The sequence below is a fragment of the Panthera leo genome, chromosome B1 (genome assembly GCF_018350215.1).
Source record: "Panthera leo isolate Ple1 chromosome B1, P.leo_Ple1_pat1.1, whole genome shotgun sequence".
Classification (NCBI taxonomy): domain Eukaryota; kingdom Metazoa; phylum Chordata; class Mammalia; order Carnivora; family Felidae; genus Panthera; species Panthera leo.
In genome coordinates this window covers 37,786,630-37,858,718 of record NC_056682.1, presented here as the reverse complement: position 1 = coordinate 37,858,718, position 72,089 = coordinate 37,786,630, and the positions used below count along the sequence as shown (strand labels likewise).

Here is a 72,089-nt window from a genome sequence, read left to right as displayed (position 1 = left end):
ATGAATTCTTGAAATTGAATTGATGAGAGAGAGAGAGATGGAACCAGAGGGAATAAAAATCAAGTGTGAGGTGGGGTGGGAGTAGGGGGCTCTGGGGAATTACAAGGCTGAAAATACCAAGTGTATTAGCAAACAGAGAAAAATGTTGAAGAAAAAAGATCTGGAAAAATTGGGTCTTAGATATACAAAACTAAGAAATATAACCTTATTTAAAAAATTAAAAATACCATGTCTTATAAGAAGAATAAAGGAGACTTTCTGCTGAAAATAAAAATAAAAAATAAAAATTAGCAAAATATTGGGCTTTTGAGTTGTAGCTCTGATATGAATAAGTTTGGTGGCAACAGGCAGGACACTGCTTGATGGCTTGGTGTTCTCATTCAAAAAATAAGACAGGATATCAATCTCTTATAATCCTTTCAACACCAAAAATTCAAAGAAGTAAAACAGAATAAAGTAAAAATTTAAGAATATACATATGACTTTAGTGTTTGGAGTTCACTGAGCTTATTTTTTTAGTTGAAATTTAGATGATGTTTGAAAAGCATCTCAAGAAAATGCTCACAGATGCCATTTGCCGACTATATAGTGTGGTGATTTATGCAGACACACTGGTAGAGTTGAGCATATGATTTAATATTTCTGGCACTTTTCTGTCATTATAGTGTTTATATTCCTATATCTAGAGGGTCATTTTCTATAACTGGCTGTCACTTTCTATAAATGGTCAAGATAAACTTTGGGTCATTTCTAAGTTCAGAATTAGGGATGAGGAGTGTAATATATAGAAGTGCATTGTTTCTATGTGGAGATAAAGCAATTGCAAGTTGGGAGTACGTAAAGGATTGATAAAGAGCCAAGAAGAACAAGGAGGACAGCCAAGTTGAAGGAGTAATGGTGCTCCTGGATGCATTTTTGTAAGTCTTCCAAGAATTTGACTAGATCTCAAAATAATATACTTTTTTTAAAATTAAAAAATATCCCTTGGGTAAAATCCTAGGAATTTTTAATATATTTTTTATATTCCTAGGAATATTTTTTAATTTAAAAAAAGTATATTAACTTTTATAAAATTAAAAAAAAATCCCTTGTGTAAATTCCTAGGAATTTTTTAATATTTTTTATATTCTTAGGAATATTTTTTTAATTTAAAAAAGTATATTAAAGTATATTATTTTGAGATCTAGTCAAATTCTTGGAAGACTTACAAAAATGCATCCAGGAGCACCATTACTCCTTCAACTTGGCTGTCCTCCTTGTTCTTCTTGGCTCTTTATCAATCCTTTACGTACTCCCAACTTGCAATTGCTTTATCTCCACTAAAGGGATACAGGAGTGCTGATGCATAGGGGCACTTGTACCCCAATGTTTATAGCAGCACTTTCAACAATAGCCAAGTTATGGAAAGAGCCTAAATGTCCATCAGCTGATGAATGGATAAAGAAATTGTGGTTTATATACACAATGGAATACTATTTGGCAGTGAGAAAGAATGAAATCATGCTATTGCAGCAACGTGGATGGAACTGGAAGGTATTATGCTAAGTGAAATAAGTCATACAGAGAAAGATACCATATGTTTTCACTCATTTGTGGAACTTGAGAAACTTAACAGAAGACCATGGGGGAGGGGAAGGGAAAAAAAAAGTTAGAGAGGGAGGGAGGCAAACCATAAGAGACCCTTAAAAACTGAGAATACACTGAGGGTTGATTGGGGGTAGGAGGGCAGGGAAAGTGGGTAATGGGCATTGAGGAGGGCATCTGTTGGGATGAGCACTGGGTGTTGTATGGAAACCAATTTGACAACAAATTTCATATAAAAAAAGAAAAAACATAAAAATTGTATTTTCAAAAAAATAAAAATAAAAAATAAAAAATAAAAATAAAAATAAAATAATTAAAGTAAAAATAATTTTTCTTTTTCTTTATCATTATTAACGTCTTTGTAATCAGTTGCATTTGAAATATAGTTTTTGAGATAAACTTGACAAGAAAAGTCAGCAGTATTACCAGAAAAAAAAAGAGAGTTCTTAAGTGGCATGAGTTCAAAGCTTCCTGTAATTTTACAATAAAGGCAGTGTAGTCTTGGAATAAGTGTAGACAAATAAATTAAACAACAATTTGTAGAAACCAGACATACCAGATCAGTTGATTTTCAGAAAAGGTGCCAAAGGGGATAGAATAGTCTTTTAACAAATGATGCAACAATTTAAGAAATGATACAATAATTTAATATGCACATGGAAAATAATAAAACTATATATTTATCTTATAAAATTATAGATTATATACATTAATAAAAAAGTGAAAACTATGAACCTCCTATGAAACTACATAGTAAAATATCTTTGTAAACTTCCAGTTGGCAAAGAGTTCCTCAAGAAAAAAAAAAACTAAATAAGGAAAAAGAAAGATAAATTGGAATTCATTAAAGTTAAAACCTTCTGCTCTTCAAAAAAAAAAAAAAAGACTGTAAGGAATATAAAAAGGCACACCACAAACTGAGAGAAAATATTTGTAGTAAGTATATCTGATAAAAACCTAGTCAGAATATATCAATTTAATTCAATAATAAAAAAGATCAACACAATTTTAAATTAGGCGAAATGCATGAACAAAGGATAACCAATTGTCAATAAGCATGCTCAAAATCATTAATTATCAGAGAATGTAGAATACAACTATGTCACATCACTCTGTACACTTGAATGTCTAAAGCTTAAAAGACCAAATACATAAAGCATGAGAATATGGAGGAATTGGAATTCTCATAACTAGCTGCTGGCAGTCCAAAATGGTACAACTATATTGGAAAACAGTTTGACAGTTTCTTAAACAAACTTCCCTATGATCTAGTTATTTACTAGTTATATACCCAAGAGAATATATATATGTGTATGTATATATATATATGAACAAATATAAATATTCATAAAAGTTTTATGTGTAATAGCAAAACCGTGGAAATAATCCAAATATCTACCAACAGGTGATTAGATAAACATGAATTTATATTTCTACAGTGAAATATTACTCAGCAATAACAAGGAACAAACTACTCATATACAAAATAATATGCATGAATCTCAAAAATATTAGTTTGACTGAAAGAAACAAACATGATAGAGTGTATACTCTGATTTCCTTTATATAAAATTGTACAACGTTTGAGACAACTCTCTGCTGTGATAAAAATATTCTATATCTTGATTAGGGTGATCAAAACCTATTGGAGAGGAGTGACATCAGCAAAATGGCACAGGAGGAAACTCTGAGTCCTTGTACTTCCATGAAGACATCAAGATACAATCAAAACCTTGCTAAAAGAAACTAATAGGAGCTCTGAAAAACAGTTACAAGTCTATAGCAACCAAGTGAATACTCAAGAAAAAAGACACATTTAAATTAGGGAATTTTGTGATGTTTTGCTTGCCTTTTCCCTATCTCCTCTTCCACACGTTCCATGTGGACAGGCTTGGTGTAGAGGAGGAAGCAGTCCAATTCCCAGTTTCCTCCCTTGAAGTGAAAGGAGTAAAGCAGACCATATTTGGAAGATTCTAACCTATATGGGGACAGTCTGAATAACTGCTCTCTTTTTCTTCACTCATATCTCAGGCAGAAAGCTCAGGAAAATTAATGGGAGACTTAAACCCAGATGCCTGGGGCAAGAGATTACAGATGAAGACATATGGTAGACCACTGAATGCAGCAGCCCAGTTCCCAATCCCTCCTTTGACCCAAAGGAAGCAGAGAAGATCTTGTTATATTCTAACCAGAGGGTTTCATGAAGGACTAGTTTCAGTTTCTCCTAACTCAAATCTCAGGTAGGGACAAGCGTCAGTAATGTTTTAGGAAGACTAAGACTCACAGACACCTGGGGAAAGGGATTATGGATAAATGCACAACAATAGAACATCCAAGAAGAAAATATGAGGTAAGACTTGATACCTATTACGATGGCTATTATAAACTAAAATTAAACTAAACTAATCCCCAAACAGAAAATAACACGACTTGGTGAGGGAGAAATCAGTACCCTGTGCATTGTTGGTGGGAATGTAAAATGATGCAGTTTCTGTGAAAACAGCATGACAGTTCTTCAAAAAAAAATTATAGGACTACTGTGTTATTTAGCAATTCTACTTAAAGGTATGTATATATTCAGAAGAATTGAAGGTAAGGACTCAAATAGATATTTATACACCAACAAGTTGAAACAACCCAAATGTTCATTGATGGAAATATGCATGAACAAAATGTTGTATATGCATACAATGGAATATTATCCAGCCTTAAAAAGGGCAGAAATTCTGACACATGCTACAGCATGGATGAACCTTGAAAACATTGTGTTAAAAGAAATAAGCCATAAAAAGATAAATATTATATGATTCCACTAATATGAAGGACCTACAATAATCAAAATCACAGAGAAATAAATTATAGTAGTGGTTACCAGGGGCGGGGGAGAAGAATAAATTGAGAGTTATAATTTAATGAGTACAAAGTTTTGATTTGGGATGATGAAAAAGCTCTGGAGATTCTTAGTGGTGAGGATTGCACAACAATGTGAATGTACTTAATACCGTTGGATTGTACACTTTACAATGCTTATAACTGTGAATTTCATGTTATATGTATTTCACCACAATTAAAAAAACTCATTGAGTAATTTTGGTGGGCTTTGAGCTTTAAGCATGATCTCTAGTTGCCTAGTGTATGGCCTGGGAATGATGAAGACAGAGGAATATTGCCTCCTGGGTACCAGGCTAGATGGAGGAAATATGGCTCTAGATTGGTTAGTTCGCATTATCAAAGGCATGTCCCCAGCTGGGTCTTTTGCTATTTCTAAGAATTGGCTATCCCAGTGAGGGGCAGTCTCTCCTCAGCCAGAAATATTAAGATGCCCAAACATCATAATACACAGAAAATTAAAAATATATATTTCAACTAGCAGTGGCAGAATATTCATTCTCCTTAAGTGAACATGGAATAGGATATAACATATGCTACACCATAAAACAAGCCTCAGTAAATTTAAAAGAATTTAAATTATACAAAGTATGTTCTCCGACCACAGTAGGATGAAATTAGAAATAAATAACATATGGAAATTCAAAGAACCTAGAATAACCAAACCAAGGTTAAAATACAGAATAAAGTTAGATGATTCACATTTCCTGCTTTCAAACTTACTGCAAAACCATAACAATCAAGACAATATAGTACAGACTAGAAGACAGAGATATAATCAGTGAAATAGAATCAAGAGTCCAGAAATAAATCTTCACATTTGTGGTCAAATGATATTTTTAAATAGGTTTGGGGAAAGAATAGTCTTTCCAACAAATGTTGTGGAGCATGGGATATCCATGGTCAAAACAATAAGCTGGGGCCTCTATATGACAGCATACATAAAAATTAATTCAAAATCGATTACAAATCAAAATGTAAGAGCTAAAACAATAAAACTCTTAGAAAAAAACAGGGATAAATTCTTGCAAACTTGGAGTAGACAACGGTTTCTTAGATATGACAACAAAAGCACACATTATAGAAGATAAAAAATACATAAATTGGACTTCATCAATATTAAAAACAACAACAACAAAAATATGTGCTTCAAAGGACACCATCAGGAATGTGAGGAGACAATCCACAGAACTGGGAAAAAAATCACAAATTATATATGTGATAAAGAATTTATATGTAGAATACATGAAAAAACTCTTATACCTCAATAATAAAAGACAAATGATCCAACTGAAAAATGGGCAATAGATCTGAATGCACATTTCTCCAAAGAAGATATACAGATGGCTAGTACGCACGCAAAATGATCCTCAACATCATTAGCTATTAGGTACATGTAAATCAAAACTACAATAACACTTCACACTAACTTAGATGTCTATAATAAAAAAAAAAAACAACAGATAATAATGAGTGTTTGTGAGGATATAGAGAAATTAGAACCCTTATACACAGCTGGTAGGAATGTACAATGGTACAGTTACTTTAGGAAGTTATCTGGCAATTCCTCAACTAATTAAACACAGGGTTACCATTTGACTCAACAATTCTACTCCTAGGTAAAAACACATGCATGTCCATACAAAAACTTGTATCCATGGATGTTTATAGCAGCATTATTCAAAATAGCCAAAAAAAGTTGGAATAATCCAAGTGCCCATTAACTGAAAAATGGATAAAATGTGGTATATCCACACAATGGAATATTATCTGCCATAAAAAAAGAATGAAGTACTGACACATGATTCAACATGATGACAAAACCATATGTTATATCATTCCATTCATATTAAATACTGAGAATAGGAAAATCTATAGAAATCAAAAGTATATTTGTGACTGCCTAGGGATGAGGAGCTTGGGGGAAATTGCGATTGACTGCTTATAGGTTTGAGGTTTGGTTTTTAGATGATGGAAATGTTCTAAAACTGATTGTGGTAATAGTCATGGAACTCTGTGAATATACTAAAAGACATTCAATTATTACTTTAAATAGGTAAATTGCGTGGTATGTAAATTATATCTCAAAAAAGCTGTATCTTTTTTTTTAATATATGAAATTTATTGTCAAATTGGTTTCCATACAACACCCAGTGCTCATCCCAAAAGGTGCCCTCCTCAATACCCATCACCCACCCTCCCCTCCCTCCCACCCCCCATCAACCCTCAGTTTCTGGCTTCTACCCACTAGATGGCAGTAACACCGCCCCAGCCAGCTTTCTTGACAAACAAAAATGTCCCCATACATTACCAAATGTTGCCTGTGGGCCAAAATCACTCTTGGTTGAGAACCTATTTTTTTTTTTTATGTTTATTTATTTTTGAGAGAGTGAGAGAGACAGCGAGTGGGGGAGGGGCAGAGAGGAAAGGAGACACAGAATCTGAAGCAGGTTCCAGGCTCTAAACTGTCAGCACAGAGCCCTACTGGGAGATTGAATTCAGAGACCATGACCTGAGCCGAAGTCTGAGGTTTAACTGACTGAGCCACTCAGGCACCCGGAGAACCTGTGCATTACATGGCTTTAAAGTGTAGGAATAAATGCTGTACTGGTAAATATTTAGCCTACTCTCTTGGTGAAAAAAACAAACAAAAAAAAAACACAAGAAAACTTTGTACTATTTGCCAATTTCTGTGGTGTAAATACTCCCTTAGTGGCTTATTTAAAGCTACAAATGCCATCAACCTACTTACATAATTCCTAAAGATTTAACAATCAGCTTTAGCAAGCTGATATAAGTCTGTTTCAGCACATTACAGATAAGGATTCACAGTTCTTGAGAGAATAGAGCATTCCAGCTGAGACTGCTGATGACAGTGATCCCTGTGCCAGGATCCTAGCAACCAGGAATAGGCCCAGAGTTCCCACTTTTGTGATCTCCTCTCCTTTCACTGTGGACTTCGCCACCTAGTCCCAGTCTTCGCTATCAAGATCCAATGAGATTTGCTTTCCTTGGAATTTTTCACTAAATCTACTACGGCTAAGTCCAAGATGGAAAAGTCTGCATTCAGGCAGGATTGAGATGATGAGATTGCCTATTTTCTCCTGGCCAGTCAAGCAGACAAACTGGGTTCATGGCCTCTAGAGAAAGCCCTTAATAATGTGGACTCAAGGTCCTGGCAGATTTATACCCCTCTTTCAATGCTATTAGGTAATAAGTCAACTGGGTTGACGTCTAGCTTGAAATAGTCCAAAAAGTGCATCTAGAGTAGGGTATGTGCACTGGTTTGGGATGATTGTGCAGAATTTTGGGCAAGGGTCAATTAAATCTCTATGTAGTGAGAAGACATATGGCAATTGGTGTGTGAAGTCAGAGAATAAAGCTTTTAGAAATAATTCCAAAGATCAATTTGCGTGCTGACTTTCCTGGTGGTTCTTTGAGAATTGCCCAGATCTAAGCAAGTTCTCAATTCTGACTATGATGCCTTAGCCTTTATAATAGTGAAGACTGTTCACATTTCTCACAATGTATTATTATTAAATTGTTTACATATCTTGAACAAAAAGTATTAGAATTGATAGTGAACAACAAATACATATTTTTTACCCTAATTTTATGTAATTTTAGCTTCACAAACAAGGGAACTCTAAGCTAAAGACTAATAGAATAATAGCTGATAAATTATATTATAGTCCTTTTTTTAAAGTTATTTTTAAAGTAATCTCTATACCCAACATGGGGCCCAAACTCACAACCCCAAAATCAAGAATCACATGCTCTTCTGACTGAGTCAGTCAGATGCCCCTATATTATAGTCTTTTTATTGTTTTTTTATTTTTCAAATTAATTTTTAAAATTTAAATCTAGGTTAATTAACATATAGTGTGATAATGTTTTCCAGCAGTAGAATTTAGTGATTCATCAATTACATATAACACCCAATGCTCATCCCAAGTGTCTTCCTCCTATGTTTATCTGTTTCTTAAATTCCACATGAGTGAAATCATATGATACCTGTCTTTCTCTGACTGACTTATTTCACTTAGCATAATACATTCTAGTGCCATCTACATTGTTGCAAATGACAAGATTTCATTATTTTTGATTGCTGAGTAATATTCCATTATATATAGGTGTGTGCATGTGTGTGTGTGAGTGTGTACACACACACACACACAATACACCTTCTTTATCCATTGGTTAGTTGATGGACATTTGGGCTGTTTACATAATTTGGCTATTGTTGATAGTGTCGCTATAAAAACTGGGTGCATGTGCCCTTTTTGAATCAGCATTTTTGTATCCTTTGGATAAATGCCTAGTATGTACTGGAAAACATATACATAATCTTTGATAAAATAGTACTCAAACTCTACTAGTGATGACAAAAAAAAAATCATAAAAATGGCAAGGTTAGTTTTTTTTTAAGGTTAGTTTTATACTAAAATATCAATAGAAGTAGGAGAAAAAAATCACTTATAAAATTATATTGGTTGCTATAACGTATCTAAGTCATGTAATAAAAGTAGAAAGCACTACCATATAATTGCAAATATTTATGACAGTGCAAGCTCAGATACAGATCCTCTTGATTTGGTTCTGATTTGCATTTCCCTTTACTTCATTTGTGAATGGCATTACACTGTCATGTTCAGTAATCCATAAGTTTATTTAATTTATCCTTTTAATTATGGATTTTTTACTTAACTATTTTGCTAAAGAAACTAGAAAATAAATTTTAAGATAAATATGAATGCCTTGCAGTATGTACTGATTTTTGTCTTTTAAACTTTTCTTTCCTTTCTTTCTCTATTCAATCATTTGTTCGTATAAATGCTTGATTACCTATGATGGTACCCAACTCTATGTTTAGTGCTAAGGAAACATAAGCTATGATTGAGATTTCATCCTCAACTTTGTGAGGGCATAATCTAATGCAATTAATAGACACTAAATAACATCATATTATATGTATAATACTCAATAAACGAATACTATTTTGCAGCAAAGGAGGTCATGACAAACTCTCAGAGGGAAATCTGGGAGACTCTGTAAATAAAGAGCTACTTAATAATCTGGCATCCTTCAAAGGCTTAGAAATAGAGTTAGTTACCATTATGACTCAGCAATTCTGCTCCTCCATGTATACCCAAGAGAATTAAAGACATACTGCTCACACAAAAACTTGTACATGAATGTGTATTAGCAGCATTACTCATGATGGCCAAAAAGTGTGAATAACCCAAATATTCATTAATTGATACATGGGTAAATAACATATGTTATATGCATACAATGAAATATTATTTGCCAATGAAAAGAAATGAAGTACTCACTCATGTTTCAACATGAATGAACCTTGAAAATATTATACTAAATGAAAAAAGCCAGCCACAAAAACCACATATTGTGTGATTTCATTTTTATAAAATATTTAGAATAGGTAAAACTATAGACACAGAAAGTAGCTTAGGGTTGGGACTGGGGGAGGGAAAAGAGGGGAATGGCAGTTAATTGGTACAGACCTTATTTGGACATGAATAAAATGTTCTAAAATAGGTCATGTTCACACAACTCTGTGAACATACTAAAAACAATTTAATTGTATGTTCTAAATGGATACATTGGATGACACATGACATATCTTAATAAAGGTATTTTATATTACATTAGTCATATATGAAAAGCTCTTATAATGGCACATATAGCAAGTGCTACATGAGAACTAGCTGTTATTATTTAAAATTAAAATTAAAATGAGAAACAATTTTTCACATTCAGGTTGTTAGAGATTAAGTAATTCGGTAATACATAGTGACAGCCGGAATTTCCACAATCACTCAACTCTCCTACACTGTAGGTAGGAATATAAATTTGTGCAGTTTCATTAAAGAACAAGTTTCTTTACTTATTAAGATGATAAATATTCATACTTTTTTACTCAATAATTTTGAAGAATTTGTCTTTTTTCATTATAGCCTAGCTTATATTATCAAAAGATCTAAATAACTGTTAACAATGCCTGGTTTAATAAATGATGGTACAACTATGTAAGAAACACTTATATGGCCATAAAAATTTTCAAACAGGGAACTCTTCTTCATAAGCTCATCTATAAGTCACATATTAAATAAAAAAAAAATTGCAAAACAGTGGTTATGGTGTGCTCACATTACGGTAAAAAGATGTGACTTTGTAGATGAATAAAACATACATATGTACACATTTATGCTTGTAAATGCATAGACTTTTCTAGAAAGGTAAACAAGAAAGGGAACTGCTATGGGTAGTTGCTTCTAGACAAAGACTAGAAGACTGAAAGTATGAGGTCAGAGAAAGACTTTTGTTTGATTGCACACACTTTTGGACTGCTTTCAATTTTTTGTCTTTTGTGGTTTTATTTTGGTCAAGAACATATTACATTTTTAAATAAAAGGCTAATTAAAAGGAGGAACCAAAATATATGAGGCCAGCAGAAAGCTCCGGTCAGAAAAAGTTGTCCTTCATTTCTCTAACGCAAATAATTTGGCCTAACTAGACTAGATTCTGACAAGTTTCATAACTACAAAATTCAGTAAAAATTAAAAATAAAAAAATCTTGTTGTCTCCCCCATTTAGCACTGTATTACCTTTTACTCAGTGTTATTAATTCACCCAACAACTATTGACCAAGAACCTCTTAACTTCCCAGCACAGTTTGGTGCTGTGGGAAGTACCACAGAGGTAACAAGAACAATACTTTCCTTCATGTTACATATAATTTAACAAAATAAACAAGAAAACCTCAAGTAATAAAAGAGCTTAATGATTACTCAAGTCAATTCTGTCTGAAGGCCCTTGAAAAAGCTTTTTGGAGATGTTAGTGTCACTAGGAAGTCAGCAGGGGGCACTTCAAACATATCTTGTGCTGAGTCCGACTTAGCTCACTTTCAGTTTAGGGCTTTAATGTTTTGTCTGAAGTTACCTCAGAATGTGAAGCCCTAAGCAAAAAACACTGGTGGTCTTACATATTCAAGTCATGAACTAAGTCTCAAAAAAAGTGTTCTTTTATTTCCTACATGGATTTAAATTTTAAGTTTTCTTTTTTTGAAAAAAATTTAAAATAAAACTACTTATAAATGAACATGGATTATAAGTCCAGTAGGTTATTTGTGGGGACATTCCTTTTTTGTTTTTATGACCTGTCTTCTAGAAAAGACCTACATCCTTCTCTCCTTCAGCCAGTCACAGTTCTGCTGTGACAGCATCTATCTGGTATGTTCTGATGTGTCTCCCTCAACATAAGGCCTTGTTCCAAGACATGCCATTGAAATGCATTGGCTTTTGTTATTGTTATTCTCTCTTTCTTTTAAAAATTATCTTTTATTTCTCTTCTGAACTTTATTTAGAAAAATCTTTTAATGCTAATGTTAAAGCATTAATTATTTTAATGATTTATTTATTTATTTTGTTTGTTTGTTTGTTTGCTTTCTTTTGTTTTTAGAAGAAGGGAAGGGTAGAATATCCCCAACTCAAGAAAACTAAAATCCTTAAACTGTGTCTGAATTATTTAACACCATACTTTTATTGTTTGAAGCAATTCTTTCCACACTCCACAATTCCTTCACCCCAAAGCAAAGAAAGTAACACTGGTTCCTTTATTCAAACCTGGTAAAGGAAGGAGACAGTAGCAAATTGGCTAAATATAATATTTATTTGTAGTTTATATTTTTGAAAATACAACATCTACTTTACCAATGGAGAGCTATACTCTCTGAATTTAGCCATCTTTTGAACTGCTACTTGGAATTTCTTCAAAATAGCTTTGCTAGGTAATAAATAAAAGAAGTCTACAAGACCAGCATCCCCACTTAACAACTGCCCAGTAGGACAACTCCAGTCTCAGGCACCACATCCCAGACCTATAATCTCAACTTCATCCTCACTCTCACTGTCACATCACCATCCTTGACAGATGCAACTTGTACTCCTCCCTGTCTACAATTTAATGGTTAAGTGGCACTGGAAAGTCTTTTATGACCATTTTTGGTTAACATTTTGGTTTTATTTTTTCTTATTAAAAGTCAGTAGACTTCAAGTACTTTTTGTATTTATAAGTTTATATTTATATATATTTATTTATTTAAATATATTTATATATATTTATTTTCATTAACCAAGTTCTTTTCTACATTAAATGTAATTTTTGTGATAGAGACCAGATCTACTTCAGTATAGATGTTCTTTTAGGCCCTAGACATTCCATCATATTTTAATGTAACAAAAAAAATATGCAAAAAATATATGCCTTAAATTATGCATGTACAACAAACATCTGCTTCTCAGCCTTTCCTAGTTTATAATTGCAGCATGATTAACATATAACCATCAAATACATTTTTTTCTTTCTTGGGATTGCCAAAGAAAAAAACGTATTTTATGACTTGTGGTTACTGTTATTTATTCTTCCTTGATTTTCATCTTCCCTCAACTGTGCAATGGGAATATTAACTCTAGGGTATTTTTTGTAGTGAGTAAACACAGAAAGGGTTGTAAAATGCTCAGTGTGTGCAAATAGCAGTCCCTTAATCTAAATAGAGGATATGCAGACAGAACTTCACTACTGGAGTTTCTGGTCCTTTTTTTAGGTATGCCCATTGAACTTTTTATTTACATTATTTTAAACTTATACTAGGAGCAAGCGTCCTGCTGTTGAGTGCTGGTTTGTCAAACGTTTATAAAAAGTTTAGCTTTTTTAATCTGAAGCTTTTAAAATCTGTTATAAAGGAAATGCCAATTATGGAAACAGTCATGCGTCATGCTATGGATAATCAAATAACTTTGCTGACGTTTGGACTAGGCATTTCACTGAGGCACTTTGCTAACATGTGGAGACCAACTTGGGCCTCCTCAGAACAACTCAGGCCTTGAGAACAGCCAATCAGGAGAGCGCATTGCCACCACACCCACCTGTCCACTGCTTGTCCAGTGATTGGAGCCAACTGTCTCCTTTTTTACCAGGCTGAATTGCTATGAGTTCATTCTTCCTGGAAATCTCTGCAACTCTTGTAGACATGCAGCATAACAGCACAGGCCGCTCCAAATCTGGTGTCATGTTTATTTTATTTTATTTTATTTTTATTATTTTATTTACTTATTTTTTTTTTTAAAGTATAGATTGAGAGGTGAAAGCACTTCATTTATTTATTCTTTCCTTTTTATTTTTTTTCTTCCCCTCCCCCATGGTCTTCTGGTAAGTTTCTCAGGATCCACATAAGAGTGAAAACATATGGTATCTGTCTTTCTCTGTATGACTTATTTCGCTTTAAAGGTAAATTTATGGAGGGTATGTTATTGTTCCTAGGAAAGGAGAAATATTGAGCATCCCAGGAAAGATATTCTAAAGGCAGTTCACAGTTACCAGATGGATAGGATAAGCATGCATTTGAAGATGAGGTACAAGAGTTCAATTATAATGCAATTCCCTTTAAGTTTCTAACCAACCCCCCCCCACCCTCAACACACACACACATGCACACACACCTAAAGGACTTCATCAGTAATTCACCTTCTCTCTGAAACTGATAGTCATACTTACTGACTCAGGCAGCTTCTGCAGAGTGCCAAAAACCAAATTGAATGGGAAAAAAAAAAAAAAAAGTTTGGTGAGGGGAAAAAAATCAACATCCTATTTGACGGAATTGATTAGTCTTTTCCAATGTAGACACCTAACAGATTTGCTTTTCATTTGTATGGAAAAGATGTTTGTGAAAACAGAATCAGTAAACTAGATAGCCCAATTTCTCCTCCCAAAATAAAGCAAAGAAGGAAGGCTAAGCTAAAAGTACACTGCCTGAAAGAAAGTGAAAATTTCCCATTGTTAACTCTTCCCCTGTGTCTCACTCCCACCTTTCAATACATCCATCCCTCCAGTGCTGAGCTCTACTCTATTTATGTGGAATCTGCTATTTTGCTGTCATCACCCATCACATTTAATTCACATGTTAGCCTGGAAATTCACTATGGCAGGTCAAATAGAAGTGCAGCTACTGAGCACTGACCCATATGCTAATGCAAATTCTTTACATGTAGAAAGATATTTGAGAGTATTATGAACATTTTGGTGAAAAAAATATGCAATGTGATTTCATTATTCTTATTTTACTTGCATACCTCAATACAACATTTTTTAAATGTCTATTTATTTTTCAGCGGGTGGGGGGGGGGGAATGGGCAGACAGAGAGGGAGAACACAGAATCCAAATCAGGCTCCAGGCTCTGAGCTGTCAGCCCCAAAAGTGGTGTTGGAACTCTGGAACCATGGGGATCATGACCTGAGCACAAGTGGGATGCTTAACTGACTAAGCCACCCAGGTGCCCCAATAGAACATTTTAAATAGTTTTATTAAGATGTAATTTAGGTACCATAAATTTAGGTACATAAACAAGTCAATGTTTTTAGTATATTTAACTAAAACCATAATGTAATTTTAGAATATTATTTATCACCTTCCCCCCAAAACTCCTCCATTCTTCCCCATCTCCAGGCAAACACTAATCTACTTTGTTTCTAAGATTTGCCTATTTGTGGATATTTTATATAAATGTGTTTTCTATAAACACATACAATATGTGTTTTTCTTTTTTTTAAAACGGGCTTCTTTCAGTTCACACGACAATCTAGTTTTAAGTTGTTTGACCTCAATATTCTGTCTGTGAGGATAAAATGTCATCCTTGAATTCTTTTATGAGTTTGAGGATTGGGTATAATTTTCATGACAGAAAACTTAAAAACTGGTTAAAGCAAGAGGACTTTTCTGCGCCAGGTAGGTTAATCCATTTTGCCAATGTTAATATACAAGATTGTGCAAGCATGAGCCACGGAACAATGTGTGTCCATGGATCCCTAAATTGACATTGTCCAGGAGAATTTTGGGGGAAAACAAACAACAACAAAAACACTGCAAGTCACAAACAGGATCCATTAAAAGACAAGTGTAGTTTAAATACTTATGAAATGTAGTTTAACAGTTTAATTTCCCATCCTTGGAAAACTGGTGATTGCAGAGTATTTAACATAAATCCATATAAATTTGTGTTTCGTGGATAAGGGGCCTTTCTGAGCTAGAATCCTTAGGAAAAGCAAATAGAACTTTACAGAGAAAGTAAATTCTCCCTTCTGCCCTTTCCCCCTCTTTTCTCTGGCAGGGTTGATACTCATTACAGTTTGCTCAAATACTTGGAAGAGAATTTAGAGCCCTCCCCCCAACTTCTGATTTTAAAGCCAATAGATGATGAGGTTTATTTGCATATTTCCAGTCACATAAGCAGCCGTGCAGTGGAAACAGTGTCAGACTCCATCCTCCCTTCTCCTCCTCAGAGGGAACCTGCCACTTCTAACTGCCCTGCCCTCCGTTTTAAAGGGCAACTTGCCTCACGCTGAACCGCGCCTCCAGCCTGCTCCCGTCTCAGGCTCAGCTGGTCCAACACTGTTCGCGCTCCTGCCAGAGCCCTGTAGCTCCTACAGAGAGCCTTGCCCGGAGATGGAGAGCAAAACCCTGTTCCTGATGGCTCTGGGCATATGGCTCCAGATTCTGACCACCACCCGTGGATGGGTGGCTGCCGACGACAGTAAGTTTTGCGTGTACACTCCCCTCCACCTGCAGACTTCACTCTGTGGCCACTTCCACAAGTTACAAGGATGGGAAGGAGGAAACTGAAAGGGGTTGCAGAGGCACCCTGGAAACTTTCCTAGCCAGAGCGCCAGGCCGGGAGAAGAGTCACTGGGCTGGCATCCGGGAGGGGCAGGGAGGGAATTCTCCCTCCGATCTTGCTAGAGTCTTGCTGGAGTCTTTCCCTCGTTGATCCTTCCGATCTGGCTGAGGCCATATTTCCGGGTACGTAGGCTCAGAGACGAAGAATAGCTGGTAGCATGAGGGGCGGACAAAGAGAGGTCGGAGGAAGGACTTAAATGGTGGAGATCCATAATAACTCTCTCGCATGCGGGCTCTGGAATGAAAGGCGCGCAGGTCAAGGTGACCCTGGCGCAGCCGCGACCCGGGCTCCGGCCTTCGTGAGCACCGACAGAGTGGCGGCTTCTGTAGGAGAAGGCCACGAAGAGGAGGGGAAGAAGCGTTGTGGGTATCTTAGAAGCACGGGGCACCAGCTCTCTGCCTTGACAGCGTAGTGGGGGACTGAGTCGCGTAGGTGGCAGCGAGTCCTGCTGTGCCAGCAGCCTGCACCCCTTCCGCAGCTGGGAAGCTCGCCAGTTTCCTTTCTTTCTTTCTTTCTTTCTTTCTTTCTTTCATTTTCTTTCTTTCTCTTTCTTTCTTTCTTTCTTTTTCTTTCTTCTTTCTTTCTCTTTCTTCTTTCTTTCTTTCTTTCTTCCTCTTCCTCTTTCTTTCTTTCTTTCTTCTTTCTTTCTTTTATTGAAGAGGGAGAGAGCGTGCATGAGTCGGGGAGGGGCAGAGAGAGGAGACATAGAATCCCAAGCAAGTCCCTTTCAGCTTAGAGCCCCACGCTGGGCTGAACTCAGGAACTTTGAGATCATGACCTGAGGGGACTGAGACACCCAGGCACCCCTCCCTAGCTTCCATTCTTGCAGATGCAACTTTTCTTAGCACCCAGAAAACCTAGGGAAGAGTTGACCCTCCTGATAACGTGTCGCAGGGACTAGCTGTCTGTCGCCACTGACTTGGGGGTTGCTGGTTTTGCAATTGGCTACCCTTAATGTCCTGGGAACTCACTCCTGCTCTGACCTGAGAAGCAGCTGCTAGCAGTGGGGCTTCAGGGAGTTTACCCTTGAACCTCAGTCACCACCCTGGAGCCCCTGGCTTGCTAGGGTTAAGGTGCTACAGGAGAGATGTGAATTTCTTTATTGTAGGGAAGACACAGGCCCAGCTCCAGACCCTTCCACTATGGAGGCAGCAGGCCTGCCCTTGAACTTTGGTTCATCTAATATACAACAACAACCAAAAAACAACTGAAGCAAGTTATAAAAGGAGGCAACATTTTTTTCTCTCTTCCCTGGTAAAATTGCATTTAGGTCAGTGTCACTTGGATGTGCTCTCAGGTAGCATGTCCACAGACGTTCAAGTTATAGTTAGGTTTGTCCATGACTTTTCAGTTGAAAGTTTATTTCAGCAGTGTGTTGTGATAGAACATTTTTGTTAGGGTTATTTTTAAAAAAAGTAGATTTCATTAATATGATTGAATAAAAAAAGTATCTTTTCTGTCAAATCAGTTTAAGAATATTGGAGGTTCAATTAGAAAGTCTTAAATATCTTATATAGTGTCATGTTCCCTTCATAGTTCCAAGAAAATGGTAGGAACAAACTCCAAATTCTTATTTAAGAAAATACACCATGGTGTTCCTTTTACCATAAACACACGAATATGTGTTGTCCACAGTTTGTTTTTGCTGGCTCCTTAGCAATTCATGACCCTAAATTCCTGGTCTAGTCAGTGTCACCTCTCTGGTTTTGAGATTCCTCAACTCTAAAATCAGGAGTTCAGACTGCACTCAAAATTCTCTTAGGCTGGGGTGCCTGGCTGCCTCAGCCGATGGAACATGCGACTCTTGATCTCTGGGTTGTGAGTTTGAGCCCCACATTATGTGTAGAGGTCACTTAAGAAAATAAATAAAATCTTGAAAAAAAATTCTTGTAAGTGCCTCTAATTCATACTCTTTGATTTAAGTAGACACTTTGTGATTGATGAATTAAATTGGATTTTAACCAACACGTGCTTTTCCTGGCTGTAAATGTATTAAGGGAAGAATCATTTTTCAGTAGACTTGAAATTAATCCCTCCTATCCTTCCCTCCCACTCTCACTCCACCACCCCCCACCCTTTATATTATGCCTCTCCCATCACAGCAAATTTCCACCCCTTTTCTCCTCCAAATGAATTCATCTAGGAATGTAAGAATTTCATAGCCAAAGGATACAAGTGTGAGAGAATGGTAAGCAGCACCTTCTCTGGGCTCTGACTTTACTTATTCTTGATTTTTTTCTAAGATGAAAGTAAGGATATGAGGCACTGCCCTCAGGCTCTTTGTTCTTGGAGCCACCTCAGTCTCTGCAGAGCCTCATTAGGAAACTTGAAGAGCTAAGCAAGGAGCATATGGGTCAGTGCTCAGTAGCTGCACTTCTATTTGAACTGCCATAGTGAATTTCCAGGCTAACATGTGAATTAAATGTGATGGGTGATGACAGCAAAATAGCAGATTCCACATAAATAGAGTAGAGCTCAGCACTGGAGGGATGGATGAATAGTAGTATTGAAAGGTGGGAGTGAGACACAGGGGAAGAGTTAACAATGGGAAATTTTCACTTTCTTTCAGGCAGTGTACTTTTAGCTTAGCCTTCCTTCTTTGCTTTATTTTGGGAGGAGAAATTGGGCTATCTAGTTTACTGATTCTGTTTTCACAAACATCTTTTCCATACAAATGAAAAGCAAATCTGTTAGGTGTCTACATTGGAAAAGACTAATCAATTCCGTCAAATAGGATGTTGATTTTTTTCCCCTCACCAAACTTTTTTTTTTTTTTTTCCCATTCAATTTGGTTTTTGGCACTCTGCAGAAGCTGCCTGAGTCAGTAAGTATGACTATCAGTTTCAGAGAGAAGGTGAATTACTGATGAAGTCCTTTAGGTGTGTGTGCATGTGTGTGTGTGTTGAGGGTGGGGGGGGGTTGGTTAGAAACTTAAAGGGAATTGCATTATAATTGATCTCTTGTACCTCATCTTCAAATGCATGCTTATCCTATCCATCTGGTAACTGTGAACTGCCTTTAGAATATCTTTTCTGGAGAAGTGTCTATTCATGTCTTTTGCCCATTTCTTCACTGGATTCTTTGTGTTTTGGGTGTTGAGTTTGGTAAGTTCTTTATATTTTGGATACTAACCCTTTATCTGATATGTCACTTGTGAATATCTTCTCTTATTCTGTCAGTTGCCTTTTAGTTGTGCTGATTGTTTCCTTCGCTGTGCAGAAGCTTTTAATTTTGATGAGGTCCCAGTAGTTTATTTTTGTTTTTGTTTCCCTTGCCTCTGGAGACGCGTTGAGTTAGAAGTTGCTGTGGCCAAGATCAAAGAGGTTTTTGCCTGCTTTATCCTTGAGGAATTTGAGGCTTTCTGTCTTACATTTAGGTCTTTCATCCATTTTGTGTTTATTTTTGTGTATGGTATAATAAAGTGGTCTCCAGGTTCATTCTTCTGCATGTCGCTGTCCAGTTTTCCCAGCACCACTTGCTGAAGAGACTGTCTTTATTCCATTGGATATTCTTTCCTGCTTTGTCAAAGATTAATTGGCCATACATTTGTGGGTCCAATTCTTGAGTCTCTATTCTGTTCCATTGATCTGAGTATCTTTTTTTATGCCTGAACCATACTGTCTTGATAATTACACTTTTGTATTACAGCTTGAAGTCTGGGATTGTGATGCCTCCTGCTTTGGCTTTCTCTTTCAAGACTGCTTTGGCTATTTGGGGTATTTTCTGGTTCCATACAAATTTTAGGATTGTTTGTTCTAGCTCTGTGAAGAATGCTGGTGGATGGAACTAAAGTGGATTATGCTAAGTGAAATTAGTCAGAGAAAGACAAATATCATATGACTTTACTCATATGAGGGCTTTAAGACACAGAACAGATGAACGCAAGGAAAGGGAAGTAAAAATAATATGAAAACAGGGTAGGGGGACAAAACATAGATACTCTTAAATATGGAGAACAAACAGAGGGTTACTCGAGGGGTTGTTGGAAGGGGGATGGGCTAAATGGGTAAGGGACATTAAGGAATCTACTCCTGAAATCATTGTTACAGTATAAGCTAATTTGGATGTAAATTAAAAAAAATAAAATTAAAGAAAAAAGAATATCTTTTCTGGGATGCTCAATATTTCTTCTTTCCTAGGAACAATAACATACCCTCCATAAATTTACCTTTAAAGCGCTTTCACCTCTCAATCTAATTTCATCTCTGTGAGTTATTATCCATGTTAAGTAAATACCTTGTCTTTGTTTATACACTTAGAATTTTAGCTATTTAAGAATTTAGAAATAAAGATTACATAGTCAAGAAATACATTAACTTGTAACTTGCCTGGTATCCAAGTCCTACCTTAGTGCTGAATAAGGCCATCTGATGGGAACAAGTCAGAGTGGTTACGTTGCTATGATAAGTTGAATTCAGGATGGAAGCACTTATAAAAGAATATACCTTAGGCAGCCCCCTTCCCACTACCCTAAGGTAGCTTTAATTTCTAAGGGGATCTGATAAAAAAGATCTTTATCCCCTTAGAAAGATAAGTGCAGTCATTAATATCATTTTCATGTATGGAAATCAGTAATTCCCTTAGTAACAATTGAGTCAAATCACTTCATCTGTCAGGCAAGAGCAATTCTAGTGTATACTGGAACAACTAAAAGTAACAGCTGGCCCATATCAATTGTGTGAAAAGATAGGCTTGGAAAGTACATTCATCTTTAGGATGCTGAGACACTCTTACAAACACCAGCAGTGTGAAAATTTCTGTCAGAATGCCAAAGAGAAAGAAAAACTGACTAAACACTAATACCATTTATGATCATGTATAGAACTGACATAGAATTGAAAACAGCACATAGCATATAGAGTGGTGCAATCTTCCTGTCAAATGCTTCATTATGCTTTCTGTAACTTAAAATAAAAACTAATCTCCTTGAGAAGTGAAATAAAAGTCTCCAAATACAAATTTGTTTGAGAATGTATGAATTTCCTTTTTTTTTTAAATGTAGAAGTTATGTACCGAACAGGAAATGTTGGTAGTGGAAAATTGGACCTCTCAATGGGCTATGCAGATAATCTGTATAGAATCTATGAATTTAATAGACTTTTTTTCATGGAAATTCACAAAGCTAGCCTTAATAATTTCTGAGAATATCCTTAGTTATTTCAAAACCACCAGCAACTCTAGGGCCATCATGTTGCATAACTCTAGGGGAAAATAGACCAAAGTGAGTGGCATCCTCTGGAGCTATGTAAAGCAGTAGTCTTAAATAACAGTTTAACAAATAGGTGGTGGGTGGGATATGTCTGCCAGGTCACTTGGATGATTTCTACTTCGAAAAGATTGATAATCAAATATGTTAAAATAAGATTATTGCGGAAGGATGAGTTATTTGATGTGGAGAGATGAGACAAGGTGAAACTAATTTAGTTTGAAATTTTCTAAAGCGCTTCCTAACAATTAAAAAAAAAACCTTCTTGGGTATTTAGAGCAGAATACCTTCTTGGGTATTTAAGATTTAAAAATCTACATTTTTTTCTACTATCAGGCAAATAATAAGGCCATCAGAATACTACCTGGTTAGGAAGGAAAAGGAAGACCTGCATCTTCAAATAAGATGGAAGGCCAACTGTATTTTTGATGGGTGAATGGCTTTCAAGTGCAATTTTACTATCTGTAAATAAAAAAAGCCTTAAATAGCAATAGTTTACCACACTCTCTTATTTGAATAAATTATCTTAGAATGTTCAGGTGCTAGAGATGAGAGAGAGAGAGAGAGAGAGAGAGAGAGAGAGAGAGAGATCAGCTTGTCACCTATAATGAATGACTTAGTAAGTAGCCACAATATTGCTTTAGGAATTTTAGAAAATAATTAAAAAGGAAAAAGTTGACCAGCACTCAGCTAGCTACATGAATACCTGTATATTCATTATACCATATCATTCTTGTTTTTATTTTGGCCTGGCTTTTGCAATGTTATTTGAAATTACAGATTTTCAGCATTTGAATTGTGAAAAGAGTAAATTTAGATTAAGAAATTAGAAGTATCAATTATTTATCATCTGAGTTTTAAGTAGAGGAATCTAAAATCTACAAATTATTACCATTTTATAGTAAATAATTTTTAATTTTTGTCTTGACAAGAAAGTAAATAATTTCCCCTAATATAACTTCCCTTTGATTGTGTTTGCTTTGTATAAGAGTTTGATTTTATTTGCAGCAAAATTTATTTCAAGCATTCACTGTGGTATTAGATGAAGGTTTATCAAAATTTAGAGTTATTGTCAAGAGAGTCAAATGGTAGGCTGAAGTTTATTTCTCTCCTTATTCACTTTGGGATTGACTATGAAGAATCAAAGTGGATTCTTTCCCAAACCTGCTTTGCTGTAGTTTTGTAACGACAAAGCTATAAGCTATGACTTTGTGTAGAAGACAGTAAAGACATAAGAAATAATAGAAAAAATATTTGGGTAAAGTATTAACCAGTTCACACATATGCATTTTTGAACAACCCACTAAATGATTTTTCAAAAATATTTTTAACTGAGGTACCTTGCTATGGGGGTGGGAACAACTTCATATAAAAACTTCCTCAAGCTTCCAAATTTTCTTACTGCTATTATTTTTTAAAGTTATGCTATTGCAAAGGAAACAACCTTTTCTCAAGCCTATTATACAACATTTTGGGAAAAGCATTATGTTGATATAATCCAATATTGAAAGAGGGTGAAAAATAATATATGAAATAAGTGGAATTTTACAATGCAAGAGCCATGAGCCAATGTTCTTTAGGAGAATGAGTTTTGAATTGTAACCAAGAGACCTGGATTCTGGTCTCTGTCAACTTCTATTACTAATGGAGAATTAGTCATTCTCTTGCTTAACCGACTGAGCCACCCAGGCACCCCAAGTCATTCTCTCTCAATCTACATTTATTAAAAAAAATAGAAATAAAAATATCATTGGTGGTAGCTGCTTATAAACCTAAAACATACCATAACAACAAATAAAACAAACAACCCTCCAATTAGCCACCTATCCAATTTTTCCTTTTCAGGAATTACAGGAGGAAGAGATTTTATAGATATTGAAAGTAAATTTGCTCTAAGGACCCCTGAAGACATAGCTGAAGATACTTGCCACCTCATTCCTGGAGTGACAGAATCTGTGGCTAACTGCCACTTCAACCACACCAGCAAAACCTTTGTGGTGATCCATGGCTGGACGGTAAGACAGTCTTTTTGGGAAAGAGATTGGGGTAACCCAAGCATCTTGACCCCGTGATGAGTTGTTGGGAACCCCGTGATGAGTCTTCATATATCCTGTACTTCTGCTTGCTTTCCTATGGCCTTACTTCATTTTTATTTAAAAAAAAATTTTTAATGTTTATTCACTTTTTGAGAGACAGAGCATGAGTGAGGGAGGGGCAGAGGGAGAGGGAGACACAGAATCCAAAGCAGGCTCCAGGCTCTGGGCTGTTAGCACAGAGCCTGGTGCGGGGGTCAAACCCACGGACAGTGAGATTATGACCCGAGCAACCCAAGCGCCCCTCCTATGGCTTTACTTTAAACTTGAGTACAGGCAATTCTGGCTCAGGGTGGGATTGTGGAACCTAAAATCACAGGTTCATGAGTATTTCCCCCCAGATAGTGCCTACCTTCATTTTATCACCGTCCATAGTTGGTGCCCTTGAATCAGCCATTCTTGTGAGTTGGGAAAACAAGGCTTTGCTCACCTACAGAGCAGAATGTACATTTTCAGTTTAGGAAACCAGTACACACCTGGTATGATCCTGATTCATGTAGCACATTGCCAAAACACATGCTTTCCTAAGGGAAACAACCTGTCAGAGGGAGGAGAGGGTTAGAGTGGAGTGAGGAAGTATTGATTCTGGCTCTGGCTTTGCCATTCTCCAGCTCTGTGAAGTGACTGATGCTACTTCTTATCTCTGGGCCTCAGTTGACTGATGTGTAAGACAAAGAGGTTAGACTAGTTGTCCCTCTACTTCCAACATTCTCCAATTGTAAACTTTAGGGAACTTTTTTATAGATGACAGAGGGCTAGCCAGGGAAGTGTCACGCAAAATCATTAGAAAAGGTGAAAACTGTGGTTACATTTAAAGAATGTGAATAGGTGATGTGGATTAAGGAGTGCACTTGTGATGAGCACCAGATGTTGTATGGAAATGTTGAATCACTAAATTTTACACATGAAACTAATATTACACTGTATGTTAAGTAACTGGAAATTAAATTAAAGCTTAAAAAAAGAAAACAACAACAACAAAATAAAGAATGTGAATAAAGTAGTGCTCTCTAAATATGTGGCAGTCACTTTACATGGTTCAGTTCTTACTTAACTACTTCAGTTGGTTTTTAATATTTTAAAACCCTAGTTAGCAGATTTCATCTTTTATATAAAAAGGAGTTATATAAAATGGGAAGTTAAAGAGAAATTATCTTTCCATTATGTTGGAGCTTGTGAATATAGTAAAGATACTAAATATATCCTAATGAGATGAATTAGAGAAGGATTGATAGACTTCTAGTCTTGACTTATTTTCCTGTGTAACTTAAGTACCATTCTTATTAACAATATAGGATAATTGCTATAACTTTATGGAGATTAAGGCAACTACTAACAGAATTTAGATGGATGTTTATTTTTTAAACATCTATTTACTAAGTTAACATAATAAATTACATATCTTATGATAAAATTATATATTCAAATTATTAACATGGATCTTTTTATATTTAAGAGATTTAATAAGAAAAAGTAATTGTTGGTAGTTTTAGAGATGTTTTGATTGTATATAGAGTTTTAATACCTTTGTAAAAAGTATAATAAGCTTAATAAACATTTTATATGGCACAATAAATTGAATGTCTCAGACCTCACATTCTTATCCCCTGAGAGAACTTGATGCTTTAAGAATTTTTAAAAAGCATAGTTCCTTCTCATGCAAAGATGACATAACTAACCCAGTATCAGTATATAGTGCCAATTTCTATTATGGGTCCTTCTGCCCACTAAACCCACCATATTCTTCATATCATGTGTCCTGACATTTTGAGTGCCTGAGCTCAGAGGCTAGGCCATTGGCTGTGGGACTGACTTTCATCATAAAAAGCTAGCTGGTTGGTCTATTCAGTAACTAATCTAGCCATAGAAAGGCTTCAGTTCACCTGTGAATCTGAGTCAAAGATTTAAAAACTTTGTGCTGACTTAAGGAACCTTAGAAAAAAACCCTAGAAAAACTTTTTAGAGTTAAAGAAGGTTTCTTTTACACCCCTTTGTTCAGGGGTACTTACAGCAGTATTTTATGTTGAATTAAAAAAGAAAGGAGTATCTGTTGGGATGAGCACCGAGTGTTGTATGGAAACCAATTTGACACTAAATCTCTTATTAAAAAATAAATAAAATAAAATAAAATAATACAAAAAATAAAGTTCTTCCTATGATTAAAAAAAGAGAAAGGAGTAGATTCATTTTTAGACAGTTAATAAAAGTATCAGTCACTGTAAAAATAAGTTGGGTTTTTTGCTCTTTGATAGATTGCTTAACTTGGAAACATTGATAGTACAGAAAAACTTATAATAGGAGCTTAGAGCAAGCAAGATTTTTCTGCCTTATCTGAGGTAAGCTGTTCAGCAACTCAAGGTCATAAGACTAAGGGAAATGGGGAAATTCTTTAGTTTTGCCATGGAAAATCCAAAAGAATGCTTAGCATGTAGTATGCTTAGGGCACATCCCAGAAAGCTGTTTAGACACAGCTGTCCTGGAGCTTTGCCACCTGCTTAGTTTTCATAGACCAGTGCACTAAGCACAGAGTTCTCATTGTGGTAGGAGGCCCTCATGCCAGCTAAAAGGAGGAGTGGTTAATGTTTCATTCTGAAGAACTGATATCATCCTCTCTAGAAAGGCAGTTGAAAAGTGTGGCAAGCCCCCAACCACTAAGAGAGGAGAAGAGAAGACAGGACCAATTCACAGGAATTTGAGGCTAGGTTGGTGTTCTAGCCTGTTTCCTCAAAGACCCAGGCTGTGCTTAGACTTAAAGCAACCTCACCGAAACATGTTCAAAGAAGGTTTATTAAATGAGTTTCTAATGAGCCAACGTCACCTTTGTACCTTTTTTTCTTTTCTTTTTTTTCTTTTTCTCTTTATGCTTTAAAGAGAAAGCTATGCTGGCAATAGCTTTAATTATATCACTGCAGGTAGACTGGAAGTCAGAATGGTTGCAAGAAGACATTTATGAGGTGGTGGGTAACTTCAAGATCATCTGAATCCAACTCCTTTGTTTTGTAGGTGTCCTAAAAGGTTAAAACAGTGCCTACATTCATAGAAGTAATTATTGGAAGAGCTGGGACTGGAACCAAGATCTCCTGAGTTTCAGGCTTGCTTTTTCCTACCACAGCAATGAGGTGAAAAGCTGTGCAGTTGTTAGTGTCAGGAGTGAAACAAGAACTCAGGTTTTGATAGTTTTAGTCTAGAGAATAAAGTAAACAAAATGGAAGCATAAATCTGAAAGAATCCACCATATAAGATCAAAGTTCCAAATGAAGCCCACTGGTTTGGGAATTCAAGACTCCTATATTTGCTTTTGGAATTATTCTAAGAAGAATATAGGTTTTATAGATCTCCCTTCAAAAGCTGCCTTAAATGTATATTTCAGAACCTTCTTTGTTGAGTACGTATTTGAGTAACTTTTACTATGGCTACAATATGATTTCTATCAGGTCATGGTAGAGGTGGGGAGATTTGGGGATTTGAATCAAGTTACTGTTACATGCAGGTTCATGGAAGGGTGGTGGAGAATTTTATAATTCGCTTTTTTAAAAATGTGTTTTGATTATTTTAAAGTGTGCATCTTTGCAGAAGTGTCTGATGTCCTCTCTGAAAGCATAAATTAAAATTTTACATAAAAAAAGTTAATGTGAGAACTCTATAGTTCTTTTGACTTTGAATTTTGGGGCTTTCTTAAACAAGAGGTAAAGAATTACAGTTGGCAGTCTCCTTATCTCCAAACAGAGCCAATCTAATTTGAGAAATGTGACTATTAATCCTCAATAATTTCCACTCTGAAAATTAAGAATTTGAGAGAATTGTAAAAAAAAAAATCTGAACTGAAACTGATCATTTTCTTATGTATTAACAGATTGATAAATAAATTTACCTTCTGTTAGAATTAGTATGCTTAAAACTTTTTTTCATCAGCACATCAAATGTTGTATGTAAATAAATGACTCTTAAGAAAAAAAGAGTGCATTCACATCCTCCAAACTAATTTTGTTGGGAATAAGTTATTAGCCTAGTTGAAAGTAATTGAATTAAATTTATTATAAAATAGTCTATAGCTCCAGTGCAAAATTTTAGCTTATTCAGATTGATCTTTCATATAAATTACTGGTTTTACAGAATTCATAAACCAAGCTTTTAAAAATTGGTGGTGTAAACCGTAGTCTGCCATTCCTTACCTCAACACCCTTCTTTGGCATACTCAAATTTGCCTCATAAAGTGGAGTCACAAGTCTCTGAACACTGTTTTGCATGGTTTGAGTTTTCTTCCTGAGTTAATGGACAACCTTTCAGATTTGTTTGTTTTCTTTCCATTCAGCATAAGTATATTAGGCTGTCATATCTATAACAAGTTGTATGTGGGTATTTTAAGAAAGCTTGCATCATCCTTTTCAGGTGACAGGAATGTATGAGAGTTGGGTGCCAAAACTTGTGGCTGCCCTGTACAAGAGGGAACCAGATTCCAATGTCATTGTGGTGGACTGGCTGTCACGGGCCCAGCAGCATTATCCGGTGTCTGCGGGATACACCAAGCTGGTGGGAAAGGATGTGGCCAAGTTTATCAACTGGATGGCGGTAAGATTGGGGGAAGAAGCCTTACATGCCCAAAACAGATCTCTTGGCCAGAGTGGGACAAATGGCTGGTCTTTGTTCCTTTTCATCTGGGGCAATTCAAATCTTCAGAATAGGCATGGTTATTTTTCAGCCAGAAAGCAGTATTATGATAAGAATGATAAAACTGTAAAGCCAAAGCATAGTCCTGCCCTTCCCTATCGATATTCTCATAGTGAATAGATCTGGTGAGACCAATAAGTGATTGGGCAAAACAGACAAAAGCTTGTTATTTCAGGGCAAAGGGAAGATGTCAGGTTCAGCCAAATCCTTCCTTACCAGTTGACTGGCACATGGAAATGTTATGTTGGCTTTGACCCATTAGAATACCAATCTCTTTCATGAAAGTATTAATAATACCTATTGCTTAGTGTAGATTAAAGATCCAGATTTTTGTTGAGGGTTAGGGGAGTGATGGATTTGAGCCAGGAAGAAACTGGCAAGAAAAGTCTGTAGATATGAGATGGCTAAGGGTCAGGACTTCTGGCTTAGCTGCCACTTTTATTCACTTTTTTCCTGAGGTCATCCTCTGAAAATTATCTTTGAAATGTGTCTTGGCATTGGTTGAAAGGAGGCTAATACTCTGACAGGGCCAAAATATTTAAGCCAGATATGTGGAGGTAAAAAATAAGCTGGGTTTATTGGACTGACTGTTAGAAGATAAAAGTTCTTGAGGTACCTATGTGGTTCAGTCGGTTGAGTGTCCAACTCTTGATTGTAGCTCAGGTCATGGGCCCAGGGTTGTGGGATTGAGCCCCGCATTGGGCTCTTGCCCTGAGTGTGGAGCCTGCTAGAGATTCTCTCCCTCTCTCTCTCTCTCCCCCTCTCCCCAACTTGAGCACACTCCCTGTCTCTAAAACTAAAGAAAAAAAGAAAGATTAAAGCTCTTTTCTTGACTCTTTTGCTTATCAGGAAAGTGAACCTGGGAAAATCAGATCACCTGCCTCGACCTCAGGCTTATTATCTATTGAATAAAGAGGATGGACTATATGTGTCTGCGATCCATTCCTGCTATAATATTTTCTGGTTTTAAGACACTTCCTGGCTAACTTAAAGAATAAAGTGATGTAGGGTATTTAGAGTAGGGAATACTGGCTTAAAGTTAAATATATATTTAATGTATGTGTTTATCTACATATAGATACACACACATATACATATATCTACATATAAATATACAGCTATACATACACATGTACATGCATACATATATTTTCAGATAAATGAAAATTCACATTTCCATACATTTCAATATCAGATGTATGGAAAAAGTTTGTAACTTAAATATGTTGTTAAAGAAAGAGAAAATCTCAACTCTAAAGTGTTTCTTTGATCTATACCACAAAATTTAAATAAGTAGAATTAATTTTCAGTATAGCCTGCATTTCCAAAACAATATTTTTCATTTAGCTTTGATCTTTTGTACAGAACTGTAAGAACCCCTTTTTTCTTTTTCTCTTCCAAAGGAGGAATTTCACTATCCTCTGGACAATGTCCATCTCTTGGGATACAGCCTTGGAGCTCATGCTGCTGGCATTGCAGGAAGTCTGACCAATAAGAAGGTCAATAGAATTACTGGTAAGAAAACAGTGCCAGTAGTCTATCACAGAAGAGTCGAGATGCCTGTCATTTGGAAATAGAATAAAAATGTTTGTAAAATATATCTATATGTGTGTGGTGTTCCTCTCTGCTTGCCAAGCCATTTGATTATATTATGGGAGCACTTTTTTTCTGGAGAAGGAGAGAATATGGGCACTAGCTGTCCTAGACATACCACCTACTGTCAGAAGAAAGAGCAGAGTTAAGCACAAAAAGCCCAGTGGTCTCTGGGAAGCTCATTTCCATCCTCCTGGGCTCTGTGCTTTGGTGGTATGTATGTCACATTTCACATCAGTACTGGGATAAATGAAAAAGGACCAACACCAGAGCCTGTTTGGAAAAAAGAAGGCAGTCAACCAGGACAAAGGTAGTAGATGATTTGGCATGCATAAAGAAAAAGAACGAACTCACCACTCTTTGAAGTCCTTCTCAACAGGTTCAAAAATAATTTACAAAAGGAGATCTAGCTATTCTGAATGAAATTGCTATTTAATAGCAAGTTTCAGAGACTCAAATTCCTTTCAGAAAGAGCTAAGCCTACTTCTATGACTCTCAGTAACTTGATCCAATCACTAGGATAAGGAGCTAATAAAAATCTATGTGGCTGCCAGTTACATTCAAATGATAAACAATTGAATGCCAAGGTGACATTAGCATTGTCTAATGCTAATGGAGACTAAAATTAATGGGAATTAAAAAATATGTGAGGTCTTTTTTTTCCCCCCCTCATTAAGGACTAGATCCAGCTGGACCTAACTTTGAATATGCAGAAGCTCCAAGTCGCCTTTCTCCTGATGATGCAGATTTTGTAGATGTCTTACACACATTCACCAGAGGGTCACCTGGCCGAAGTATTGGAATCCAGAAACCAGTAGGACATGTTGACATTTATCCTAATGGAGGCACTTTTCAACCGGGATGTAACATTGGGGAAGCTATCCGTGTGATTGCAGAGAGAGGCCTTGGAGGTAAATATGATTTAGAAGTTAATTAAACATAAGTGTTGTTCTTAATTCTTATTGACCCAGTCTTCTACCCATTCCCCACAAGTATGCAATGTGTATGCAAATGTGTATATTAAAGTATACACATTTAGCCAAGATAATTTCTGAAGAAGCTATCATATTCAGCATAATCACCTTTATACCTTAGTACTTCCTTTGATCAGATAGACAAACATTTTTTTCTTTTATGTATTATATTATAGACTACAATACTGAGTGAGTACTAAGCTTCCAGAGATAAAAGAAAAGAAAGGTGAGATCTATACAAGAAAACTCCATTGCCTTGGATAATAGCAGCATAAAATGACTTCTGGCACATGTTGTTATATTCTGAATATAGTTGTGAAACCATAAGATTTATTTTTAATTGATTGAAAATAAAGGGCATGTTAATTAGTCCAAATTAATTTTGTTAGCCTTTTAGAGAGAAAGTAAAAATAAGAAACAAATCTCCATTCTCTAAAAATAAATATTCCAAAATTTAAAGAAGAAAATATAATTTAATATTGTCTTAATATTTACTTCAATAATCATGTTTGTGTTAAATTTATAATTTGTTTTAAGGGATCTTTGCATCCTTTGTGGGCAATTAAACTTACCTGTAGATATTGACTATAGGTCTTTTGTGCACATGTTATAGGACTTACAGCATAATGCTACTATTTTTAATTGTTATAGAAGCTTATGGTAATAGATACACTTTTATTACATTACTGATTATTTCTGTGATTCATTTAATGCAAAAATCAGTAGTGACACAACCTCCAATTATACATAGTATCTACGTTAAAATACTATTCATTTAATAATTTTGCCTTTTGTGATATTGTTTCTAGGTCCATGTAGAAGTATTTTATGTTTTCAATATAAGAGAAGGTTGTGACAAACTGGGGGAAGTCAACTTCTGCCTTGAATGTCTCTTACTTAGATCCTCATAAACATACAAATATAAGACAGCAGAAAAGTCAAAAGTTCTCTGCAAATTTGCAATTTTAACACTCTTAGAGATAGGTAAGAAACTCCCATCAAGAGTACCTCCTTAAATAGGACTTACATCAAGGAGTCATAGGACTAGATTCTTAGGTAATTTTATTCTGACACCACATTTAACTAGTTTAGACATGTGAGATGAAACACTCATTGTGGACTTTCATGGAGTTAAATTTTCTTTTTGTCTCTTGTTCTCCAGATGTGGACCAGCTAGTGAAGTGTTCCCATGAGCGCTCCATTCATCTCTTTATTGATTCTCTGTTGAATGAAGAAAACCCGAGTAAGGCCTACCGGTGCAATTCAAAGGAAGCCTTTGAGAAAGGGCTTTGTCTGAGTTGTAGAAAAAACCGTTGCAACAATTTGGGTTATGAGATCAATAAGGTCAGAGCCAAAAGAAGCAGCAAAATGTACCTGAAGACTCGGTCTCAGATGCCTTACAAAGGTAGGCTGGAGAATGTTGTAAATGAGGAAAATCAGTTTGATCATATTTTTTTATCACACTCATTGCATCACATGTACCGAGTCTGTCCATTACAACAGAAGTAGTGCAATGATTTTATTAAACCCTGAACCCTCACTGTATTTCTGTTGCTAGAGAGGGAGTTGTACTGGTCCATTTTACTGAAGCTCTCAATTCACGTTGCCAGTAAGGCCCAGGGTACAACCTGCATTAACCTCTGTAATAGTCTTGCTTGCCACCCTTCTCTGTAATTGTGACCATTAGCATGGGCTAGCCCATTAGAACCAGGCTCAGAGCTCATTTGAAACCATCTATCTATCTAGGGCCAGCAAACCAAGGCCCAGGAGGCCAAATCTAGCCCCTTACCTGCTTTTGTAAATAAAGTTTTATTAGAACACAACTACACACATTCATTTTTTGTTTTTAATTGACTAAGGGTGCTTTTGTGCTACCACATTAAGTAATTGGGACAGAGACTGTATGGCCCACAAAGCCTAAATTATTTACCATCTGGCCCCTCACAGAAAAGGTTTGCCAACTCCTAAAGTTTGCTTTAGGCAAGAGCTATCTGTATTTTAAAATTCAACTATTCCTGGGAGAGAGAATATACCAAACCTGTAAGATATTTCCATTTTGTCATTAATTTGTTCCCAAGTGAATTTCAAACTTGGCAGCTTATTTAGAGCAAGATTTATACAGATTGAGGGGAGACAAGAAAGGAGATAATTAGGTAAATCTAGCAAGAGGAACTAATCCAGAAAAGCTAACTTATGTGGAGTCCAGGGAGAAGTCCAGGGGAAGGGATGATACTGAAATACAGTTTTCCAAGGTAAAAATGTATCTGATAGAGGCACCCACTTGTAAAGTGTGTTAAAACTTCTGTAGAGGTGTATTTGGTTGCCCAGAGGTTTAGAGCAACAATAGTTCAAGGAAACCTTTTAAGCAACGAGGAAACCCTTAGTTTCCCTGACTTTTCAGAATGAGAAAAGTGTGTGTGAGGTAGAGAGGAGGGTGGAATCTTTTGGAGACCTGGTGGGTATTACTCATCCCCAGGCATCCTGCTCAGTGCCATGCAGTGCTCCGTCACTGTTCTTGGGGTCACTGCAGCAGTATCAGCTTCTCCTGCTCTGGTCTATGGTGAGTCCTGCAAGGGCTCCACTGAAGAGAAACAGTTTCTCTTCTACTCGTTAGTAGCTGTGTGTTAAGCCTGCTGTGTTTCTTATCCCCTTAACCTCCCTCCATTCCATCTACACAGGGGTTTTAGTAGAGAGAACAGGGAAGAGATGATGTAGAAGTTCAAGTACTTGCTTCCAGAAGCTCTCCCAAACACTTTAAGAACTGGCAGTCTTTATAGCCTCAATGATGATTCAATTAATAAGTTTTATTGTGAGCCTGCTATAATACCTACTCTGTGCTAGATGATGGGGGGATAAAGAGGATAAACATGATCCTCTGACCTGAAGGAATTTACACATAGGGTAGAGTGTCAGACATACTCATAAAACATGAAAAAACACAATCACAGTGTTCCATTAACAAATGCCAAATATGCTTTATACAGATATTCAGGGACAAGATGGCCAAGGAAGGGTATAGTTCATGAAGAAAGAATCATGTGTAGTTTGGTTTCTTGATTTGATTTCCCTTGTACCCAGTCAAAGATGACTACAATCTAGGGCTGCTTGACAATTCAGATATACCTAGATTCTTCCTATGCACTGAAATCACACTTTTCTAAAAAGGAGTGGAATTCAAGGTCTGAAAATTTGAGTAACAAACACTGTGCAGACATGAAGAAATCTTTCCAATCCACAGTGTTGGTTGTGTGTGAGCACTTCTTATTTAATCACTAGTGAGGTAGTCTGTGGTTCTGAATTGCCTGCTTATTTGGGGGCTGTGATGTTTCCATAAAAACTGATTAGCACTTGTTCCAATTTTTTCCTTATAGTCTTCCATTACCAAGTAAAGATACATTTTTCTGGGACTGAGAGTGATACACAGACCAACCAGGTCTTTGAGATTTCTCTGTATGGCACTGTGGCTGAGAGTGAGAACATTCCTTTCACCCTGTGAGTAACCACTTGACGTTACCTCCAGCATGTGGGTTTATCATGGCACTGCTAACTGCCTTTGGTCCCTAGAACAGAAGAAGAGTAGAAAAAGAGATATTCAACAGAATTTTTAAAAAATGTTTTATTTATGCAATTTGAGAGAGAGAAAGTGCATGAGCAGGGGAGAGACAGAGAGAGAAGGAGAGAGAGAATCCCAAGCAGGCTATGCACTGCCAGTACAGAACCTGACACAGGGCTGTGAGATCATGACCTGAGCCAAAATCAAAAGTCAGATGCTTAACCAACTAAACCACCCAGGCGCCCCACAACAGAATTTTTTTTAAAAAAAAAGCTTTATGGAGACGCCTGGGTGGCTCATTCGGTTAAGCGTCTGCCTTCGGCTCAGGTCATGATCTCGCGGTTCGTGAGTTCGAGCCCTGTGTTGGGCTCTGTGCTGACAGCTCAGAGCCTGGAGCCTGCTTCAGATTCTGTGCGTCTGCCCTTCCCCTACTCATGTTCTGTCTCTCTCAAAAATAAAATAAACATTAAAAATTAAAAAAAAAAGCTTTATGACAAAAGATATTCACATGGTACATACAATAGCATAAATTAGAAATAAATAAGTACCCAACATTGAGGCAATGGTTAAATGAATTGTGGTTTAATAAGTCACTAAAATCTATCTAGTTTCTAAAACCTATAATTATAGAAAAACAGGTAAAACATGGTGAAAAATAGAAGGTAAAATATGAAGTAAACAAAGAAAGAATAGAGAATTATATGTATGCTATGATTGTAACAAAGTAAAAATGTTCACATAGCAGTACAGATTGAAAGAGGATATATGAAAATGAATATAATGTCTCTGAATGATTCATTTATGGATTTTTTCTTAAGAATTGTATTAAATAGTTCACACTTTTAGGGTAAAAGTTAGAATAGATTAAAAGGGTGTAGATGTCTTTTAAAAGTCACTAAATGCCATTGATCTTCATCTGGAATATTTTTTTGGACACTTTTTGTATTTTTAAGTTATCTCCCAAACAACAAAGCTATTTATGCCTTGGGAGGAAGAACAATGAAAAAACAAAACAAAACAAAACAAAACAAAAACAAACAAACAAAAAACACAGAACTAACCAAATATGCTGATTTTTTATTCAGGCCTGAAATTTCTGCGAATAAGACATACTCTTTTCTAATTTACACGGAAGTGGATATTGGGGAACTGCTAATGTTGAAACTCAAATGGAAGAGCGATTCATACTTCAGCTGGTCAGACTGGTGGAGCAGCCCTGGGTTTACTATTGAGAAGATCAGAGTAAAAGCAGGAGAGACTCAAAAAAAGTAATTAAATCAATTTCTTTCCATTCACGTTGGGCTTACCCTGTCATTACCTTGGGAGGGTACTCTTGGAGCCTTCAACGTTCAGGTGGAACTTTAGTAAGCTTTGTCTTTAAAACTATATCATCTAGATAATTACACCTATAATTTGGGGGAGGAGTGTTCTTTTATTATCATTACTAGGGAAGTAATAGTATTTCTGAATTTCATGAAAGAAAACATAAGCCCTGAACTGGTCCCGATTATTGACCGAGAGCTGAGATGAGGATCTCAGCTTCTATTTTAGCACTGTTTCTTTTTTTCAATATATGAAATTTATTGTCAAATTGGTTTCCATACAACACCCAGTGCTCATCCCAAAAGGTGCCCTCCTCAATACCCATCACCCACCCTCCCTCCCTCCCACCCCCCATCAACCCTCAGTTTGTTCTCAGTTTTTAACAGTCTCTTATGCTTTGGCTCTCTCCCACTCTAACCTCTTTTTTTTTCTTCCCCTCCCCCATGGGTTTCTGTTAAGTTTCTCAGGATCCACATAAGAGTGAAACCATATGGTATCTGTCTTTCTCTGTATGGCTTATTTCACTTAGCATCACACTCTCCAGTTCCATCCACGTTGCTACAAAGGGCCATATTTCATTCTTTCTCATTCCCACATAGTACTCCATTGTGTATATAAACCACAATTTCTTTATCCATTCATCAGTTGATGGACATTTAGGCTCTTTCCATAATCTAGCTATTATTGAGAGTGCTGCTATAAACATTGGGGTACAAATGCCCCTATTTTAGCACTGTTTCTTGCAAGTACAAAACAGTTGTGGAAAGAACCTCAGAGATGTCACTTTGACATTCAAAGATTAAAACCAACATCTTCAAGAATGAGATTCCAAGGTATCTTCATCCATCTCCCCAACCCCACCTCACATATATCTATAAAGAAATTGAATAGAGAGCCCCAGAGATTTTAAAACTTGTACACTAAATTTATAGGGATTTTTGCAAACTATAGTGTTCCATTATTGGTAATAAAAATGACTCTTAGTGAGATAAGTCATACAGAGAAAGACAGATACCATATGTTTTCACTCTTATGTGGATCCTGAGAAACTTAACAGAAACCATAGGGAGGGGAAGAAAAAAAAAGTTAGCGAGGGAGGGAGCCAAAGCATAAGAGACTCTTAAAAACTGAGAATAAACTGAGGGTTGATGGGGGGTGGTTGGGGAAGAGGGGAAAGTGGGTGATGGGCATTGAGTAGGGCACCTGTTGGGATGAGCACTGGGTGTTGTATGGTAACCAATTTGACAATAAATTTCATATAAAAATGACTCTTTAAATTAGGAATGATAAATTATTTCCCTCTGGTCATTTTCTTTTATAACAAACAAAACAAAACAAACAAAAAGGAGGTTGTGGATGGAGAGGCTCTGCACAGCATTTGTTTCTCTAACAGGGCCAGTTGAAGGATGGTTTGTGAATTCCTTAATGTAGATACAAAGAAGTGGTAAAGTGGATCTTGTATTATCTCATGGTGAAAGCCTTGTGATTTTAAGGTTGCTCCAAGCTGTCCAGATTGACTACCTTTATTGCTAAACTGTGATTAGGCCCTCAAATAACCCTATGATCCAGATGTATTGCTGACCAGAATGACCTAACTTTAAACAGTGAGCTATTAGAAATATCAAAACAATTAATCAGACTGATCATGTAGGATTTAAAGATCCTTGACCAAACCATATATTTTTGAACAGTTGTTTTTATTTTCCCTTATATGTTTACATCCATTTTATTCTACAGGGTAATCTTCTGTTCCAGGGAGAAAGTATCTCATCTGCAGAAAGGAAAGGCATCTGTGGTATTTGTGAAATGCCATGACAAGTCCCTGAATAAAAAGTCTGGCTGGTGAGCATTATGGACTAAAGCTCTCTGGATATCCTGAGCTTGCCCTCTGAGGGACACTGCTTCATACATTGCTCTTCATCTTATGACTAAAGACTTGCACTGATTCTTATTAGAATCTTCAGGTGGTCTTTCTTAGCCCTTCCATATTTACACATCAGACTTACCCATTTACTTTTCTCAATACTTCCTCTTTTTTCTTCCTCTTTCTGTTCTTTTATTTTACTTCTTGGGCTGCCACAAAATCTTCACTGCTGCATTTTCTGTATTGTATCTCTGCTAACTTTATGGATCCCGTATACAGAGCATATGACACAATAGTTATAATCATGGCTGAGGGTGTAGCCCCTCCCCAGATGTACCCAGGGGAGCAAAACATCAGCTGCAATACATAGTCCTTCTTTTTTTTAAGTTTATTTATTTTTATTTTGAGAGAGAGAGAGAGTATGCGCATGCACGCACATGCAAGAAAAAGTGGGGGAGGGTCAGAGACAGAGGGAGAGAATGTCTGCGCTGACAACTCAGAGCTCCATATGCTGTTAGCATGGAGCCCCATGTGGGGCTTGAACTCACAAACCCTGAGATCATGACCTGAGCCGAAATCAAGAATCAGATGCTTAGTCAACTAGCCACCCAGGTGCCCTCACATAGTCCTTCTTGATGCTCCAAGTGGCAGCAGACTATAGGACAGAGAGCCAAAAGGGCAGCCATCAAGTACCCATCTCAAAATCACCAAAGATGGGGAGCTAATGGAGTTAGAATTCAGGAGACGGTTCTCTTTTCTATCTCAAAACAATCCCCTGGCCCTTACCTACATGATCTTTAAGACTAATCCACATGACAGTTGTCAGCCAAATCTTTCTAGAGTGTAATATTAAGTGGAGATTCACATGTGGCCTTTCCCAGCCCCTCCTGAATTCTCACATTATCCTACTTTAATTTCTCTGCTCATTCTCCTGCCAGATTCTGAGTACTAATGGGTTAAAGTAAAAGGGGAGGAAAACTTTGATCATGTCATACAAACCAGTGGCACAAGAAAAGAGGGGAAAGGCTAGGCACAACATAATCCTGATGTAGGAAAAACACTCACTTCTGGTTTGTCTTCTCTCAGTTACATTTATAGACAAAAGTACAGAATAAGAATTTCCTAATCAGAAAATCATATTAAAAACCCTATAGGGAATATCTCTATTATTGTAAATTTCTATTTTATGATGTAATTTATCCATGGGTAATTATGGATTATATATAGATTAGGAAAAAATAGGCAAAAAGAAAATACAATCACTCTGACTCTCTCCTCCAGGGACAACTCCCAATTAACATTCAATGTATATTGTTTTAGACCTTCTCTATGTATATATAATATTTATATATTTTTTTATTTTTTACAAAACTAGAATTATGACATACTTTGAACGATAAGATGAAGCCACTTTATGAAAACCATTAACGTAAGAGCACTCAAGATAAATTTGAAATAGAGTAGTTAGTTAATGATATTCAGCCAGGCAGAATAATTGAACATTTACCTAAGTGGAGACTGTTCTACTCAGAGGCTCATTGCTTTGTTTTCCCTCATCAAAAATCTGAGACAATTTCACATTTACTTTAACTTTTAGAAAAGGAATCCTATATGAAGCTTTAAACATGCATTTATGTCACATACAAACATACACAAATGCATATATACTTATATGTTCTCCCCAAATCAAATACAACTTTAAATCTCTGTGTGAATGTAAAAGCAAAACCTGAAAGATTAGGAAATATCTCCAGCTGTTTTAAAAGTATTTCTGGTCATACTATTTATATAAGTCACAATAATATATCTGAGAAAATCTAAGGGTACATTCCTTATCTGATAATAAGATTACTGAGACCACAGATATTTAGGCAGCTGTTTTTATAGATCTGAACTTTATGTGGAAGTAATTATGAACAAGGCTTGTAACATTCTGCAGTTTTTCTCTTCTGTGACTAATCAAAAGTTCTCTGTCTCTTTTCTTCTGATAAAACTCTTCAGAAGTCTCATTCCTCAAGAAAAGAAAATAATCAGCCATCTCATTTGGCAAGTTTTAGAATTAAGAAATCTTAAATCATATCTTGTTTGAAATCATTTGGTTCAGTCCTCTGAAAATGATAGTCCTTATTGGGATATAGCTAAGTAGGTATTAGAGTGTCTTTCATTCTTACAAGCCTGCCATTATCCACATGTGATCCATCATCCACATCTTTCCTGGGTATATATTCACAACATTTGTTCTGATCTTCCAGTTGAATGCTTTTATATCATGAAGGTGGGAGGAGGGATGATTGTAGAACACTAAAGAGGTAATAAATTGCTCCTCCTCTTCTGCTTTTTCTCAGAAACTGGGCAAATGTACAGAAGGAAGAACAGAACACGAATTCCATGAAGAATGGAGTAACTTTTACAACAGATGCCCAGTGCTTTGGATGTTTCAAAGACAAGTTTCCTGAATATTAATCCCAGCTCTGCTTTGTTATTTTAGGATATAATCTCAAATACAAAAAAAAAAGTGACTAATTCAATTTGAAGTGTATAGTGGCCAAATAGCACATCCTCCAACATCAAAAGATAGCAGATTTGAAAATCACTGTTTTGTCCTTTGAGAAAGAATTGAGAGCCATTTGGGCCCATGGTAAAATAATAAACCTTCTTTATATAGTAAGTTTAGTCAGTAGCCTAAAGTTGAGTAGAATTTCATATTTTATTTGAAATTCTGCATTTTCTGGACTGATACCTTCTCAAAGTTTTCTCCAAGTCTGAATATAGAAAATGATTTTTTTGGTGGCATGAATTGCCCCCATTAGTGCAAAATATGTTTTTTGTTTTTGTTTTTGTTTTTGTTTTGGTTTCTGTGTTTTTCAGGATTTAACCAGGACTAGTGACTTGGAGAGAGGAATAGAAGATGATAAATCACTGAAACTTTAAAACATCCCTGCAGTTGGTTGCATCATTTCTAAGTTACTAATTAAAAGAAATATAAAATTTAGATCAATTCAGTCTTAATAGGCTTTATAGTTTAATCTCTCCCCCTCCTTTGTCTCAAGATTGTATTTTAACAGCATCTTCTATGAGCCTGCTATTGCCAGCTCACACATAATTTTAAACATGGGGAAAGAAAATGATACCACAATTTCATTATCAGATTTCTGAAATTGTTTTCATCAGTTTGAGGTCATTTAATATCTTATAAGCCCTATTCAATTTTAGGTTTATCTCAGTCATGCTTTAGTCATACTTTGAGGATGTCTCTTTCTTCCCTGGTTTTGATAAGAAAATATGTGTTCAAGATCAAATTTTGAATCAGGCAAGTTTTAGACAAGGACCGTTTTTACTAAGTTAGGAGATGAAAAAGTATATTTCCATAAACAGTGGTTAAAACCATTGTGGGCAATTAAAAGAATCCTCAATTGCCATAGCTACATGAAATGCCATGAGAGTTATTGTTTTTAACAACTAGTCAATAGTGAGTGAACAGTTATTTATAAATTAGATATCATACTTTCAGAATGATTTTCTCTATATTAATATAAATTGATAAAGAAGTAAAATATCTCAAAGGCTCTTGCTGGGAATCCAAACTGTAAACGTGTGTGGATATCTTAACATATATTCACATATGAAGCCCTGCATATGTGTTTATTATTCAGCATAGCTTGGAAAGTAAAAAATCAAGAGATATAGTATTGGGACATATTGGAGTAGAAATTATTCCAGAAATGCCAAAACTTCAGCCTTTCTTTTGAGAAATATGGTTATGCCTATATAAAGTAATACAAACACTGTGATTAATGTCAGCCAACTTGGAATGAATTTTCTCTAAAAATAAAATGTTGGAGATTTGTTGTTGTCATCCCCCTTTATTGCTAATTCATTAATTTCCTGGATTTGGGTTTTGAACAAGGATACATAAACTTGAGAAAATATGGATCAAATCAGTGTATGGGCCTAGAAACTCTGACTTTTGCAGACTTCACTATATATGTATATTAACAATGCTTTGGCTTTAAATGTTATTTATTAGCTGTAAATATATGTGTGTATAAGTAAAGGGAGATTATATATATTGGAATGGCTGTGACTATCTGCGTTTGTAGACAGGTGGTGCTAACTTTTGTACATGTCTTTATCAGTGATAGTCTCAATGAGCCAACTTACTCTGATGAAATAATACCATAAAGTAGGCTTCTTTTTTCTTTAAGGAAACTTAATTAACTATGTTCAGAAATGGAATATGCTTTTAATAAAATTGACAAAATGTTATTTTAACACTAAGTCATTATTTTGTATTGTTTTAGTCCCCTAAATAGATATTTATTCTTAGGACAGATTCATTCAGCATATTTTTTACTGAGTAAAATTTGCTGATTAAAATTACTATGCTTGGTGAAAAAAATATAGCTTCTAAAAATTACAGTGCACATTGTGTTTTATTTTTATATTTACATTTGTACAAAGCCTTAGACATCCTTTAAACCAACTATAAAAGAAAATAATACAGATTTTTTCCCTAAATAAAATACATGAATTTTACTTGTCTACACTTACTTTTTAAGTAGTAAAATATTAGATTAATTTAAAAATTTTTGACCATTTTCTACAATGAATTATTTTTATTTCTGAGGTCTAATTATTACCTACAAAGTGAGTTTGTGTGATAAAACCAACTATTTGATATTGGAAAGTGAATTTTTTATAAACTTTTTTTGGGGAAAAGAATAACATACAGCCATATATGCATCTACGTAGGGATTGCTTCTTAGTACAATCAGGAAGAATTTAATCTAGAAAACAATTGTTTCATTGGCCACTGACCCAAAATTTCATGGTTAGTTAGGCATAAGACCTTCTGGATTGGGGTCTCCCTGACAGGAAGAGACTCTCCAGTTTAAGTTTTGCTTACAGCCCATCAATGCATATTGATATAACCCAAAAGACAAATAATAACAAGAGTTGGTGAGGCTGCGGAGAAATGTAAGCCTGCATATATTGTTGAGGGGAATGTAAAGTGGTGTGGCCATGTGGAAAATAGTTTGGCAGTGTTTTGAAAAATTAATTATAGAGTTTAACCCATATGACCCACTGATCCCACTACTAGGTATACACCCAAGAGGAGTGAACCATATGTACACAAAGCTTTAACACAAAATATTCATAGCAGCATTATTCATAAGAGCTCCAAATGGGAAGGAACCCAAACATCCATCAATGGGAGAAGACATAAAGAAAATGTGGTATGTTTATACAAAGGAATATTGTTGAAAAGTAAAAGAACAAACTGCTGATATCTGCTACAAATTGGGTGCATCTCAAAAACTTTTGCTGTATGAAAGGACCAGATACGAAAGACTCCATATTGTATGATTTCATTTGTATGAAATCCAGAAAAGGCAAATTTATAGAGACAAAAAGTAGATTTAGCTGTTGCTTGGGAATGGGAGTTAGAAGAACAATAGACTACAAATGGATATAAAGGATCTTTTTTGGGATGATGAAAATTAGATGGTGGTGATGAGTGCACAACTCTGTACTTCACTAAAAAATATTATATTATACACTTAAAGTAGGTGACTTTTATAGCATGCCTCAATAAAGGTCTTAAAAATGTATATGCATAGAACTGTGGGGATAGACACAACCACTTTACATATATAACCTATGAAAACTATAATTTAGGGGCACTCCCCTCTTGCCCTTACAGAAGGAATCTGCAGTGTTTATCTAGTATCCTCTAACACCAGCCTTGTTTATCCAAAGGCCCAACACATGGCAGTTTGTTATAAGTAAACACTGCCATATCCTTGTTCTATTAAAGATGTTTTATTTTAGCCCTGATTCAGTTAGACATAAATGGGCCCATTTATGATGCATTGATCATACTGTAGAAATGCTATCATAAAGATAACCATCTTCTAAATGAATCTTATTGGGAATTTCCTATATTTAGAATGTCATCAAATACACATTTTTACAGGTAGCATCTTTTTAGAAATCACTTAATACAATATTCTCATTTTTTGGTTGATATAATCAGCTCAGAGAGGTTAAGTGATTTGCCTGATGTTATACTGCAAGTATACACACATGAAACTAGAATGGATTTTTACGGGTTAATAACTTATGTTTACATTATCTGGCCTCCCAAATACATTAAAAATATGTGCTTAGGTTTAAATTTGCCTTATATACAGAGCACAGTTAATTCACCATTAGAAGATACATTCTAGGACTTCTACTAGGATAAGATGGATTTACATTAATCCCATCACACCTTTTGTGACTATTGACACAGCATGCATGTAATGGTGAAGCTTCCCACTAAGTACACTCTCTACCATGGATACCAGTAGTTAATTACACCTCAATTCTTTATTTTGTTATCACAGTATTGTACACATAGAACTATGTGTCTGCAGATCAAACACATATATAGAACAACTGGAATAGTGTAGCAATTGGCCATTAAATTAGCCCCCCAAATTCCCACACTTTGATAGTCCCATCCTTGGGTAGTCACCTCCCACATTGACCTATGTGAACAGTAACAGTTGGAAAAGTTACGTCATTTCTAAAAGTGATGGCTATAAAAGCACAAGCTCTGTTTTGGTTCTCTCGTGCTCTCTCTGCTCTTGGGTCACTCACTCTGGAGGAAACCATGTTGTGAGTGTCCCTATGGAGAAGCCTATTGTAGTGAAAGACTAACACCTCTTCTCAGCAGCCACAAGAATAAACTTGGAAGACATACATATGGCCAACAGACACATGAAAAGATGAACACCACTAATCATCAGGAAAGTGCAAATCAAAACCACAGTGAGATATCACCTGTCAGAATGGCTAGAATTAAACAGACAGGAAAAACAAGTGCTGGTGAGGATTTAGAGAGAAATGAAGCTTCGTGCATTCTTAGTAGGAATATAAGTTGGTACAGCCACTGTGGAAAGCAGTATGGAGAGTCCTCAAAATAATAAATATAGAAATACCATATGATCCAATGGTACCCCAAATGGGTATTTATCCAAAAAAGCCAAAAACACTAATTTGAAAAGATATATTCACCTCTATGCCATTGCAACATTATTTACAATAGCCAAGATATGGAAGCAGCCCATGTGCCTACCAATAAATAAATGGATAAATAAAATGTGTATATATATATATATATATACATATATATATATATATATATACATATATATATATATATATACATATATGTGTGTGTGTGTATGCATAAAGAAGATATATATATATATTCACACACACACACACCATATATGTATACTATATATACACAACCATATATATCTACCATATATATATCTATATGTATATATACTATATATACTATATATATAGTATATAGTATATATATACTATATATACCATATATATACTATATGTATACTATACTATATATATATACTATACTATACTATATATATACATATATACTATATGTATATATATATACACATATATACTATATATGTATACATATAGTATATATGTGTATATATATATGTATACATATAGTATACATATACTATATATGTATACATATAGTATATATGTGTATATATATATATATATAGAGAGAGAGAGAGAGAGAGAGAGAGTATACACAGACACACACACACACACACACACACACACAATGGAAACCATAAAAAGGATGAGATCTTGCTGTTTGCAACCATATGGATGGACTAAGCATATTGTGTTAAGTGAAGTAAGTCAGATAGAGAAAGACAAATACCATATGATTCACATATATCCAGAATCTAAAACCAAAACAAATGAATAAACAAACAAAAAGTAGAAACTTATTCATAAATACAGAGAACAGATTGATTGTTGCCAGAGGGGAGGAGGATGGAGAGATAAACAAAGTAGGTGAAGGGAAACTGGAAGTATAGACTTCCACTTATGAAATAAAGTCAGGGGAATAAAAGGTACAGCACAGAGAATATAGTCATTGGTATCGTACTAGTGTTGCATGGTAACTGATGGTCACTACATTGATGGTGAACATAGTATAATACATATGCTTGTCCAATCACTATGCTGTACACCTGAAACTAATGTAACATTGCATGTCAACTGTAATTCAATAAAAATATTGTGTTTCATGTTACTTATAGTATTTATTATTCTTTTGATATCTTTTATGTCCTTAGTGATATTCTCTGTTTCATTTCTGATATTTCTAGTTGTGTCTTCTTTTCTTTGTCAGTTTTTGTAGAGGTTTGTCAGTTGTATTGATCTTTCATTTAAAAAATTTAAAATTAAAAAATTAAGTGATATGGGTCATATATTTTGCTTTCATAGTTACCTTAAACTAAAATAAGTATGGTTTTATAAAATCTGTAACCTCCTAAGATATTTAGAGACAGATAGTTACAAATGTTCCAGACATAACCTCTCTTTTGTTCATTAGGGAAAGACTTTTGGAAAACAGAAGGAAACAGATGGATGCTGGAAAACAATTTTGCAAATTCTTAAAAAGCTAAACAAATGCCTACCATATAGTTCAGCCTATCTACTCCTAGGAATTTACTAAAGACAAATGAGAGCATATGTTCATACAGACTTGATAGGAATGTTCTTAACAGATTTATATGTACTAGCTGGAAACTGGAAGCTGCCCAGTAACTATCAACATGTGAATGTGTAAAAAAAAAATTGTGAACTACTTATACACTCAAAAACATGAATGAATCTGAAAATAATTATGGCTGTGTGAAAGAAGCCAGGTAAGAGTACATACTGTATTATTTCATTTATCTAAAATTCTGGTAATTTCAAATTAATCTATAATGACAGGATGTTAATTAGTGATTGTATATTCCATTTCAAGTTCTCCCCTCTTTGACCACTACTTCCTGTCTTTCTATCTAATCAATCTACTGTTCCCACCCCAACAATTCCTCAAATGTTTTTGAACCTCCAGTTCATTGATTTATCCATCTCTTGCTTCCTTACACATTCTCACTTTGATCCTTACTCAGATTTTAAGGCCCAAGGTCACTTTTGCTCTACTACCCAAACTTCCAAGGTCCTTGCCATTCTGTCCCTGAATTGAACTTCCTACAACAAAATGCAAACCCTGAATAAATCCAAATTATCACTTTCTCAATGACTGCATCTGAACAGCAGAGTGTGACTGGAAACACACAAATATGTACATGAGAGTGCATGTGTGCAGGCACACATGGACACACACACACACACACACATCTCTGGTCACTATCTCACTTTAAATTTGTCACCATGTCATTTAAAATGTCCCTTATGACTGCTCAGTAATTCTACTACGTTTACAAACATTCTTTTACTCTCCCAGATGATTATTTCATCTCAACCCTCAATAGCTCCTCACTTCTTTTCACTCACAGACGATGGCTTAGCTTCTTATTTTACTGAAGATACAGATGTAGTCATAAGGAGAACTTCCATGTATTCCACTCCTCAATCTACCAATCTCCCTGCTACTATATCCATGTACTCTGCTTTCTCTCCTGATATAAGATGTTTTCCCTATCCCTATCTAAGGCCAATTCCTGCATTGTATCTCCTGTGTATATTCATTGTATATTCCTGTGTATCTCCTACCCAGACATTGCTCTAATGTTGTCCCTGTTGTTTTCTGCCCCTCAGTTTTTGCTTCTCTGCTAAATCATTTTGTCAGCACAAAAGCAAACTATAAAAGTTTCTGCTTAAAAACAAAACAAACTTTCTTTGATCCCAATCCACCTCTATTTCTATGTCTTCCTTTAAGGCAAAACTGTCTGATTTGTCTTTACTCACTTTTTCTACTCCCCCTTTCCTTTTTCAAAGTCTAATCAAAATGTCACTTTTATTCTACCAACCTTACTCTTATTAAGATTACCATTATGCTATGCCCAATAGTAACTCTCCTCTTTCTTACTTGATTTCCCAGCATAATTTGATCCATCTAGTTGCTCTTTCCTTGAAACACTTTCATTAATCTCTGGAACTATTTATTATCCTCCTCTCTAATTATCTACTCATTCTCAATTTCCTCAATGAGATTGTTCCTGCTCATCTTCCTTACCTTTGTAAGTTTGAGTGTGCCAGTGTTCAGTCCTCAGCCCTTTCTTCAAAGTGATCCTAATTTAGTTCCATAACTTTAATCACCATGTGTCTGATGATGAATCCAAAACTTATATCTTCAACCTATATCTCTTTTCTAAATTCCAGACTTGCATATACCCAATTGCTAATTAAATATCTCCAGTTGGCGGGGGGCGGAGGGGGGGTAGGGGGGTAGGCGGGGGGAGCACCTGGGTAGCTCATTTGGTTAAGCTTCTGACTTCAGCTCAGGTCATGATTTCATGGTCTGTGAGTTCAAGCCCTGTGTCAGGCTCTGTGCTGAAAGCTCAAGAGCGTGGAGCCTGCTTCAGATTCTGTGTCTCCCTCTCTCTTTCTGCCCCTCCCCTGCTCATGCTTTCTCTCTCTCTCAAAAATAAATAAACATTAAAAAAAATTTAAAAATCTTCAGTTGGAAACTCAATTATAAGAAGTTCTAGGAATCTAGTACACAGCATAGTGACTATAGTTAAAAATATGGTATTATGTACTTGAAAGTTGCTGACAGTACATCTTAAGCATTCTCAACACACACATACACACACACACAGAGTTAACTGTGTTATCTGTTTGAGGTGATGGTGTGTTAATTATCTTGATCTTGGTAATTATTCTATAATGTATATGTACATCAAATTATCACATTGCAGACTTTAAAGATATATATTTGTCAATTATTCCTTAGTAAAGTTAAAAATAAATAAATGTCTCCACTTGGCTTTCTAATAGGCATTTAAAATCTAACATGTTAAAAACATAACTACTGATTATAAAACCTACTAATTTCCTATTTTTTCACACCTAGTTAATGGCAAAGTCCTTCCTCCTGTTCTTCAGAAAGAACACCTTAGAATTTAATCTTGAATCCTTTTTTTCCCCCACAGATACAGTTAATAAGTCAAGAAATCCTACCAACTCTGTTTCAAAGTATATCCAGAATCTGACCATTTTTTACTCTTGTTAATGCAATCACTATCAAGTTTTACCTGGATTATTGCAATAGTCTTCCCTTACTCTCTCTGCAATTGCCTTGGTTACCCATTGCTATAGTAATAATATAACAACCACATGAACTTTTCAGAATATAGTATAACATCCCATTCCTCTACTCAAAACATAATCTCTCTACTAACAACAAAACTTTAAATTGTTATTGCTTTATGTGAACAAATATGTGTGCAGGTATGTGCATGCACATATGTGTATGTGCAATTTGTTCCATTTTACATTTAGCCCACTTCTAGTTAATTTTTATATACAGTGCAAACTATGGATAGAGGGTTTTGTTGTTGTTATGGTGGTGATTGCTCTTTTATTTAACATAGTCAAATTGTTCCAACAGTATTTGTTGTAAAGTCTGCCCTTTCTGCATCAAGTCACATTGGCAAATCTGTTCTATGATCCTCACAGATTATTTACTCATAATGATTAATTTTTTGGCATATTTGGACTCTGAACAGGCTAAACTCAGAAAGCCTGCACAAAAGTTCTTGTGTGGAGATTTCCTTATTTTATCATGGCTCAAGATTTTGTTTTGTTTTTGTTTTTGTTTTTGTTTTTGTTTTTGTTTTACCTTCTCATCCCAGGCTTCTGGACCTATTATGGAAATCTGCCTAAGATGTGAGATTAAGGGTAGTACCTAAACCTAAATTCTTGCTCTGACCTTTCCCATTCCTTTGACAGGGTTCCAAAAGAGTCTAGAGAGACTCTTTTTTAGGCTTAGAAATCTTTTAATTGCTAAATTAAGGCAATTATTTAGTGAAAGGTAATACACAAATATTTCACAATAAAAATGAAACTCATTCTTAGGACAAAACAGAAGAAATTGTTTAAGGGAATAAGATCAATAATAAAATTAATGAAATTTGACTGCATAAGCCAAGAATGGTGAAATTTTCCTTACAGTCTTAGTTTTCTTATAAGGGGATAGTATGGTGGCATAAATCATGTCATAGATGAGATTCTGAGGGTTGGCATATGATCTGCACCTGAGATCTAGAAGTTATGATTCTAGGCCCTCACATGCAACTTATTTTCTAATCCTTGTAATAATCCTTGATATTGGTGTCATTGCCCGATTATAGCTGAGGAAATGTTATGCATAAAGTCCAGGCTCACACTACCAGAATGTGGCTGCCAGGAGATGTAATCCCAAGACCATCTCCAGAATCAGGCTGAGCTAAATCGAAATTAGGAGTTCTTTAAGCCCCTTAATGGTATATAATGGTCCAAACTGCAAGTCAAGGGAAGTGGATAAGTAGACAGATAATAAATTATTGTATTTCCTATACTTTTCTAATTCAGCCAAGTAATTTTTCATTAATCTAATATGGAAGCTCTGCCCCAGACAGCATGGGCTCTTAATCTTTCTCCAAACAAAGCTTCTTACTGTAACTTACACATTTTGCTCATGTGGCTCTCCCTGCCTAGAATAACCACCATATCTTCTCTGTATCTTTAATGACTACATTCACTGTTCTGAACTCCCTCCCTCAATCTTTTTTCTTCCATTCCCACATTACCACTAGGATCAGTCAGCATAAATGTAGCATGTATTTGTTCAGATATTGCTTTAATAAAAATAGTAGATACCATTTTCTCTGCATCATCTATGTGCCACACACTGTACAAGTCACTTTGTTTTATTATCACAAAAGTCCTCTAAGAAAGGTATTTTAATCTCCACTTTATTGATGAGTACATTGAGAAGAAGAGAAATTAAGTAACTTAGAAATTAGAGACTCATAACTAGTAAGTGGACAAGTTAGCATTCAAACCCATGTCTGACTTCAAAGTCATCGTTTTCCTTCTAAATTTTAAGCCTGTTTGGGCATGTCAGTGCACATAAGAATGGTCCACCAGAAATATATTGGCAGGAAAAAATTCTCCTAAGGGAAAAAAAGGCCTGAATACACAATAACAACTCATAGATGAGGGACCAGGATGGAAAAGAGAGACGTTTGAGTTCTGCCATGTGTCTGTTTCTCCTATTATCTTGCACCTCAGCCCCTATGGAGGTATTCCTGAGATATAGGGAGAAGGGATTAATCTGTGGTTGGCTAAATTTAGCATTCATAGTGTGGGGTCTGGTAGCACCTTTGGCCAAACATTTTCCCTGTAAAGTTTAGTGCACAGGAGTCTCTGGTGTTTTTTGAAAGCTTCACTGGTTTCAGTGGGGACTCAATCAGAAAACCTTGACATCTCTGTCACTTAAATAATTCATTGGTGTTGAGCTGTAACAAATGATATTGTTAACAGCTGGAGGTACAGAGGAAGGAAAGTGTAGAGTCACTTCAGGCTGACAAATTTTAGTAGGCATCTCCTATATGCAGGCAATTTGTAAGGTGCTAGGGTCATAGTACCTATGGCAAGTTTTAGCAGGCTTATGCGAGTAGATAGGAAAGCTATGTGCGACATGGATCTTCATATGCTTCGTGTGCTCAGAAGTGGATGCCTTTTTTTAGTTCAGCTGCCCACAGTGGGCATTTTTTTTTGGTAATTCATTTAAAGGCACTGTACATGTTAGCACTGACTTTACTTACTGCCCTGTCCTTCACCAAAATTAGGTAAGATTTAAAGATGCGGGAGGTATCTGGCTATGAAGTAGGGGCTAGAAAATGCTGTTATATTTGTGCTCTGGCTCTATGTTGCCTCCATCATTCTATTTTCCCAGAAATGAATTTACATAGTTTGTCTTGCCTTCTCAGATGGATACTGGGCTTCTTTAATAATAATGATTACATTATATATCTACTTAAAAAAAACCCTCAGAGTATAAAAATAAATATACTTACATTTATATTAACAACTCTTTGTTAAATAGTTGCACAAATAAATGGATGGTGACTATCATGAATAAAGAGTTTTTTCTTTATTTTTTAAATTTTAATTCCAGTATAGTTAACATACAGAGTTATATTAGTTTCAGGTATATTATATAGTGATTCAACAATTCCATACATTACCCAGTGCTCATCATGACAAGTGGACTCATTAATTTCCATTACCTATTTCACCCATCCCCCACCCACCTCCTTTGTGGTAACCATCAGTTTGTTATCAATAGTTAAAAGTCTGTTTCTTGGCTTGTCTCTCATTTAAGAAACAAAACAAATAAGCAAAGGAATAAGAACTTTTCAAACTCTGACTAGTAGCGTAAATGAATGAGACTCTTCACTTCACCCTATCTCTACCTCTATAGGTTTCTACAAGTAATGGGTATAATTGAAATTGACCAGCATTTGGGGTGTTTGGGTGGCTCAATCATCTGACTCTTGATTTCAGCTCATGTTATGATCTTGTGGTTCATGAGTTCAAGCCCTGCGTTGGGCTCTGCACAGTGTGGACCATGCTTGGGATTCTCTCCCTCTTCACTCCTCTGCCCCTCTCATGGTCTCTCTTTCTCTCAAAATAAATTAAAAAAAAAAAAAAAGAAAGTGACCAGTATTCATTCTTTCTGGGAACAGGGCATTTAGGATGTTCTAAAAATATATTCTTTAATTTATTAAAATGTATTTCTCATGATGCTGTAGTTTTAGATTTTGCTTTTTTTTTTTTTTTTTGCTTTTTATATCGTTTTTACACTGAAATAAACATAAGCTTTTCCTTCACTAAAAAAATGTATTTTTCAAGAATGTAACAAACATGAACATAATTAGTTTCAGGAAAAGATTTCCCCATATGTCCTAAGAAGAAAACAAAAAGGAACTGAGACGCTGACCTAAAAAAGCTAAATAAAGATAGGGTGAATTGAGTTGGGGTTAAAAAAATAGAAAGCAGAAGTTAGAAAGAAGGAAGGAAAATATTCATATCTTAACACTTTATAGTTAATGTTAATTTTAAAAGAAAAAATAAGTTTATTTTCTGTGTGTGCCAACATCATGTGAGATAGTGTCATACCCACAAGCAATGACAGTAGAGATTAAATAAAGAGGTCATCATTGTGAACTCAGCACTTTGTTATCTAAGTAAGGGCTAGAAAATTAATCTCTCAGTAGCCCCCACGTTGGAGAGTCTGGGTTATAAAACGAGGTCCTTGGATTCCACTATATGTGAATTTGGGCTAAGATGCCAATGACAAGCATATTATCAGAGGCATGAAGCATTCTATTTGAAACTAGACCACTAATCATTTTAAGGTGATCATGACTCTAAGGGCACATTTGAGCTCCATACACATGAAATAGTATCAGTCTGGGTGGCACAGTCGGTTAAGCATCTGGCTCTTGATCTCTGCTCATGTCATGATCTCACAGTTTGTGAGTTCAAGCTCCACAACAGGCTCTGCACTGATGTTGCACAGCCTGTTTGGGATTCTGTCTCTACTTCTTTCTGACCCTACCCCACTTGTGCTCTCGCTCAAAATAAATAAATTAAATACACAAACAAACAAACAGTATCAGTCTACTCCTTGATCTTTACCGCTCCTGTAACCTTAAAGGTATGATGTGAGTGAATGAGGATGATACCTTTTTATTCATACCGGTGAAAGAAGACACACTCAAGCTATATTGAATATTTGTTATGAAAGAAATTAGGAATAGATCACTATTATTATAAGTGGACATCTTTCCACAAAATGATTTTTCAAAAGAATTGATAAATTACAATGTTTTCCGTATTTTCTCATGTTACATTTCTAAAATCTTATCATAAAAATAATGGAAAAAATGTGACCCATTTAAGATTAGCTGAAATATGAATTTCACACATACCAAAAGAAAAACCAAAAGATAACAAATTGCTGAAAAAAATTGATATTAAAAAACAAGTTTCTAAAAATCAATTAAATCACACACACACACACACACACACACAAAGAGGGAAAAGGGGCAAAAAATGGGAACAGAAAAGTAAATGTAAAAATACCCTCAAACAGATGGAAAGATAGTATCTCATACTTAGAGATAAACAAACAAACAAACAAAAAACCAAAAAGCCACTTTATATGAACTTATATTGGGAAAATTATAAAGTTTAAAGATACACTTTGTTAGCAACCCTGAAAGGAAATAAGAACTCTCTTACATTTGTGGCAAGACAGTGCATTGGTACAATTCTCATGGAGGGCAATTGGTAATTCCTATCAAAATTATAAATGCATATCCTTTTCCAGTATCCCTGCTTCTAAGAATTTTATATTGAAGATTCACATCTGCAAAAAGATATTAGCATAGTGCCAATCATCACAGTTTTGTTTTAAATAGCAAATTTGTGAACAACACATATGTCCATTAATTGAAATTATTTGCAACCATAAAAAAATTGAGGATGAAAAAACATTTGTCAAAATTTGGTATCCATTCATGATAAAACTTTCCAAAAATTAGAAATAGAAGGGTATATTCTCAATTTGAAGAGCACTGTATTAGTCAGGGTTCTCTAAGAGAACCTAGAAAACAGGTGATAGAAGTCATTCCAAGTCCAAAGGCTTGAAAACTGGGGACCAATGGTGTAAGTCCTGATCTGAATTTGAATGCCCAAGAACCAGGGATTCTGGGGCAGAAGATGAATGTCTCAGGTCAAGCATATAGGTCTTCCTTTGGTTCTATTGAGACACACAACAATTAACACATATCATATTGAATGATGCTCACCAGCATGGGTAAAAGTCATTTTCTTTACTGACACTGTCTGAAGACACTCTCACAGACACACCCAGAAACAAAGTTTAACAATCTGTGCATCTTTTTATTTTATTTATTATTTTTTATTTTAAATTCTAGTATAGTTAATTAACAATGTTATATTAGTGTTGGGGTGTACAATATAGTGATTCAATAATTCTATACATCACCAAATGTATAGAATAATACATCACAGTGCATCACAGCAACTGCACTCCTTAATCTCCATAGCCTATTTTACCCATCTCCCAATCTCCTCCCCTCTGGTAACCATCAGTTTGTTCTCTATGATCTAGAGTATGTTTCTTGGTGTGTCTCTCCTTTTCTTTCTATGCTCCTCTGTTTTGTTTTTTAAATTCCACATATGAGTGAAATCATACTGTATTTGTCTTTCTCTGACTGACTTATTTTGCATAGCTTTATACTCTCTAGCTCTATTCATGTCATTCCAAATGGCAAGATTTTATTCTTTTTAATTTCTGAGTAATATTCTATTATACACACACACACACACACACACACACACACATACATAGATAGCATACATACATACATACCACATCTTCTTTATCCATTCATCTATCAATGGTGGACACTTGGGTTGTTTCCGTAATTTGCCTACTGTAAATAATGCTGCAATAAACATAGGGGTGCATGTATACCTTTAAATGAGTAGTTTTTATTAGTTGCATAAATACCCAGTAGTATGATTACTAGATTTTAGCATAGTCCTATTTTTAACTTTTTGAGGAAACTCCATGCTGTTTTTCAGAGTGGCTGCACATGTTTGCACTCCCACCAATGGAGCATTAAGGATTCGTTTTTCTCTAAATCCTTGCCAATGCCTATTGTTTTTCCTGTTTTTCATTTTGGCCATTCTGATAGGTGTGAGGTATTATCTCGTTGTAGTTTTGACTTGCATTTCCCTGATGATGACTGATAGTGAGCAACTTTTCATGTGTCTGTTGCCCATCTGGAAATCTTCCTTGGAGAAATGTCTGTTCATGTCTTCACCCATTTTTAATTTGATTATTTGTTTTTGTCTGTTGAATTGTATAAATTCTTTATATATTTTAGATACTAATCATTTATCAGATATGCAATTTTCAAATATCTTATGCCATTCAAGAAACTGCCATTTAGTTTTGTTGACTGTTTCCTTCACTGTGCAGAAACTTTTTATTTTGATGTAATCCCAATAGTTTACTTTGCATTTGCTTCCTTTGCCAGGAGACAAACCTAGACAAACCTATGACCAATGTCAGAGAAATTACTGCCTGTGTTCTCTTTTAGGATTTTTGTGGTTTCAGGTCTCACATTTAGGTCTTTCAACCATTTTGAATTTATCGTTGTTTATGGTGTAAGAAAGTGATCCAGTTTCATTCTTCTGCAGGTTGTTGTCCAGTTTTCCCAACACCATTTGTTAAAGAAAGAGTGTTTTTTCTGTTGAATATTCTTTCCTGCTTTGCCAAAGATTAATTGACCATATAGTTGTAGGTCCATTTCTGGGTTTTCTATTCTGTTCCATTAATCTGTGTGTCTGTTTTTGTGCCAGTACTATACTGTCTTGATGACTAAAACTTTAAAAGATAGCTTTAAATCCAGAATTTTGATGTCTCCAGTTTTGTTTTTCTTTTTCAGGATTGCTTTGGCTATTCGGAGTCTTTTGTTATTCCACACTTATTTTGGGATTGTTTATTCTAGCTCTATGAAAAATGCTGGTGGTATTTTGATAAGGATTGCATTAAATATGTGGATTGCTTTGTTTAGTATAGACATTTTAACAATATTTGTGCTTCCAACCCTTGAGTATGGAATGTTTTTCGATATCTTTGTATCTTCTTCCATTTATTTCATAAGCTTTCTATAGTTTTCAGCATACAGATCTTTTACATCTTTGGTTAAGTTTATTTCTAAGTATTTTATTGTTTTTGGTTCAGTTGTAAAAGGGATTGATTCCTTGATTTCTTTTCCTGTTGCTTCATTATTGGTGTACAGAAATGCAACAGATTTTTGCACATTGATTTTATATCCTGCGACTTTCCTGAATTCAGGTATTAGTTCTAGCAATTTTTTGTGGGTCTTTCGGGTTTTCTACTAGAGTATCATGTTGTTTGCAAATAGTGAAAGTTTGACTTCATCCTTGCCAATTCGTATGTTTTTTAATTTCTTTTTGTTGTCTGCTGAGGCCAAGACTTTCAGTATCATGTTAAATAGTAATGGTGAGAGTGGATATCCTTGTCTTGTTCCTGAGTGTAGGAGAAAGGCTCTCAGTTTTTCCCTACTGAGGATGATATTAGCTGTGGGTCTTTCGTATATGGCCTTTATGATGTCGAGCTATTTTCCATCTGTCCTACTTTTTTGAGGATTTTTTTAAAAAGTTTATTTTGAGAGAGAGAGAGAGAGCGAGCACATGCGCATTCAACTGGAGGAGGGGCAGAGAGAGAGGGAGAGAGAGAATTGCAAGCAAGCTCTGCACTGTAAGTGCAGGGCCCAATGTGGGGCTGGATGTCATAAACTATGAGATCATGACCAGGGCTGAAATCAAGAGTTAGATGCTCAACCAACTGAGCCACCCAGGTGCCCCAGTTGAAGATTTTTATGAAGAATGTACACTGTATTTTGTCAGATGCTTTTTCTGCATCTATTGAAAAGATCATATGGTTATCCTTTAATTTTTTAAGTGTTTATTTTATTTTTAGAGAGAGAGAGAGAAATAGAATAAACAAGGAGGGACAGAGAGAGAGGGGAATGGAGGATACAAAGCACCCTCTACGTTGATAGCAGCTAGCCCAATGCAGGGCTCAAACTCGAAAACTGAGAGATCATGAGCTGAGCCAAAGTTGGATGCCTAGCCAACTGAGACACAGGTGCCCCTCCTTTCCTTTATTAATGTGGTGTATCACATTGATGGATTTGTGAATATTGAATGAACCCATCAGCCCATAAAACCCAATGATCATGGTGAATAATTCTTTTAATGTACTATTGGATTTGATTTGTTAGTAACTTGTTGAGAATTTTTGCATCCATGTTCATCAGAGATATTGGCCTATAATTCTCTTTTTTATTGGGGTCTTTGTCTGTTTTGGGATCAAAGTAATGCTGGATTTTTATCTTGATGAGGTCCCAATAGATCATTTATGCTTTTAATTCCCTTGCCTTTGGAGATGTGTCAGCTAAGAAACTGTTACAGCTGAGGTCAAAGAGGTTTTTTCCTTCTTTCTTCTCTAGGGTTGATGGTTTCCTGTCTCACATTCAGGTCCTTCATCCATTTTGAGTTTATTTTTGTGTATGGTGTAAGAAAGTGGTCGAGTTTAATTCTTCTGCATGTTGTCCAGTTCTCCCAGCACCATTTGTTAAAAAGACTGTCTTTTTTCCATTGGATATTCTTTCCTGCTTTGTCAAAGATTAGTTGGCCATACATTTTTGTGTCCAATTCTGGAGTCTCTGTTCTTTTCCATTGGTCTATGTGTCTGTTTTTGTGACAATAACATACTGTCTTGATGATTACTGCTTTGTAGTAGATTACTGCTTTGTAGTAGATTACTGCTTTGGAGGGATTGTGATGCCTCCCACTTTGGTTTTCTTCTTCAATATTGCTTTGGCTATTCGGAGTCTTGTGGTTCTATACAAATTTTGGGATTGCTTGTTCTAGCTTAGAGAAGAATGCTGGTGCAATTTTGATTGGGATTGCATTGAATGTGTAGATTGCTTTGGGTAGTATTGACATTTTGACAATATTTATTCTTCCAATTCATGAGCATGGAATGTTTTTCCATATCTTTGTATCTTCTTCAATTTATTTCATAAGCTTTCTATAGTTTTCAGCATACAGATCTTTTACATCTTTGGTTAGGTTTATTCCTAGGTATTTTATGATTCTTGCTGCAATTGTGAATGGGATCAGTTTCTTTATTTCTCTTTCTGTTGCTTCATTATTGGTGTATAAAAATGCAACCGATTTCTGTACATTAATTTTGTATCCTGCAACTTTGCTGAAATCATGTGTCAATTCTAGCAGACATTTGGTGGAGTCTGTCGAGTTTTCCATGTACAGTATCATGTCATCTGCAAAAAATGAAAGTTTGACTTCATCTTTGCCAATTTTGATGCCTTTTATTATTTCATTTTGTTGTCTGATTGCTTATGCTAGGACTTCCAACATTATGTTAAACAACACTGGTGACAGTGGACATCCCTGTCGTGTTCCTGATCTCAGGGGGAAAGCTCTCAGGTTTTTCCCACTGAGGATGATATTAGCTGTAGGCTTTTCATATATGGCTTTTATGATGTTTAAGTATGTTCCTTCTATCCCGACTTTCTCGAGGGTTTTTATTAAGAAAGGATGCTGTACTTTGTCAAATGCTTTTTCTGCGTTGACTGACAGGATCATATGGTTCTTATCATTTCTTTTATTAATGTGATGTATCACATTGATTGATTTGCGAATATTGAGCCAGGCCTGCAGCCCGGGAATGAATCCCACTTGATCGTGGTGAATAATTCTTTTTATATGCTGTTGAATTCGAGTTGCTAGTATCTTGTCAAGACTTTTTGCATCCATATTCATCAGGGATATTGGCCTGTAGTTCTCTTTTTTTGGGGGGGTCTCTGTTAGGTTTGGGAATCAAAGTAATGCTAGCTTCATAGAATGAGTCTGGAAGTTTTCCTTCCCTTTCTATTTTTGGAACAACTTGAGATGTTTAGGTATTATTTCTACTTTAAATGTCTGGTAGAATTCCCCCAACTTGACAATAAATTATATTTAATACAAAACAAAATAAAACAAAACACAAACTAATGCTGGCTTCATAGAATGAGTTTGGAAGTTTTCTTTCCATTTCTATTTTTTGGAATTGTTTAAAAAGAATAGATATTAACTCTTCTTTAGATATCTGGTAGAATTCCCCTGGGAAGCCCTCTGGCCCAAGATTCTTATTTGTTGGGAGGTTTTTGATTATTGATTCAATTTCTTTCCTGCTTTTGGGTCTGTCAAATTTTTTATTTCTTCCTGTTTCAGTTTTGGTAGTTTGTGAGTTTCTAGGACTTTGTCAATTTCTTCCAGATTGCCAAATTTGTTGGCATATAATTTTTCATAGTATTCTCTTATAATTGTTTGTATTTTTGTGGTGTTGATTGTAATCTCTTTCTTTCATGATTTTATCTATTTTGGTCCTTTCTCTTTTCTTTTTGGATAAATCTAACTAGGGGTTGATCAATTTTGTTAATTCATTCAAAGAATCAGTTCTTAGTTCTGTTGATCTGTTCTATGTTTTGTTTGTTTGATTGATTCTATATTGTTTATTTCTCCTGTAATTTTTATTATTTCCCTTCTGCTGGCTTTAAGCTTTAATTGCCATTCCTTTTCTAGCTCCTTTAAGTGTAAGGTTAGGTTGTGTATTTGGGACCTTTCTTGCTTCTTGACATAGGCTTGAAATGCAATATACTTCCCCCTTAAGACTGTGTTGGCTGTATCCCTAAGGTTTTGGACTGTCGTGTTTTCATTTTCATTTGCTTCCATGTATTTTTAAATTTCTTCTCTAATTTCCTGGTTAACCCATTCATTCTTTAATAGGATGTTCTTTAACTTCCATATATATGACAGCTTTCCACATTTTTTCTTGTGATTTCATAGTGTTGTAATGTGAAAATGTGTATGGTATGATCTTGATCTTTTTGTACTTGTTGAGGGCTGATTTGTGACCCAGTATGAAATCTATTCTAGAAAATGTTCCAGGTGCACTCATGAAGAATATTTATTTTGCTGCTTTAGGATGAAATGTTCTGAATATATCTGTTAAGTCTATTTGGTCCAGTGTGTCATTCAAAGTCATTGTTTTCTTTTTGATTTTCTGCTTAGATTATCTGTCCATTGTTGTAACTGGAGTGTTAAAGTCTCATAATTGTATTATTATCGATGAGTTACTTTATATTTGTTATTAATTGATTTATGTATTTGGGTTCTTTCAAGTTGAGGGCATAAACGTTTGTAATTGTTAGATCTTCCTGGTGGATTGTCCCCTTGATTATGATGTAATGCCCTTCTTCATCTCTCATGACAGTCGGTTTAAAATCTAGTTTGTCAGGGGCACCTGTGTAACTCAGTTGGTTAAGTATTCACCTCTCAGTTTTGGTTCAGGTCATGGTCTCATGGTTCATGAGTTTAAGCCTGCATTGGGCTCTGGGCTGACAGTGCAGAGCCTGCTTGGGATTCTCTCTCTCTATCTCTGCCACTCCCTTGCTCTCTCTCTAAAAATAAGTAAACAAACTTTAATAAAAGAATAAAATAAAATAAAATAAAATAAAATAAAATAAAATAAATCTAGTTTGTCTGATATAAGTATGGCTACCTCAGCTTTCTTTTGATGTTATTTAGGGTAACAGATGTTCTCCATCTCCTCATTTTCAATCTGCATGTTTCTTTAAGTCTAAATTGAGTCTCTTGTTGGCATTATATAGATGAATATTTTCTTTTATCTATTTTGATACCCTATGTCTTTTGATTGGAGCATTTAGTCCATATACATTCAGAATGATTATTGGAAAGATATGAATTTAGTGCCATTGTGTTACCTGTAGAGTTGGTGTTTTTGGTGATGTTCTCTAGTCATTTGTAGTCTTTGTTGCTTTGGTCTTTGTTTTGCTAGACTCAGAGACTGCCCCCCTCCCCTTAGAATTTCCTGCAGATCTGATTGAGTGGTCATGAACTCCTTTAGTTTTTCTTGGGGAAGCTCTTTACCTCTCCTTCTATTCTGAATGATAACCTTGCTAGATAAAGAATTCTTGGCTGCATATTTTTCCCATTCAGCATGTTGAGTATATCTTGCCACTCCTTTCTAGCTTGCCATGTTTCTGTGGACAAGTCTGCTGTGAACCTGATCTGTCTTCCTTTCTAGGTTAAGGACTTTTTTTTTTTTTTTAATCTCACTCCTTTCAGGATTCTTTCTCTGTGTATTTTGTGAATTTGACTATGATATGTCTTAGCAATGATTGGCTTTTGTTGAATTTAGTTGGAATTCTCTGTGCTTCTTGGATTTGAATGTCTGTGTCCTTCCCCAGATTAGGGAAGTTTTCAGCTATAATTTGTTCAAATAAATCTTCTGCCCCTTTTTCTCTCTCTTCTTCTTCTAGGATCCCTTTGATATGAATGATACTACATTTTTATAAGTTACTGAGCTCCCTAAGTTGGCCTTCATGGTCCATGACCTTTCTTTCTCTCTTCTTTTCAGTTTCATTATTTTCCATAATTTGACTCCCATATCTCTGATTTGCTCCTCCGTTTTCTCCATCTTCATTTTTATGGCCTCCATTTGGGATTTTATCTCAGTTTTAGAAATTTTAATTTTGGTCTGACTAGATTTTAGCTCTTTTATCTCTGTAGTAAAGGATTCTCTAGTGTCTTCTATGGTTTTTTCAAACCCAGCTAATATCTTTATAACTGTTGTTTAAAATCTAGTTCAGACATGTTACTTTATCTCTGATTAAATCTCTGGCTTTCATTTCTTCCTGTTATTTCTTTTGGGGTGAATTTCTCTGTCTTGTCATTTTGGAGAGAAAGGGAAAAAAACCAAAAAAGCAAAATAAAAGAAAATAGGAATTTAAAAATCAAAGAAAAAATAAAATAAAATACATAAAAGAAACCAGATCCTAGATGTGTTCTGGTCTATTTGCTGTGAGAAGTTTGATAAAAAAAAAAAGGTAGAAAATAAAAAGAAAACTAGAAAAATTTGAAAAATTAAATATATATATATAATTTTAAAAATAATAAAATAAAAAAATTCTTTCTGTATAAAAAAAACAAAGAAAAAAACAAAAACAAAGACCAAAAAAAAAAAAGAAACAAACAAATAACCCCAAAGGAAGCTAAATCCTTTTTTCCCTAGAGCTGAAGATTTGCAGCACTCTATGATCAGTAGACTTGGTGTGGGTGAGGGGTTTGTGCTGGTCTTCTGGAGGAGGAGCCTGCTGCTCTGATTCTCAGGTGCAATTGCACTAGTGGAAATGTGTCTACAGGGTGCAGGGTAGCACAGCTTGGGGTAGTGGCTTGGTTCTCCACGTGGTGGCACTATTTAGCTCACTGAGTTGGATCAGTGTTGGTGATCTAGAGGTAATATGGCTTCACCCCCTCTCTAGTCTGTGGAGCAGGAAGTTTGTACCCTCATAGATGTACAATCAATCACCCCTATTTCCATGGCTTCTCTGCCGTCACCCTGTCTATGTCTGAGTTGTCTGCCTGCCAGGTGGCACTGCCCTCCTGGGTTTAATTTTAGGTGTGGCTATGTTTCAAAAACCCTTACTTCAGAGACCTCCATGGCTGCAACCCATGCTGATCTCTGGGGGAGGGTCTCACCCCACTGTAGCTGGTGGTGGCTTGTCCCAGAAAATTGTCATGTCACCCCCTAGTGGCAGTGGTTCAATTTATGATAAATTGTAACACAGAGACAGCATGAGGGTTCACTGCCCTCAGCTGATATCTTTGTTTCTATACTGGTGAAAAGGGCAGCTCTATGATGACTGCTGGGTCTTTTACCCACAGAGAGGTAGTATCACCTTTACCAAATGCACTCCAAGCAGCAGAACTGCTTCTCCACATGTGACCCAGGAGGTCCTTAGACCTTGCTGCTGTTTCTGGGGCTCTGCCCTGGGTTCTCATGCAAGAGCACCAGCGGGTGCTGAACTCTGAAACTTCAGACTCTGTGCTTCACTGTTTTTAAAAACAGTATTGAAAAAAGCAGTATTGCAAAAAAGCAGTATTGAAATCCTCTCTTTTTCCCCTATCAATTGTTTTTGGGGAACAGTTTTTTTAATGCAGTCCTTTGTAGGTGCTATTACTCTTTTTTTCTTCACTGTTCCTCTCTCTCTTTCTCTCTACCTACTCATTTCATGATCAAGGATTCCTCCCCACTGTAACACCCACTGCTTTTTTCTCCCACAAATCAACTCTCTACAGTTGCTACCTTCCACCAGTCATTTTTTCTCTTTGTATACATGCAGCTATGTTCTCTAAAACTTCTGGTCAATTGCTTGGGTGTTCAGCATTCTCTAAGACTTCTGATCAATTTCTTGGGTGTTGAGAATGATTTGATATTTATCTAACTGTTTGGGGGAGGAGGCAAGCCTAGGGTTGCCCTAATCCTCTGCCCTCTTAATCCTCTCCTGAGGTGTATATTGTTTGTTGATGTTTTTCATTGAAGAATTGAATCCTTTGGAAAGTTTCTACAAGGAGCAAATTGCATGGACAGGAGACTCCTGTAAGAGTACAGTCATGCTAATGAATACAGGGGAATTTCACAGAGTCATGTTTATGTAGACAACCAAGTGTGGTTTCAGTTCTCAGTATCCAGCTGAATGAGACAATGTCTGTTCTCAGGGATGAGATTGACATTAGGTCTCTTTTGAGAGGGAGGGATAGTATATCTAACAGAATGGTATATCTAACAATTAGGAACACACACACACACACACACACACACACAATCCAATTGAAAATGGGCAGAAGACATAAATAGACATTTTTCCAAAGAAGATATCCAGATGACCAACAGGTACATGAAAACATGGTCAACATCACTCATTATCAAATCAAAACTATAATGAGATATCACTTCACACCTTTCACAATTGCCAAAATTAACATCACAAGAAACAATAGGTATTGGTGAGGATGTGGAGAAGGGGGCACCTTCTTTCATTGTTGGTGGGAATGCAAGCTGGTGCAGCCACTCTCTAAAACAATATGGAAGATCCTCAAAGAGTTTAAAATATAACTACCCCATGATCCAGCAATTGCACTACTAGGTATCTACCCAAAGAATAAAAAAATACTAATTCAAAGGGGTACATGCACCCCAATATTTATAGCGTCATTATCAACCATAGCCAAACTATGGAAAGAGCCCAAATGTCAATCAACTAATAAATAGATAAAGATGTAGCATATATATACAATGGAATATTACTCAGCCATCAAGAAGAATGAAATCTTACCATTTGCGATGACATGGATGGAGGTGAAATGTATTATGCAAAGCAAAATAAGAAGGACAAATCCCATATGATTGCATTCATGCAGAACTGAAGAAACAAAACAGATGAACATATAGGAAGAAGGGGGAAGAGGAGAGGGAAACCAACTACAAGAGATTCTTTTTTTAAATTTTTTTCTACACTTATTTATTTTTGATAGAGACAAAGCACAAGTGGGGGAGGGGCAGAGAGAGAAGGAGGCACAGAATCTGAAGCAAGCTCCAGGCTCTGGGCTGTCAGAACAGAGCCCGCCGTGGGGCTCGAACTCACAAACCGCGAGATCATGACCTGAGCCAAGGTCGAACACTTAACTGACTGAGCCACCCAGGTGCCCCTAACCACAAAAGATTCTTAATGATAGAGAACAAACTGAGGGTTAATGGAGGATGGTGGGTGGGATATGGACTATATGGGTGATGGGTGTTGCGATGATCACTGGGTGTTGTAAGTAAGTGATGAATCACTCAATTCTACTCCTGAAACCAACATTGCATTGTATGTTAACCACAATTCAAATATAATTAATTAATTAATTGATATTAGGTGCAAATTTAAAAAGAACAAAAAAGAAAGAAGACATACAGATGGCCAGCAGACACATTAAACCATGCTCAAAATCACTCATTATCAGGGAGATAGAAATCAAAACTGCAATGCATTCACAACTGTCAGTATGGTTAAAATCAATAATATAAGAAACAACAGGTATTGTCAAGGATGTGGAGAAAGGGGAACCCTTTTGCAAGTGGGAATGAAAAGAGGTGCAGCCACTCTAGAAAACAGTATGGAGTTTCTTTAAAAAGTTAAAAATAGAACGGCCCTACCAACCAGCAATTTCATTACTAGGTATCTACTTAAAGAATATAAAAATACCAATTCAAAGGGATACATGCACCCCTGTATTTATAGCAGCATTATCCACAATAGCCTAACTATGGAAAAAGCCCAAATGTCCATCAACTGATGAATGGATAAAGAAGATGTGGTATATACACACGATGGAATATTACTCAGCCATAAAAAAGAATAAAGTCTTGTCATTTGCAATAACACTGATGGAGCTAGAGGGTATCATGTTAAATGAGAAAAGTCAATCAGAGAAAGACAAATACCATATGACCTCACTCATATACAGAATTTAAGAAACAAAACAGATGAATGTAGCGAAAGGGAAGGAAAAATAAAATAAGATAAAAGCAGAGAGAGAAGCATCTACAATGGAATATCATTCAGCCAGAAAAAAAGAATGAAATCTTGCCATTTGCAAGATGGAGCTAGAGTTTATGCTAAGCAAAATAAATCAGTCAGAGAAACAAATACCATAGGATTTTACACATATTTAGAATTTAAAAAACAAAATAAACTAACAAAGGGGAAAAAAACAAGAGAGAGAGGCAAGGAAGAAACAGATTCTTAACTATAGAGAACAAACTGATGATTTCCAGAAGGAAATTGGGTGTGGGGATGGGTTAAATAGGTAATGGGTTAAGGAATTGGATTGTTGTGATGAGCACAGGGTGTTGTATGTAAGTGTTGAGTCACTATATCTTACACCTGAAACTAATACAATGCTGCATGTTAATGAACTGGAATTGAAATAAAAACTTATAAAAAAGAATAAGGAATGAAATAAATCATATCACATAACACTTATTACTTTAGTTCTCTTATGAAAGTAATAATTTATTAATTTAACTTTAAATCTTTGGCTTTCACTAAAGAGGGTAGTTTATAAAGCATAGGGTGAATTCTTTCCTCTCCTATGACATTCCTGCAGGATGCTATATAAACAAAATTATAAGCATAAAGGAACCCTGGAAGGATACAAAATAAATAGTAAATGTTTTTACCCATGGTAGTAAAGGGTAAATAACTGGATTTTGTAGAATTAGAGTACTCCTCTAATATATCTTTTCAATGATGTTTCACTTTTTGAACTATTTTACTCAACTGCCTATTCATAAAGTAAAAAAAAAAAAATTAAAGAGAACTAAAGACAAATATCCAATCATATTTCATTGTCTCAGTATGCCTTCATCAAAGCACAATATTTTGAGTAAAACAAATCATCATCCTTTATAACAGAAGGTTTTATAAGATTTTAAATAATGAATGTATCAATTGTTCTTTCTTATCAAGCACAAGGTACAGTTTTATATAATAGCATACACCGAAGCACTGCATAATAATAATAAATAACAACAATAATAATAGTGATAATAAACATAAACTTTTTGCTAGTGTACTAGAAATTTATTCCTTTGGGATTACTGTCCAAAATGAAATCATACATAAATGGTTTATTTAAAATAATTCAGTACTGTCTGTCTCTCTCTCTCTCTCTCTCACACACACACACACACACACATACACTTTAAAATGGGCTAAACAAACTGCAGTGCATACTCAAATACACACCCTCTCCCAAGAGACCAGGAAAGCACCAAAAGTGCATGATGCTCATGAGGATGGTTGTATCTGCACAGATTATTGTTGCTGTTGAAAACTGGAGGAAGGATTGTCCATGACTCTCACAAGAAGGGAAGAGGTAGGCCAGAGGCTGGTGGGAAATGTCAGGTCTTAAGATCCAAGTAATGGAAGAGAAATGTTATATCAATTACCTTTAGAGAGACCAGGACTATTATTAGAAAATTTGATTCTTGTAGCAGATGACATCACAGTGCTTCTCCTTATATGGTTTATCCAGGAGAAGTTTGGTTACAATGACCTTTGAAGAAAGTCTTTATAAAAGGAAGAAACCATGTTACAAAGTACAAAAGAGCAAGATAAAACTGAGAGGCATTTCCATTCCTAAAGCTAACTGTCTTTGATTATTATACTTCTTTGAATTTGTTGCAGCCACTTGTCCCTAGAAATGAGAGGCCTTGGGCAACCACTCCCTACCCCCTATATTAAAGCTTCTTCCTTCTTCTCTACTTCATAAACTTGTCAGAAAAGCTGCCTTAGCCTGTGGCAACTCCAGAATTCCAATAGTAGTTGGAGATAGTTGTACTTTTCTCAAAGGCAGGATGGCACCCTAGTTTCCCCATCTTCCATACATAGGAAGCTGTAGTGAGGACAAAACATAAACAATGCTTACTGTTTATAATATCTATTTGTGAAATATGAAGCTGGCTAATTCATAAGATAATTTACCATAGGAAGGTCTAGAATCTAAAATCCAGGATTTAGTTGCTTTTGTGACTTAGCAGCACTGTATATTATTCTGATTGCAGGCTATTAAAAATTTTTTTTAATGTGAAAGACACTATTAAGTGATAAATAGTTAAAAGTGTGGTTGGGAAAACAATGGTTTTATCAAAATTTCTCAAAGTTTAGCTACTTGCATTTCTGCTTGAAATATATATCAAGTTTTATTCATTCAGTTATTAATGCAGTCATTAATTTAACAGGTATTTGAATACCTGGTATGAGCCAAAGTCTATGCTAGGTGCTGGGGATTTAATGTGAATAAAATAGATCCCTGTCTCTCAAGAAACTAAAGGTCTAATGGAGAGATAGGCATTTAATTAATTATAATCATAGATAATGTGCCAAGAGTGAAGGGGACAGTGTGTCCTCAGAGCGTTTACCAAGGATGCCAACCTCTTCTGGGGGCCAAGAACGACTTCCCTGAAGAAGGTTGATTTAAATTGAGATTTGAAAGATAAATAAAAGTTACTCAATCAAAAACTGGGATAGGAAAGGGAGAGTATTCTAGGTGGTGGGAACAGTATATTCAAAGTTCTCAGACAGGTAGAATTAGGAGAATGTTAGGAGAATAAAGAACAAAGAGAAAGTCAGTGTTTATGGAGCCTAAGGGGCACAAGAGGAGGTTGGTGCCCAGGGCAGGGGCAAAGCCACACATGAACTGTGTACCAATAGACTTTACCCAAATCAATGGAAGACATTGAATAGTTTTACAAATGTACAAAAATAAGGGATTGTCCCCAAGCCTACAGTTTTGAAAATTCATGAGGAACAGAGGAAGGTAGAGGGGATCAGTGGAGAGAGTTGAAAAATACCAGTTTAGCTTTCTTTTTTCTTCCCAGAAATCTACACCTATGCACAACTCAGTACATAACATTTATTAGTCTCAAGATCCCTAAAAATAAGTATATTATTTGTTCACTTTATGTCTGACTTTTCATGTCCACACAGTGGCCTTTGCATGCTTAATTCTGAGCTTGATTTTCTTCTGAGATTGGCAATGGTGAAACTCTGTTAACTGTCTTTTGGGAATACAGTACAGCCAGACTTGGCAAAAGCTGTACTAGTTGCCAGTGGTAGAAAGTGAAGCAAAAGATGTTAAAAAAAATACACATTTTTTTCCTCTTAAAATTAGAATTTGTCATGTAGTGTACAAATGACGGACATAATTAGTAAATATGATATCTGCTCTTTTTGAAGGTGAAGCAGCATTGAATTGAGGCAAAATTGACCTATGAGTTTGTTTTCATGTTATTGATCTTCAGAAGGTATCAGGAGGAGCTTGTAAATGAGTAAATGAATGTAATGACTTCCTTTTACTTCTGGACAAAAGAGAATATGTTCAGTGAGAATATGACTAATAGACTAAACACCTTGAAAAGACATTTGCTTCCCTGTTCTTCTCTGTCTCTGTCTCTGTCTGTCTTTGTGTGTGTGTGTGTGTGTGTGTGTGTGTGTGTGTGTCAACAATACTGTAAAAAAAGATAACTCATCCAATAACTTGGACTGCCTAAATGTTATTCCCAAATATGAACTATTTTGGCCAGCTATCCTATTCCAGATTCCAAATCTCCCTTTAGCAGGATGATCTGATTTCTTGGCTTCTGTAGCCAAACAAATTCCACCCAGCATGTAAGGCCTTAAGGCATATTTCCTCCCTCAGGCTTCAGACCAAGACCAGATTCTTACTTTTTCCTAAACTCAAATAGTTGTTATTGTTTCATCATTCATTTGGCCCTGAAAGTCTCAGTTTTGTATAGCTTCAAAACACTTCCTTGTGTATCTTATTTGCTCAGACACTAGAGCTAAGGAAGAGAGAAGTCTGACATTTCTTTGGAATCACTCTCATAATAGATTATAGGTGTTCAAAAAATACCAGTTCCTTAATTGATAAAAATGTAAATGCAATTGCTTCAAGTTCATTCAGCTCATAGAATAAAACTGGACCATAAGCTTAACTATTTCCTTGCAGGTTTAAAAAACAAACAAAAATAAAATAAAAATTTTTTCAAGTAAAACATGACAATAAAAGCAAAAGGCCTCAGACGATTTTTGTGACTGATAAATAGGCTACAGACTAAAGTATTTGACAGCTCTTTTTCCACACCACCCAGCTATAATTGACAAACAATAAGCTACACATGTTTAAAGTATACAATTTTTAAAGTATAGATACATATATGGATAGACACACACTTTGAGTTTAGTTTGTTTTTCCTTTTCTAATTCCTTAAGCTAAAATCATTGATATGTAACATCTGTTCTAATATAGTGCTTAATCTTATAAATATTCTTCTAATTACTATTTATATCTCCAGGAAACATCTCCATAATTAATATAAAGTTCATATCCATTACCTATAGATGACTAATAATGTTGAACACCTTTTTATGGGCTTATTTGTCATCCGTATATCTTTGAGGCATTATTTGATCAAATTATTTGCCCATTAAAAATGATTATTTATTTGCTCATCATTGAGTCTTCAGAGTTCCAGATACAGGGCCTTTATGAGATATAGGATTTTTAAAAGTTTGTATTTAAATTCCAGTTATTTAACAAACAGTGTATTATTAGATTCAGGTGTACAATTTAGTGATTCAACACTTCCATACACACCCAATGTTCATCACAACAAGTGCACTCCTTAATCCCCATCACCCATTTAACCCATCCCTACACCAACCTCCCCTTTGGTAACCATCAGTTTGCTATCCATAGTTTAAGAGTCTCTTTCTTGATTTGCCATATTTTTGTGTCTCTTTTTGTGATGTTATCAACCTTTGATGATGATCATCAAAATTCATTAGTTTGTTGAGGATTATAAAATAAATGGTGATACTCTAATACCATTATTTCATTCTCATGAAATATTTCCCTAATATACTATTTGATGACTGAGTAGAATCATCAATTCAGTAGAATGAAAGACAGGAATTATTTTGGATTCTTTTCCTTTATCAGTTTTCAAAATAATAAATAAATTCCTTATCATTCTAGAATGACACTGATTATATTTTTAAATATATCATTTGTATTAAAATATAGGGTTTTTTTTGTGTTCCAAGACACATACTTCTTAATCTCAAATTGTTTCATCTTTGGTTAGTGGAAACCTCCTCAAGATTTCTCCTATTTTTTGACATGACCCTATTAGTCTTTGAAGATTCTTTGCTCTCTGGTATATCAAGACATTCAACATGCATCATATACACTTCATATTCTGGACCTAGAACCAGCCATTTCTCTAAGAAGCTTTGATTTATTTTAGTTGCAAATAGTATTTTAAGACAGAAATATAGGTTCCAGGAATGCTCATTGTTACTGTTTTCAATGTGTTCAACTTGTATCATTAATTGCTGCATAATAGGCTGTCTCTAAAATATAATCGTTTAAAGCAAAAACAATTTTTTGTTTTCTCACAATCCTGAAATTTGGTCCAAGCTTGGTGTGGACTGTGAGTGCAAGCTGTGACATGATGTCAGCTGGAACATCTTTGTGAGGGCCAGAAGATCACTCACTTGGACAGCAAATTTGTATTGTCATATGGCAGCTCAGCTTGGGCTATCAGTCAGTTCTCAGTTTTCCTCTGCATGGCTTCTCCACATGACTAAGTAGAGCTGCTTACAGAATGGCTGCTGCATTCTAACAAGGAATATCACAAGACCTAGCATTACAAGAAGACAGACCTCAATGTACAAGTATTTATAAATCCTCTGCTTGCATATTACTTGTTCATGTCTCATAACTAGCATAGTCCTAGCTTAGAGTCAGTATGGATGGGACCAACACAAAGACAGGAAGTTGTGGCTTATTGGGGCCACTGGAGTACCAAAATAACCCTAAACCTTTTTGGTTAACAAACTTTGTGTTCCTTATGGTAATTTTTCTTCTTCCTTGAATTCTGTAACATGATTTCTGAGTTTTTCTATTTTATTTATGCAGTTTCTTCATGTCTTTCATCACCTGTGTCATTTATTTATTTATTATTTATTTGTTTTTGTTTCTAGTTAGTTAACATACAGTGAAATATTGATTTCATGAATAGAATTTAGTGACTCATCATTTCTATACAACAGCCAGCGCACATCACAATAAAATATATACCTTCTTTATCCGTTTATACACTTCTTTATCCATTCATCAGTCTATGGACACTTGGGCTCTTTCCATAATTTGACTATTGTTGATAATGTTGCTATAAACATTGGGGTGCATATATAACTTCGAATCAGTATTTTTCTATCCTTTGTGTAAATATTTAGTAGTGCAATTGCTGCATTATAGGGTAGTTGTGTTTATAATTTTTTGAGGAACCTCCATACAGTTTTCTGGAATGGCTATAGCAGTTTACAACAGTGGGAACAGGGTTCACCTTCCTCTGCATCCTTGCTAACATCTGTTGGTTCCTGAGATGTTAATTTCAGCCATTCTGACAGGTGTGAGGTGGTATCACAATGTGGTTTGATTTGTATTTTCCTGATGATGAGTGATGTTGAGCATTTTTTCATGTGTCCTTTGGCCATCTGGATGTCTTCTTTGGAAAAATATCTATTGATCTCTTCTGCCCATTTCTTAACTAGATTATCTGTCTGGGGTGTTGAGT

At 35.5% G+C, this 72,089-nt stretch overlaps 1 protein-coding gene across 1 annotated transcript; it reads left to right on the top strand.

The window, feature by feature from the left end:
• The first annotated feature begins 15,783 nt into the window (after positions 1–15,783).
• LPL (lipoprotein lipase) lies at positions 15,784–41,773 on the top strand. The gene is made up of 10 exons (XM_042934668.1): positions 15,784–16,083; positions 23,279–23,448; positions 27,916–28,095; positions 29,598–29,709; positions 30,465–30,698; positions 31,924–32,166; positions 34,133–34,253; positions 35,400–35,582; positions 37,375–37,479; positions 39,847–41,773. Coding segments are annotated over exons 1-10 (1,437 nt in total). The 5' UTR covers positions 15,784–15,995; the 3' UTR covers positions 39,848–41,773.
• The last annotated feature ends 30,316 nt before the right edge of the window (positions 41,774–72,089 follow it).

Excerpts from the sequence above, each read along its gene's own strand:
- LPL (XM_042934668.1), top strand. The coding sequence starts at position 15,996 with ATGGAGAGCAAAACCCTGTTCCTGATGGCTCTGGGCATATGGCTCCAG. Across the intron at positions 28,096-29,597 it reads AGTTTATCAACTGGATGGCG|GAGGAATTTCACTATCCTCT; the intron begins GTAAGATTGGGG and ends TCTCTTCCAAAG. Across the intron at positions 34,254-35,399 it reads GAGAACATTCCTTTCACCCT|GCCTGAAATTTCTGCGAATA; the intron begins GTGAGTAACCAC and ends TTTTTTATTCAG.